Below are 72,089 nucleotides of genomic sequence, written 5' to 3' on the forward strand. Positions count from 1 at the left end.
ATACCCAAAACGATTTATTCCAATCAACGTAAGCTAAATATGATGTGGCTGTCCATGGTACTGATTTCAGTTTGTGTTTGGTGTATGTGTGCATGCAAGTAGAAAAACCATGTTGACTTGCCCTACTTGTAGAGAAACACCAATACCATCCTCCTCTTTCATGTTGCCTAAACGGTCTATGACTCTGTCATACAGTACACGCTTTTAGCTTTTGTTGTTCTACGCTACCTGGCTAAAATGCTTGCTCGCTAGCCTAACTTCCTTTCATGGGCAACGATGCACCAGGCCAGCTAGTTAACATTAGCATACTACATACATCTAGTTACATGTTGAACTTCCATTCTCTCAGGCCAGGGGCACAATGTATTAATTTATGCTTGGATCAGAATCACCATTATAATCATTGGCCAGTACAGAGAAGTAAAACCACAAGTCCAAATCCCTACCGCCATCAATGGCTAATTTAGGAAAGGGCCGATTTTAGCTCGCTAGCTAATCACAGGAGGACAATGACACTAGATGCAAAAATTATAGTTTTTTTATATTAATGATGTTTGGCTTCTGATGTGATGTGATTGGTCTGAAGCCAAATCCAAACTGGCTTCCCTTGACATCTTGGGCTAGGATTTCTGAGACTAAATGTTAGACACAGGAGGAGAAACTTTCAGGTATGGATAACAAGTGTTTTGTGTTTTACAACATTTTAGCTGGCTATGTTTTATTTGTTGCTATGTTGTTCATGATTTTGAATAGCTCTCAACCAGAGTATGTGAGTGGAGTTGAGCTGTCGGAAATCCCGCTCATCAATCATGGAGAGGTGCTTCACATTTTACCGCTCTGCTAAGAAACCACTCTGCGCTCACAGGAAAAAAACTGCAGCTCTGAATTTGCTCCATTCATTAAAATCAGAATTTAACTAACACCCATCTATTTTTCTGACTACCTGGACCTACCATTTGGTTTTGAAGGATTGAAACCTAACCATACGATTTGAATGAAAATAAACATGAAAAGGTTAGGTAAGAAGCGTTCATCATTTCAAATAGCTTACATGTCATTAAACAGCATATATACACTCTAAATAGGTCAGCAGCCAGACAGGGAGCCTAAGAAGGAACAAAAATCAATTATTTAGGCTATATTGTAGGCTATATTAGGCTATTATATATATTAAGGCTTTAGCCTACAAAAAAATACATTGCGATGCATTTGCGAGTGTGACACTAGGCTGGTAGGGACATAAAACGCTCAGCATTTAAACAACATTTTGTTGTATTAAATCATTATAGTCTATACATTGAGCATATAGGATGTGACTTACTTAGAATTAAATACAAATTAAATGAACAATGCCTTATTAGGCTTAGTCTACAGTGCCTTTGAATTCATTTTGAGAAATGTTTGGCCTTACTTTTGATATTACTCTAATAAAGTTTAGAAACATTTGTGAAGGTTTAGTATGGTGTGGCTATTATTAACCTTTAGCTACTGCAGGCCTATGATATTAAGGCAGTGTGCCCCGGCGCTCCAACTGACTCTAACAGTTAAACTTGAGGTGAGGAAGAATGTTTCAGGCCTACCAGAGTTACTCCTATAATCTAACAATATAATGCTTATCTTTATACAAAATATTCGTATAGAAAATTAACGAATTAGCCTCCTTCTGTATGCCTCTATCTGTATAGCAGATGCAGTAGCCATCTGACATAAAGAAATGCATGTCGGTGTCATAGCATGCTGCCGGCATATCTCTATTTCTCTCTCTATCTCTCTGGGGCTAGGCCTAAGCTTCTCTTCCTTTATATATATACTGTATATTTTAAAATATTAATATCATACAGTGGCCTATGCATGCAATGCCCTAATGCATTTAGTGCTCAATCTCTGACAGCTCAACCGTGAGGTGGACAATTATTGTTTTATGAAAGTAAAAACCAATAAAAAATAGGCTATAAAGTTTTGTATATGCTACACATCGAAACACAAGGAATAGTGTTTTTGTAATTTGTTAAAGGCTGTTTTTAAGGACATGGACATGTAAATGTTGCTCATTTGGCCAATATCCCTATTTTATTGATGGCGCTATGTCACGCCCTGGCTCTGGGGACTCTAGTATGTTGAGCCAGGGTGTGAGTTTTCATGTGTGTTGGTTCTAGTTGTTGTATATCTATGTTGGCCAGGGTGGCTCCCAATCAGAGACGGCTGTAGCTCGTTGTCTCTGATTGGGAGTCATACTTAGGTAGCCGTTAGGCATTCATTCATTGTGGTTTCTTGTTCCGTGTTGGTTTGTGTATGTAACCAGGGACGTCACGTTTTCGTTTTGTTGTTTTGTTCGTGTGTTCATTCAAATTAATAAAATGTTCGCATTCCACGCTGCGCCTTGGTCCTCCTCTGTTCCCGACGAGCGTGACAGAAGAAACCACCAAGACTGGACCAAGCAGCGTGTCCAGGAGCCATCGCCAGGGAGATCTCTAGCAGATCTCCTTCGCCTCCTCGACTGGGTCAAGCCGGGTGAGGAAGAGAAGGGCTTGACATGGAAGCAGAAGGGCGAAAGGCTGGCGAGGGACATGGAGACCTGGTCCACGGGTAGGAGAGACGCCCAGAAAATTTTTAGGGGGGGGGCTAACGCCGTGGACGACGGGCCAGCAGGAGACCGCGGCAGAGCGGCCCAGCGGGTTGGCAGAGGAGGCCGCCAGGTTACGGGGGCCACTGGTCGAAGAGGGGATGGAAGGTGTAGAGGCACGGCGAGAGGTACTGGGGTGTGTTACCAGTCCGGTCCGGCCCATTCCAGATCCCTGCGTAGGACCAGTGGTGTGTGTCCCCAGTACGGTCCGGCCTGTTCCTGCTCCCCGCACCAGGCCAATGGTGCGCTTCGTCAGCCCGGCTCGGCCCGTTCCTGCTCCCCGCACCAAGTCAGTGGTGCACTTCGTCAGCCCGGCTCGGCCCGTTCCTGCTCCCCGCACCAAGTCAGTGGTGCGCTTCGTCAGCCCGGCTCGGCCCGCTCCTGCTCCCCGCACCAAGTCAGTGGTGCGCTTCGTCAGCCCGGCTCGGCCCGTTCCTGCTCCCCGCACCAAGTCAGTGGTGCGCTTCGTCAGCCCGGCTCGGCCCGTTCCTGCTCCCCGCACCAAGTCAGTGGTGCGTTTCGTCAGCCCGGTTCGACCCGCTCCTGCTCCCCGCACCAAGTCAGGGGTGCGTTTCGTCAGCCCGGCTCGGGCCGTTCCTGCTCCCCATACCAAGCCAGTGGTGTGCGTCGTCAGTCCGGCACAGCCCGTGCCTGTTCCACTGGTGCCTGGTTCAGCACGGGTCAGCTGCTTCACGCCGGAGCTAGAGCAATCCGCTCCACCAGTGTGCAGTCCAGCTCCGGTCAGCAGGGCAAGACCGGACCAGGGGTACTTTGGGGGGTTAGAGAGCGAGTGGGGATCAGGCCCGGAGCCGGATCCGCCGCTAAGGCGGAGTGCCCACCCGGTCCCTCCCCTGTGGTATTTGGTTGGCGCGGTCGGAGTCCGCGCCTTTAGGGGGGGGGTACTGTCACGCCCTGGCTCTGGGGACTCTAGTATGTTGAGCCAGGGTGTGAGTTTTCATGTGTGTTGGTTCTAGTTGTTGTATATCTATGTTGGCCAGGGTGGCTCCCAATCAGAGACAGCTGTAGCTTGTTGTCTCTGATTGGGAGTCATACTTAGGTAGCCGTTAGGCATTCATTCATTGTGGTTTCTTGTTCCGTGTTGGTTCGTGTATGTAACCAGGGACGTCACGTTTTCGTTTTGTTGTTTTGTTCGTGTGTTCATTCAAATTAATAAAATGTTCGCATTCCACGCTGCGCCTTGGTCCTCCTCTGTTCCCGACGAGCGTGACACGCTGGCTGCAGTTTGGATCTGAAGACATACAGTGGGGGAAAAAAGTATTTAGTCAGCCACCAATTGTGCAAGTTCTCCCACTTAAAAAGATGAGAGAGGCCTGTCATTTTCATCATAGGTACACGTCAACTATGACAGACAAAATGAGGAAAAAAAATCCAGAAAATCACATTGTAGGATTTTTTATGAATTTATTTGCAAATTATGGTGGAAAATAAGTATTTGGTCAATAACAAAAGTTTCTCAATATTTTGTTATATACCCTTTGTTGGCAATGACACAGGTCAAACGTTTTCTGTAAGTCTTCACAAGGTTTTCACACACTGTTGCTGGTATTTTGGCCCATTCCTCCATGCAGATCTCCTCTAGAGCAGTGATGTTTTGGGGCTGTCGCTGGGCAACACAGACTTTCAACTCCCTCCAAAGATTTTCTATGGGGTTGAGATCTGGAGACTGGCTAGGACACTCCAGGACCTTGAAATGCTTCTTACGAAGCCACTCCTTCGTTTGCCGGCGGGTGTGTTTGGGATCATTGTCATGCTGAAAGACCCAGCCACGTTTCATCTTCAATGCCCTTGCTGATGGAAGGAGGTTTTCACTCAAAATCTCACGATACATGGCCCCATTCATTCTTTCCTTTACACAGATCAGTCATCCTGGTCCCTTTGCAGAAAAACAGCCCCAAAGCATAATGTTTCCACCCCCATGCTTCACAGTAGGTATGATGTTCTTTGGATGCAACTCAGCATTCTTTGTCCTCCAAACACGACGAGTTGAGTTTTTACCAAAAAGTTATATTTTGGTTTCATCTGACCATATGACATTCTCCCAATCCTCTTCTGGATCATCCAAATGCACTCTAGCAAACTTCAGACGGGCCTGGACATGTACTGGCTTAAGCAGGGGGACACATCTGGCACTGCAGGATTTGAGTCCCTGGCGGCGTAGTGTGTTACTGATGGTAGGCTTTGTTACCTTGGTCCCAGCTCTCTGCAGGTCATTCACTACGTCCCCCGGTGTGGTTCTGGGATTTTTGCTCACCGTTCTTGTGATCATTTTGACCCCACGGGGTGAGATCTTGCGTGGAGCCCCAGATCGAGGGAGATTATCAGTGGTCTTGTATGTCTTCCATTTCCTAATAATTGCTCCCACAGTTGATTTCTTCAAACCAAGCTGCTTACCTATTGCAGATTCAGTCTTCCCAGCCTGGTGCAGGTCTACAATTTTGTTTCTGGTGTCCTTTGACAGCTCTTTGGTCTTGGCCATAGTGGAGTTTGGAGTGTGACTGTTTGAGGTTGTGGACAGGTGTCTTTTATACTGATAACAAGTTCAAACAGGTGCCATTAATACAGGTAACGAGTGGAGGACAGAGGAGCCTCTTAAAGAAGAAGTTACAGGTCTGTGAGAGCCAGAAATCTTGCTTGTTTGTAGGTGACCAAATACTTATTTTCCACCATAATTTGCAAATAAATTCATTAAAAATCCTACAATGTGATTTTCTGGAGAAAAAAATGCTCAATTTGTCTGTCATAGTTGACGTGTACCTATGATGAAAATTACAGGTCTCTCTCATCTTTTTAAGTGGGAGAACTTGCACAATTGGTGGCTGACTAAAAACTTTTTTTCCCCACTGTATGGATGTCTGGTAAATTTCTCAAATGTCCGGTAAATTAAAATCTTCCTGGTCATGTTGTCCGGCGCCAAATATTCCTAACAGAAACTCTGAAATGCGCTTATTGTTTTTATGCAGATTTTAGAATATATTCGCATGAGAATCTGTCCCCAATTGGATGGAGACCTAGCTATAGACACCATAAAGACCAGCAAGTGCGGTAGTTCAGTGTCACTTTGATTATGCCTGCACATCATGGTTCACCAGCAGCCCCAAACATCTAAAGAATAAGCTACAGACCGGCCAAACAAGCTTGCAAGCCAAATTGTACTTAAACTTCCCCCTCATACTCATCTTGAGGTCAAGCATTTTTTAGTCTGGTTTGTGTCAAGAACTGCAACGCTGCTGGGTTTTTCATGCTCAACAGTTACCCATGTGTATCAAGAATGGTCCACCACCCAAAGGACAGCCAGCTAACTTGATACAACCGTGGGACGCATTGGAGTCAACATGGGCCAGCATCCCTGTGGAATGCTTTCGACACCTTGTAGAGTCCATGCCCCAACGTTTTGTACACTCAAAGTCGCTTAGGTCACTCGTTTTGACCATTCTAATATTCAATCGAACAGTAACTGAATCCCTCGATGCCAGTCTGCCTGCTGTATATAGCAAGCAACTGACCCCTTTTTTTGTTTCTTTTTTTGGTGGATTTATTTTAATTTTAACTTCCCCGTAGTGTAATTTTCTTTTGTTTAGTGATTTGTTTCACCCCTGTCCAGGATCTGTAATATATTATGGAAGTATAGCATATGGTTCGGCAGCCCGGACCTCACTGGAAAGGCTAGATGTGGTCCTCTGTAGCTCAGCTGGTAGAGCTCAGAGCTTGTAATGCCAAGGTAGTGGGTTCGATCCCCGGGACCACCCATACACAAAAATGTATGCACGCATGACTGTAAGTCGCTTTGGATAAAAGCGTCTGCTAAATGGCATATTATTATTATTATTATTATGTCATACAGGGGCAAGGACTCAGAATATGTAGTGGGGCGTTTCGGATGTCCCCAGTGGCTGCATTACAGGTGGAGATAGGGGATATGCCGTTGCAGATTAGGAGACAGCAGCTGGCAATGAATTATTGGGTCAACCTACAAGGACATGGGGTGCCTCATCCTGCGAAAGGGATTTTACAGGCATGCTGGGAACATGAGCAAAGACCGAACACAAGCTTTGGGTGGGTGGGTAATACCCAGGCGAAGGAGATGGGACTGTATGGAGGGGAGTTCAGTCCAACGGTAGTTATTCCTGCCTCCAGTAGTTGATCAAGTGTTGGAGAGACTACAGAAAGATAGGGAGGGGGTTGATCCAGCTGATTTCTTTAAGAGACGTCTGAAAACTGTGTATCATGATTTTGGGGCCATTTACACAGATGGTTCAAAAGATCCAAGGACAGGACGTACTGGGTCAGCATTTGTAGTGCAGGAGTGTGGGGTGGAAGTCAGGAAACGTATTACAGATCATCTGGCTGTATATACGGTGGAGCTGATGGCCATACTGTTGGCCTTTCAGTGGGTGGAGGAAGTTAAGCCAGATAGAATAGTTATTTGCTCTGACTCAAGTGCAGTGTTAATGAGCCTCCAGTCCTTTAGCTCACGTAGCAGACAAGACCTGCTTTATGAGGTGCTACAAACCCATGGTAGGATTAAACAGATGGGTATTCAGATTGGGTTCCAGCCCATGTGGGGGTGGAGGGGAACGAGGCTGTAGAAGAACAGGCTAAACAAGCACTTAGTAGTGGGGATGTTGATGTTGAAGTGTCAATGAGCAAGGCAGAGGCAAAAAGACTGATATATACAGTGATGGTGCAGAGATGGCAGGAGCAGTGGAATATAAATAATAAGGGAAGGCATTTATTTCAGGTACAGAGGAAAGTCTAGGAGGGGAGGACGGCAGGAAGGGACAGAAGAGAGGAGGCTATTTTTACAAGATTAAGGGTGGAACACAGCCAGTTGAATAAGGCATTAAACGTGTTAGGAAAGCATCCATCAGGAAAGTGTGATTATTGTCAGGAAATAGAGACTGTGGAGCATGTATTGCTACAGTGTGGGCAGTATCAGAGGGAAAGAGAGAGGATAAGATTTAGTATGAGGGAGAAGGGGATACAGGAAATTAGTTTAAAGAGTATATTGAGCAGAACGTCATTAGATATAGTCTCAAATATTTTGTTATCTTTTTTAAGAGACGGGGTTGGGGTTGGCAGGTAGGATTTAGTTTATTCCTGTCTCTGGCCCACATTTCAGTACGGTAGGTGGCGGTAATGCACCATAATGTTGGATGCCAACCGCCGATAAACCCCACTGAAGAAGACCCCTGTCCAGTTGGTGGCGAAAATACACCTTTTGCGTACAGTTCGCCGATAAACCCAAAGAAGAAGAAGAAGCAGCACAGCGTCTAGTCCGCCGGAAATTCACACGAAGAAGAAGTTTTCAAAAATATGGCGGCCCCCAGGAGTGACAACGACCATACCTACTGCAAAATCCAAGAAACTAAGACACGAAGGGAGACATATGCCTCCCGCATTGAACGCCTGCAAACCGCGAATGATGAAGATTCTTATGTACAGATTTTTTTTGTTAGTACTAGACAGCTGGCATACTAGATAGCTAGCTATCATTCATACTAGCGAGCTAACAGTCAGTCGAATAGGGTATCATAACAGCTCGGTACCGTCTTGTTTACACTTACAAATAACTAAGTGTACTGTCACTGTTCAACAGTGAAAGTCCTTTATTTTTGTGCGTACTACAGACAATTAGCATGCTAGTAGCTAACAGTCAAATAGGGTTATAACAGCTTGCCTTTGTTTATACATACTAATCTAATGACAGTGTCAAACGTGAAAGTTCTGAGCAGGGCTATTATTCAGCTACCTACAAACAAAAAATGTTAATAACGACTACTAAAACAACGAATATATATTAGGGTTGTGCAGTGGACCGATATCCACCAGTAAATGGAGGGAAACATTGATAAGAGGCGGACCTTGCTGACTCATGAGCTCCTTCCTAATATGCATCTGGGTAGTGTGTATTATGGTAGTTGTATATCCTTCCATATTATGGCGTTCACAGGTGGATTTTGGGCCCACCATTCCTCAATATTTCAATCCCTTTCCTGATACATCACCTGGTGTCTTAGCAGTTGCCTTGCAACCCCTTGCAGCTAGCTTCCCAATGATGTTTAGGTATCTGCCTTCAGCTCTATCAGTAATACATACCCTAGTACATAAACAATAAAGTACATATGGGTGACTAATTGCAAATTCTGGTTATTTGTCAGATGGCAGAGATGGTTGCGTCCATGAGGGACGTTTTTGTATGTTAAATGTTCTAGCAATCTTAGTGTTTATGGACATTTAAAGTATAGTAGTGGTTATTCTGACTGCCAGATTTTTTTGGCTGTGGTCATTCACATCTTGCGTCTATGATTATATGCTATTAATGCACATGTCACTTCAGATGTCTTGGAACCATTAACCCTTTTCACAATCGTGGGAATTGGCCAATATGGATAGGGCTAAATTGAAATGTTTCTTACAGAAGAAATATGAAAAGCATGGAAGCAATTGAAAGGGAAGTTTTGAGATTATGGGAAAATTATTAGACCAAAATTGAAGACACAACAGTTCACCTAACACAGGACTGAATCCAAACATTACACTGTTTATTTTATGTGCATTTTACATTTACTGTACTTTTTGCAGCATTTGTTGGTAACAAAATCTAAAAATACTCTGGATACATTCAATAACATGATACGAATATTCCTGGAAAATGTGAGGTAAGTGCAACATAAGACAAACAAAATTGTCTCCAAGTGGCCACACACCTTGGGCTCCCGAGTGGCGCAGCGGTCTAAGGCACTGCATCTCGGTGCTTGAAGCGTCACTACAGACCCCCTGGTTCGATTCCAGGCTGTATCACAACCGGCCGTGATTGGGAGTCCCATAGGGCGGCGCACAATTGGCCCAGCGTCGTCCGGGTTTGGCCGGTGTAGGCCGTCATTGTAAATAAGAATTTGTTCTTAACTGACTTGCCTAGTTAAATAAAGGAAAAATAAACACCTCTCCAAAGTTTGCACAGTTCCTAAGTAATTTCAATGCACTTTTATGACTCAAAGAAGAGTCTTCAACTATAAGGTGCTTTTTTTTGCTCTCCTAGCTGTGTCATTGAGGAACTACAGCAAGCACATTTGTAGTTGTTGTGTTTGGAACACTGCGTCCTCGCCATCACACAATTGCTACTGTTGTTTACGCAATCCATAAATGGCCCATTATAAATAGTAATCTGGGTTAGGTGGGCATCATTTGAAAGTTTGTTCTATTGCCAACATGACTAGCTAAGTTATAAAATACGATCTTACAGTGTTAGGCTTTCACGTGGTAATTCAGAGAAACGGATCGTAATTTTGGTGCGCATAAAAAGGACTCATGCGTGCATTCAGATTTGTGTTCTGCTACTAATTTTCTTCACAATAGACAAACATAGGCTCATTCTGTTCAGAACAACCCAGAGTATGACACCATGTCACCTTGGAACTGTACATCAACCATAGTGATCATAAACATTAACACTGTATATGACATGAGTTGTATTATATGGGTACTAGTGTAAAGGGGGTACTCATCTGTATGTCACTCCCATTCTGAACCAGAACATAAGAGTATGAATAAAGCCAGCCCCTGTTGAGCCTCAGACATGTATGTTGTTCATTCCAAGTGCCAGAAGTGCAGAACATATTCCATTGTTGTCACAATCAAGCTACATCTACTACAGCTGGACTGCTATTCATTCACACAAGTCAGTCACTCATGCAACATATGTAAGAAATAGAACATCTCCAACGAAGGGAACATGCAGTCTTGCCATAGACAGTCATCAAACGGAACTCTACACACCTCCATTCCTCTCTGTCTAGAACACCACGTCGCATCAATGTGTTCCCATAATGGCCATTTGCCCCATTACTCAATAGTAGTATGAATGTTTCTCCTTCAATCAGAGCTGGTCATCTGAATTTACTACATCTGGGAAACTCTTGTCAAGTTTTCCTGCCTCTTTTGGGTGGATATCCCTGAGTTTTGAGCTGCATCTCAGTCCCACGGGTGCATCTTCATCTCTTTCCACCACTATCCCATCTGGGGAAGCAGCCAGGAAGGGAGATCTTGTGTGCACCACTAGGCCGGAGTTCTTCACCTTGTAATGTGGGCTAATGGCTTTGTAGGCGTCCTGCTCATGCTCTTTACTAAACTCTGTGTGTATGGTTGTGAACTGGATTTGTTAGGTTGTCAGCTAACTTTGTTTGCTTCGTTTTCCTCCTGATCACAGCGAAGAAGTTTGAAGCCGTTATCCGCTCCTCGTGCCAAATCATGGTGCTTGCCCCCTGGTCTCTCTCTATAGGTCCCTCACTCTCCCATCACTAACAACAACATTTTGAAGGTTGTAGGCTTTCTGCTCTACAGGGATGTCACTCACATCTAACTCCTCGTCAGCAGATAGTGCAACAGTGCCCCCTTGAATGTCATTGTCTCCCTCAGTGGTAAGGACATCTTGGAGTGGAGTATCATATCCTTTTAATGGGAGGGACCAGGCTCATCCAGGACATTCACAGGCTGGAATGCATTGTCAGTAAGGGTCTCTGCCAGCAGAAGGCCTGTTTTTGTTGCCTCTAACCTTGTCAAAAGGTGTTTAATGTCTGTTGCGGTAAGGTTAAGGTGTGTGGGGGATAAGGCACAGTAACCCATTTTTATTTTATTTAGCTGTTTTGCCCCATCAGTGTTTATGTCTCTATCCCTGTCATAAATAATAATAATATGCCATTTAGCAGACGCTTTGACTTACAGTCATGCGTGCATACATTTTTGTGTATGGGTGGTCCCGGGGATCGAACCCACTACCTTGGCGTTACAAGCGCCGTGCTCTACCAGCTGAGCTACAGAGGACCACATGTCGCTCAAATACAATGTCGCTGAGCTTTGTTGCCTCCTTGGACACTTTAGTTTGTGACAGGTTCTGGTGGTCAACCAGCTTGTACATTACACCTGCCACGTGGTTGCAGTGCCCCTCTACACCTACCACACAGATGTGCATAGCAGCAAGGAGGAGAGAGCCACCCAGGCAACATGAGGCGCTTCTCTTGTTTTCATTGATAGCAACACCTCTGTCTTGACAAACACTACATTAGACTCTCCTCCAGTTGTAGTGTTGACAAGCATCCTTTTCACATTTCCATCTTTGAAAAACGTGTATCCTTTTGCCTTACTAGGTCAGGTCAGCTGCTCTAGGGTACCAGTTATGTTTACGTAGATACAGTATGTCCACGTCTTCGGTGCCCGGGGAACAGTGGGTTAACTGCCTTGCTCAGGGGCAGAACGACAGATTTTTACCTTGTCAGCTCGGGGATTCGATCCCCAACCTTTCGGTTACTGGCCCAACATCGATTAAGGCAGCCCTCCGCACCTCTCTGATTCAGAGGGGTTGGGTTAAATGCCCCCTGGTCTCATTTCAGTTTAATGCATTCAGTTGTACAACTGACTAGGTATCCCCCTTTCACTTTTTCTTTTCCACGAGAGATGACAGCAAAGATTACAACCTCTGCTCTTGTGGTGACGTGGACGTAGAACCGCTTGTAGCCAGGCTACAATGGCCTGGCGTGCTTCAATTAGAAAAGTCAGACTTTCGTAAACTATTCTGATTAAGTGATTCAGTTGTTCATCAGTAGATCTGAAAATAATATCACTTAGTAACCAATGCTTTTGATATTAGATCATATTGGTCAACCTTTGAAAGCCGAAGTAATGTTAGCGTCCTCGTAAACAAATGCGGCGGAAGTTGTTACCCGGGGTGCGATTACTTCGATTGAACCAAATATTTTTATAACTAAACTAATCTCATTGTTCTATCTGATTGAACGTTTGCTACGTTGCGGAACGGTTTGTGCTGAACGACACGTTTCCCCAAAACGTTTTATGGAGGAAGCAGACTTGATAACCGCACACTCGGTATTATTATCAGGTGTATCTTGACTGATTTGCGTTATACCTTGTTTAAATTTGTATAACCAAGGATATGTTTATTTTCTTACCTTTTAATCAAGTCTTAATAATTAAGATATTTCTTATTATTTCTCTAGAGTCGCCTTAGCCGATTTTGGTTGTTCCAAATTTAAATCTGTAATTTTTCTACATTGCGTGAATATTCTATTTTGTAAAACCGTATTTTTTTAAAAAATATTTTGAAACTGAAACCATTAAAGCTTGAATCCTTAGTTGAAACAATAACAAAGCTGTCACCCCAACTCTGTTTTTGGTAAGAAGCTGAAGGATGGGCCTGGAGAAATGTAAGCACTCTCAAATTCATAGACAGAGCTGTGGATGCAAGGAATGACCATCCATGAAATCAACATTATAGTTTTAACCATGTTTTGAGGCTATACAGTGTTTGTTTACATTTACATTGCTTACAAACATTGGAGTAAAAAATAAGCTTATTATTTTGGTCCGATGGGGTACGAGAGTTGAACTAAGCTCATGAGGCATTTATAAGTTATATTCTCCAAGAATCATTGGGTATATATAATTCCTTTATAAATCCAAAAATGGATGTAACAACTTATTGTCCTGTTAGAAATTACTTTGTTGCTTTGTTTACATAGGGTGACCATATTTTAGTTTTCAAAAAAGAGGACAGTGGGAGCGGGAGGAAGACGGACAACCGCAGTGGGTGGTAAATACAAATGCGTTCACAACCATGCAACTATGTTATTGAACTTTAATACATAAAGTAATACATCCTTTCCATTCAACTGTTGGCCCTCAACAATAGAATAATAACAAAAAAACAAAAAAAAAGAGTTGAGCTTTTAACACCTTTTACATGACACTGTTTCTTTTCATGGCCATAGCTTAAAATTAAAAGAAAAAAACAGTTGTCATAAAAAAATCCACAATTTCAGTCAAAAATAATGTCAGTCCTCCTGATGCTCTCTGGTATACTTTCCCGAAGATCGAATCTTTCCCAACAGTCCTTGATTACCAATCAAGTAGGCTTGAAAGTATTTGCACGACATGTTTTTAAAGGTGTATTGTGTACACAAAAGCCCCTTCAATGACTCAACAGACAAGTGATTATTTTCCTTTGTCCACTGGCTTTGCATCAGTGAAAAAATGCTCTCTACATTTACATTGTGAGAAGGAATAGCAAAGAAAAACTGTGCAATCTTCAGTAGCTCTGAATGAAAATCTATGCTTTTGAACCTTTCAAAATATTTGGTCCACTTGTGTGCTTGCAGATTACTGAACTCTCCATCACTGTTACACCTTTCTGTGAATTTCTTCAGGTTGGTGACCTGATCAAAGCACTTTGCATCATCAATTGGCAACCCCTTTTCTCCCAGGTGTTTGATACAGGCTTCTATGTCATTCCAGTCAGGTGTCTCACTCAGATCCATCCACATGAAAGAGGAGAACTCCTCCATGGGTGCCATCCATTTCTCCAGATACTCCAGGCATGAACTGTACAGACCCTGTACTTGAGCACTGAAATGGTCACAATTCTTACCAAGTCCATCCTTGTGCTTTTGTGCCAATAGTCCCTTAACTTTAAGGGACATGACGTTATTGGTCTTCTCGTTCAAGAAGCATGGTGTGGACTTTGTTCAAAAGGTTCTTCACTTCCACAATTGAATTTGTGAATGAAAACACACACATGAGTGAGTGCATTTGCCAGAGGTAAATTTCACTGAACTCATCTTCAAAAAACGTATTGATCAAGGAGGGTGTTTTTTCCTGTGACAAAAATAATGCTTTCAAGGCTGGAAACATCTGTAGCAGCCTCTCAATACCTGGGAATAATGACAGCCATTGCATCTTGCTGTGAGAAAGGAGACTTCTGTATTCAACATCAACAAATTCACAGTACTCCTTCACAGTGGCGGCTCCTGAAAAAATTCTCAGGAGGGGCAATTTTTCTGATGATTTAGGTGACCTACACACATTTTAAAAAAGATATGTCCAGCAACAACATGAAGACAGGGGCAGCATATAAGTCAATACCAGAAGCATTTATTGACTGATCTGGGGAGATGGATTCCAGTTTCTGTGACAGATTATAAATAATCTCTGATGCCTTTGTTATATTAGCTTTTGGTTGAATGTACTGTCGTAGTAAATATATAATGTTATAGCTTGGTCTGACTAAAATCTTGTGCATGACCCATTTTGTGTTGGGCGTTTGTTTTCAATCAATGCTGTTCCTATCCTATAACAATGGACAAAAGAGTCCTATCTTGTCAGCCTTGTCAGCAGGTGGCCAAGGACAACACCCACGCCATAGGTCTCTCAGTTCTTCCAACTCACGAGTTCTTGCTCTGAGGACACACACACACACACACACACACACATCATCACTGATAACACACACACACACACACATCATCACTGTTAAACACACACACACACACAAAAATCCCCTCTCTTTAGGCTGAACATTTGAAGACAGAGAACCCGACTCAGAGCCAATGCAACAGTGGAGGGGACCTCGCCCAACTCATCAGGACCAATCAGAAGATCAGAACTACTAGATTCAACCTACATCATTTATTGTATAAAATGTCTGCACACAATGTTTTCGGGGCTCTCTTCTCCCTAAGAGTTTGACGAACGAGTCCGTGCACGCGATTCCAGATATCTTTACCTCTGAATAAACTGCCTTTATTATACCATATCCACCCTGTCCAAAGTCTCTACTTGGTCTCAGTTCTCCAGTAAACTTGTGATTATCAACAGTACACAACGGTAACAAACAATTGGGGGAACTCACGGGGCAGATAGTAAGGTCGCAATGACACAGAAAGCAGTTCAATGTCGGGGTACAGAGTCGCTCTCTTACCAGGATCGCGGTCCGCTCTGACCAGGGTGAAGCCGGCCGGCTCCACTTCTCTGTCCGGGACTCTGTCATCCAGCCAAGTCTCCCAGCTGTATTGGGATTCCGCTGCCAGCAGCGTTTTCATTATTTAGTCCGTTCGTAGCGGGTATGTACACGATCAACAAGATCAGTCCAAAACCAACCACTGGAAATCCATGGTTGGCAGAATGTTTGTAAACTAAGTCTACAAATTAAAAACATAAAATAACGCCACACTGCAGGTCGCAACAGAGACGCTGCTAGCCGCTATTGTCTTAGTTACGTTCATGGTTACGTCACGTATGACGAAAGCGCGTAAGTGCAAGCCCACAGACACCCATAGAGAATGTATTGAAAGCTTAGAAATTTGAAAAAAATAGATTTTACATGACAGGCTATGAGAGACTTCTGGGCGATTTTCAACTTGACTGAAATCGCCCCAAAAACGGGCGGGGCCATTTGAAGCACGACTTTAGCCTGATTTGACATTTAGTGGCTGGCAGATCAGACGTGAACACTGATAACTACTGTTGCCGTGATATAATTGATTAGAAAAAAAATCCCTTCCTTTTCCCGTTTGGCAGTGCGTCGCCCATATCGCCCTATTGAACAGGCCGTCCCTGCTCCTTCAGCTTCTCTGTGCGCACAGTGTAGATGTGAAAGTATTGACATATTTTGAAGATGATGTTCTCAATATCGACATCTAGTGTGTCTGCCCCGTAATGAACACAATTGTTCAAGACGTGTGCTGGGCAGCCCACACCGATTAAAGACTTGTTCTGCAATGACTTCTTTCAGTTTGCGAAAAAATTATTTCCTTCTTCATCACGCCGGATTCCCCCGAACATTGTATTGCAGTTGTCACCTGTAAATGCAATACATTTTGAAAAAATCCCATTATTTTCCAGTGTTTCTGTGATGTATTGCGCGATCGTATCAGCTGTCTCATTTGGAGTGTTTTTAACTTCTACTAAATTACTTTGCACGCCACCATTCTTCCAATCAAAATACTGAATAAGCAGAGGGAATATTTTCACAGCACCGTGATTGCTCCCATCAGTAGAAACACCACAGTAAGGTATGTCTTCTAGTGCTTTCAGAGCTATGTCGATAGAATGTGGTGCTATCACAGCGTTAACAATTGCTTCGGTCTTAGTACGAGCGCTTGAGACGCTATTGTGATGCTTCGTGGTGTGGAATGCAAAAACTCCCTCCGCAGCAGTAACAGCATCTTCTGTTTTACCTGCTCTCACAAAATAGTCAGTTAATTTACCTGACGAACTCTCTCCTTTAGCTGCAATTTTGTGTTTTGCGGAACTTATGTGGCTTAGGTCACATAGGTCGCTAGCACCTTTATTTGACACTGACACGTACGTGCCAGCTTTGCAGGTCATGCATTCTGCTTCACACGGATCCCGACCAAGACGAAAACACAGGAATTTTCTCTGTAAATCGTCTATGAATTTACATTTTTACGCTGTTCTACGACCCATGTGCCACTGTTGACAAGCAAGCTGCTGCTCTGTCTCTTGGCTGTTGCCATGGTGAGGGTAATGATTGAGATGCAGTTTGACCAATGTTTGCGTAGGCCTACATGACCGACCAATGGTGGCGTGTGAGAAGGCGGGACCTAAAAAGAAAGGTCAAAGCAATGCAAAACCCCAAAAACGCACACAATGAATGGCGAGTGTAGAAAGCAAAAGCCGAATCCCGGACATTTTGGGCGATTTAGAAATCCCGGCCGGATGCGTTTTTTTTGGTCCAAAAAGAGGACATGTCCGGGAAAAAGAGGACGTATGGTCACCCTAGTTTACAGTTGAGCTATACCTATCATCTAGGCATTTCAAAGCTTGTTTCCTATACAGACTAGTAAACCACATTCAGTTTCTAGTAGAGGGCTGTAAAATAAAAGTCTACCCCAAATCCTATCTACCACTATTTTATTACAATGAGGGGATTCTATTAACCTGGCCCGGGGCGCACCGGGCTAAGGCCCGTCACGTGACCGGGCGAAACCGGTGAGGGAGGCGCACCCTGCTCAAATCGTACAGCAATCTGCGCTGCTCTGTTATATTGTCAAAGCAGCATGATCCGTCGTTCAGAAACATTCATCGCTTTTCCATAAAATAAATGTTTGAATTTTCTATCTCGTTTTCATTGGAAAGGCAGATAAAGCTCAAAAGCAATCACTTTTGCATGTGAAAAAACAGAATCATACTCATTACTCCACGTGCTCATACTTCACTTTGTTTTGAGATTACTTCGCCATGGGCTTTGAACAGGGCACCTGGCTCACGCCCAGGCGGCAGCCTGGTTCCAAAACTAAGGAACTACAGGAAAAGGAGGGCCGAGCACGCCCCCATTTACATCAATGAGGCTGTAGTGGAGTGGGTCGAGAGCTTCAAGTTCCTTGGTGTCCACATCATTTTTTATTTCACCTTTATTTAACCAGGTAAACCAGTTGAGAACAAGTTATCATTTACAACTGCGACCTGGCCTATCATGGTCCAAACACACCAAGACAGTTGTGAAGAGGGCATGACAATGCCTATTTCCCCTCAGGAGGCTGAAAATATTTGGCATGGGACCTCAGATCCTATAAAAGTTCTACAGCTGCACCATCGAGAGCATCCTGACCGGTTGCATTTTCATACTTACTTAAAAACTGCATTGTTGGTTAAGGGCTCATAATAAGCATTTCACGGTAAGGTGACACCTGTTGTATTCAGCGCATGTGACAAAAACATAAATAAATGCTGCGTTAGTTCTCCTAACCTGCTACGTTAATTATCCTAACCTGTATGTTAATTATCCTAATCCGCTACCTTAGTTCTACTAACCTGCTACATTAATTCACCTAACCTGCTACGTTAATTATCCTAACCTGCTATGTAGGCTAAACAAACCATCTGTGCCAACAAATTATCATAACGTTGGGCTGCCTCCCGGGTGTGAGCCAGGTGCCCCTTTCAAAGCCCCAGTGAAGTTGGCTCAAAACAAAAGTTACATTATTAAGCAGGTGGATTAGTGAGTAGGATTCTGTTTTCACATGCAAAAGTGATTGCTTTCGATAAAAACGTTTTATCTGCCTTCCCAATGAAAATATTGTAAGGAAACTGGATGTTGTATGCGCCATGCTGTAGACAACATGACCGATCGCAGCAGATTACTGTTCGATTTGAAAATGAGCTCCTCCCTCACCGCTTTTGCCCGTTCACGACCGGTGCCCCGTGGCTCAGCATAATCGAATACGCCCATTGGTGTCTCCCTAACGCAGTGAATATGGCGGATGCGGAAGGGGAGTCGCTGGAGTCGTGGCTCAGTGAGTTGCATGCTTGGAAATTCAATTATATGTACTTCTTTATGCATCGTTTTAATATTCAACAATTTGGCAATTCACTTCTACATCACCAGTTAGAATGTACATTTTATACAAATGGCAACAATGTCTATGTTCATTTATTTGTGTTTTGAGTCAATGTTTGGGTCATGAGAGGTGGCTTGCAATGCTAGCTAACGTTAGCTAGCTAGCTAGCTGTCAAACTGTTTTGACAACAGTTCATGTTCAAATTGCCCATTGACTACGACCCTTTATTGACACTTGTTAGGTAGCTAGCTAGCTATTTCTTACTAGTTGTCAAGATTTTTGGAGTTAGTTAGCTAGCTAGCTTAGCAACTACTGGAACGTTAGTTGTTTACAAATTCACCACCAGTTGGCTACACAACTCTATGACTAGCTAGCTGCCAACCTAGCTACCTAATTTTACTGCAAGGGCTGCCTGCATTCGACTAGATCTTGCAGTGCTTGCGTCAAGACAAATGTGCTGTAACTTACATTACATGTTTGGCTTTTATCACATTCAGATGTCAGCCATCAGCAGTTTTTCTAAAGAAGGCTATGAAAACTCAGTCAGGGATAGATATTCATGTGAATATCTACCCCCCCCCCCCCCCCCCCCCCCCCCCCCTCTTGCAGACAAAGCCACCAACCCATCCAACAGGCAGGAAGACTGGGAGTATATTATAGGATTCTGTGACCAAATCAATAAGGAATTGGAAGGGTATGGATGCTTTTTCTTTGCTCTTCAAGTAACGTTACAGCATGTCCACTGGATCATATTTCAGAAGCTGAACTCATTTCTGCAGTGTTATGGTAGTAATCTCATTGTAATCGATAGGGTTTTCTGAAGTTGTAATGGTTTTAACATTTTATTGTTGTCACCATTGTCAACTGCATAACCTCAAATTAGCCTAATTTGTAACTGTCGATTCCTTGAATTGTTTGAGATTTGTTCTGATATGATAGGATTTCCATTTTAACTTAAGCCCACAGATTGCTGTGAGATTGTTAGCCCATAAAATCCAGTCCCCACAAGAATGGGAGGCAATACAGGCTTTGATGGTGCGTAACATCCCACTCTTACATTGAGTATTTATCATTTATCACTAGGCCTATAATTCTAGGAGCTTTAACATTGACCACTCACTGCAGGTTTTAGAGGCTTGCATGAAGAACTGCGGGAAAAGGTTTCATAACGAAGTTGGGAAATTTAGGTTTCTAAATGAACTCATCAAAGTGGTGTCACCTAAAGTAAGTAGATAATATCAACTGTTTTGTATTGGTCCCTAGTCCCATAGTTCTATATGATTGTGTAATTTGTGGCTTTGTTAAAATGGAATCCATCCAACTGAACCCTGTTCCAGTATCTAGGTGACAGAGTGTCGGAGGTAGTGAAGAAGAGAGTGGTAGATATGCTCTTCAGCTGGACGCTCTCTTTACCCGATGAGGCCAAGATCAGTGAAGCTTATCAAATGCTGAAGAAACAAGGTAGGATTTCAACATTGAAAATGACCCTATTTCAGTTTTTCATTGGTTTTTAGCCTATACAGTGATCCCTCGCCACTTCGCGGTTCACTTATCGCGGATTCGCTATTTCGCGGATTTTCATAATGCATTTTTTTTTTTTTTTTGGTGCATTGTGCTCTGCATTCTGATTCGCTAAAAACTCACTCCCGCTTCTTGTATCAAAACATGCTACGAATTGTGCTATCATTTTGTCGTCTCGTGCAGTTATGTGTACGTACATAAAACAGCTTGGCAAATTTACATTAAGTTGGCCAAATTATCTTGTAATTTCGAACATCTTCTAAACCCATAATGTCGACGAAACGGCCTACACGTGAGTCACTGTATTTGTATACATGTAATAGTTGCTAATTGTAAAAAAAAAAAAGTTTTCTATTTCGCGGATTTCACTTATCGCGGGTCATTTTCGGAACGTAACCCCCGCGATAAACGAGGGATTACTGTACTGTAAAGTCGCCATGGCACTACTAACTGTTTACTTTTTTCAGGTATTGTCACAGTTGACCCTGAGGTTCCTCTGGATAAGACACTGATGCCGTCGCCGCCCTCCCGGCCCAAGAACCCTGTGTTTGAGAACGAGGAGAAGAGCAAGGTGAGATGCTTCCGTCTTAATTGGTAGAGCATGGCGCTTGTAACGCCAGGGTAGTGGGTTCGATCCCCGGGACCACCCATACGTAAAAATGTATGCACACATGACTGTAAGTCGCTTTGGATAAAAGCGTCTGCTAAATGGCATATTATATTATTATTAAGATGTTTGATGGAAGATCTTTGTATACGGACGCTAGAAATGGACTTTGTGAAGAACGTGTTAATTGTGCCATCTTAAAAAAATATATGTTTCTGTCTTTGGGATACAAATAGCATAGGCTAGATAGATTATGGCTATGTCAATACAATTACAATATAAAACCACCTGACTATCCCATCCTCTTTCTCATTGGTCGTGGCATGTTTGCTTTGCAGAGCTTCAAGTTGATCTATGATCAAATATGTTTTCTCAAACCCTGCGATCTTTCACAGACCTTGGCTGCTGTGACTGGACCATACTGTGGGAAACAGACTAGAGTACTAGAGACACTGATTGATTATTCTCCCCTCTCTCACTTTCGTTCTCTCTCTCTCTCTCTGTAGCGACTGGCCGAGCTTCTGAAGAGCAAAAAGCCTGAGGATCTACAGGAGGCCAACCGCCTCATCAAAAACATGGTCAAAGAGGTTAGCCGACATGCATCATCATACAGATATGCATCCCGTGACATAGGCAGCAGTTGTGTGAACAGAGCTGCTACACAAACATCATGATGGCGAACATAATGACGACAAGTGATTGAATCTGTCACTGTGTCCCAGTGGGTTCAAGGCATGTGTGTGCTGTGTTTCAGGATGAGGTGAGGCTGCAGAGAGCATCAAAGCGCAGCGGCACCCTGGAGGAGGTCAACAACAGTGTTAAACTGCTCAACGAGATGCTCAGCCACTTCAGCAGGGACCAATCAACGGATGGAGACAAGGAGCTTATCAAAGTTGTTCCACATCTTACATCACTATCACTATTGTAGACTCTTCTAATTTTTTTTTATAGATGGACACTATTTGTGTAGACTGACTTTGTGGAAAATAAAAAGAGATCGCTTACAGCACAATGAAAGTTTGCTTGAAAATCAATCTTTTGTTGTTAAAACCACATTGTTAATACACTTTGGAAGCATATATGAAATGTGTTGTCTTCATATAATAATATTATTGGTGTTTTTTTATTTTATTTCAGGAGCTTTACGGTGACTGTGACAAGTTGAGGGGGACTGTGTTCAAGCTGGCCACAGAGACAGAGGACAATGACAGCAGCTTAGGTAACCAACACCCTCTGAGGCCTGCCATCTTATTGGCCAAAATAGTTGAATCCCTCCCATTGGTCATATTGATTGGTTGGATGATCCTTCATTGTGACCTTTGACCTTTTGTGACCCCCAGGTGACATATTGCAGGCCAGCGATGACCTGTCTCGTGTCATCAACTCCTATAAGAGGATTGTGGAAGGACAGACTGTCAATGGAGAGATGGAGCCACTTGGACCATCAACTACTACACAATGTAAGAACATGAGTGTTCACAGATTTTATTTTCTATCAGGGATATTCAACCTTTTATTTTCTGAGACCCAGGTCTGGGGATTCTTTACAAAAGTATAAGCCCCCCTTCATATGAGATCACATTGGTGTCTTATTGTATTTACCATCTTGGACTGTTTCACCCTCATCTTGTGAACTTCCCAAATCATGATAGCAGCAACACATAAGTGAAACTCAATCTCTCTCCCTCCCTGGCCAGGTACCAAAGACAGCAACCAGTCTGAGATCCTGATAGACCTGGCTGGTCTGGACCTCCTGAGCCCCTCCCCACCAGAGCATCCTCCTCTAGCCCAGCACCCAGACCTCATCCCAGCCGACCTGCTGTACGGGTCTGCCCCCCTCCAGGACCTTCAGGTCTTCCCTGCCTTGGAGGACCCCAGCCCCAGCAAACCCTCTGCCGCACTGTCTCTACTGGACAAAGAGCTCCTCTCTCTAGGTACAGCACATCCTGTATCAGCACCTTTATGTCTGATAAAAAAGCATTAGTCTTCTGTGTGTCTTTGTGATTAATGTTTTTTACCTTGAATTCACATAGTGGACCTACCTAATCCCCACATATATTGCCAAAGTCTCTCCCTCTTCTGGGGAATCAGGGTTTTCTTGATAGAATAGGAGAATATATTGACTGATATATTGACTGTTTGTTTGTTTCAGGAATTAATGACCCAGTTCCTGCAAAAGATGACAACTTGAATAATCTGTGGACGACATCTTTGCAGGTAAATGGCCATTTTCAAGTGTCCTAACCAGTCAACACTTTCAGAAGCATTTATCTGGCAGAAATATTTATCCTTCCTGGAAATATTGATCTTAACAATATTAGCTTGACACACATTGTTTAATGGTAATTGTCATGGGTTTTTGTTAAACAATTGATGTTAAACCCCTTGTCTTCCAGGCTCCCAACCCAGTTTTGGACCTGTTTGGCAGCGCCCTTCCAGCTACTGTATTCTCTGCAGCTTCTACGACAGACGCCACTTTGGACCTGTTAGGAGCTTCTACAACGGAGCCTGCTTCTAAGACAGCCGCCCCTGTCAGTTACCCACAATCGTCAGCGGCGGCCTCCTTCCCCTACCCCAGTGCTGCTGCCCAGGCAGTCTCTGCCTCCCTGAACCACAGTCTGCAGGACCTGGCCATGTTGGATCTGGGCAGCCCCAAGAGGTGCTCATCTCCGCTACCAATCAAACGTTCTGTTCCTGTAAAGGCTAGATGCTAGCTAGCATGTAGCACACCATGTAACTGTGGAGGCTAGATGCTAGCTAGCATGTAGCACACCATGTAACTGTGGAGGCTAGATGCTAGCTAGCATGTAGCACACCATGTAACTGTGGAGGCTTGAAAGTGGATAACTGAAGGAGCATTTAAATGCCACCAACTATAATAACCAATTGGCGTAATTGCTTGAATATTTCTTGATCTATTCATTCGAGTGTATGCAGTAGGGATGGGCGGTACAGAGTAATGTTTTAATGTACATCCATCTTTCATCATCTACTATAGCATGCCTGGTGTGATCAACGCTGGCGACCTGTTTGGGATGGGTGAGGCTATGGGTGCCACTGCCTCCCCGAGAATTGGGATCCCCGCCTCCAGATCCAGCCCTCTCCCTCTGGGCATCCTACCATCTGCTGCTGCAGCCCCTACCATGTCCCCTAAGACCCAGGCTGATGACAGCCCCCTTCTCCGCTCCCTGTCCCCCATCCTGATTCTCCCGCTGGGGCAGGCCAGCCCAGCCAAGATCCCTGAGATCTCTCTAAGTAACGTCCACGTCCCCCTGGAAGCCATCAAGCCAAGTGAGTTCCAGGGAGACCTAGCCTGCCTTCAGGGGTTTCTGGGTATTGTAGTCTGGTCAACACAGATGGATCAGTACAGTGGCTGGAAGTGCAGATACTGAGTGTTTTCTTCCTCTCTCTGTCATTCTGTGATGGTTAAGGCAAGGTGTGTCCTGTGACGGCCTATGATAAAGACGGGGTCCGTGTTCTCCTGCACTTTGCCACTGACTGTCCGCCGGGCCGGCCTGACGTGCTGGTGATGGTGGTGTCCATGCTGAACACGGCGCCTCTTCCAGTCAGGAACATAGTCCTACAGGCTGCTGTACCCAAGGTAAGGCTGACTTGGACAGTGGACACTCGCACTGTTACAACTTATTCAATTACACTGTAGTCTGTACTTACACTGTAGTACAGGGATAATCAACTAGATTCAGCCACAGGCCAACTTTTTTTCTTGAGCAGATGGTCGGAGCCGGAACATAGCTAAATGGCATATTATTATTATTATTATTATTATTATTATTATAATTACAAATAATTTGTAGACTGCAAATTGACCGCAAGAAGATATCATATTTGACTAAAACATAATATTTTCAAACCTTGCTTACATTTGTATACGATCACATACAGTATACAGTATCTCTCTATTATGTGTGGGAATACTTAGGAACAGATTTCCAAAAATAAAATAATTTGGAGCTGATTTCCTGGTATTTTTACAGTCTTTTATGTTCAACAATGGGGGGGAAATTTGCTCAGAAAACATGGGGGGCCAATTAAAACCAATGCCGCCAGTTGGGGAACCCTGCTGTAGTTGAGGAACAGAACTCATGACATTTGAAGGCAGTGAAGTTTGCTCAAACTATAATATTTGTGAGTTAATCTATATGAACCAAAGCCTGTCCTCAAACTGTCACTGATAACTCTTCCCCCCTCCTCCCTGTTCGTTCCTTCCCCCGTGCCAGTCGATGAAGGTGAGACTACAACCGCCCTCGGGAACTGACCTGGCGCCCTTTAACCCCATCTTTCCCCCCGCCGCCATCACTCAAGTCATGCTGCTGGCCAACCCACTCATGGTGAGAGTCCTCCTAGTGTAGTCAATGAGAGTTAGTAATCTGATATTTGCATGAGTTGAAAATGCGGTTATTATGATGTAATAATATATACCACTTAGCAGACGTGTTATGGTACAGTGAGTGCATACATTTTTTGTGTATGTGTGATCCCTGCTAAGGTTCAGGATCCATTATTCCATCCTTTACAGTTGTTACTTGGTCTTTATGATTCCTGTGTGCTAACTCTGTGCCTGTGTGTCTCTCTCTCTCACTTGCAGGAGAAGGTCCGGATGAGATACAAGCTGACGTTCACACTGGGAGAGCAGCAGTGCACAGAGACTGGGGAGGTGGACCAGTTCCCCCCAGCTGAGATATGGGGGGCTCTATAGCCCCCCTAACCCCAAAATGGTGCCAGAGACAATACAGTAACACATGTTGGGGACAGCTTGAGCTTGAGTCAGTTGACACTACAAAGACGGTATTTGGGGGAGAATCAATGTATTTGTGAATGTTTCATATACTAGTAAGTTATTAAGCGCTAATACCATTATGCCATTTGTTACATTGTTCTTCTGTTAGGTGTCATGTTGAATTTTTTTCCACTTCAAGCCCAATCTTCTCTGAATGGAATTGTTACATAATTGCTGCACTTTAGAGATGCCATACAGACTTACAATGTTTGGTTTGAGAGCGGTCATATACACTTGTACAGTTTATAACGTTCAACGGTCAAGAAGAGCCAGCCTAGCATGTGATAAGAGTGGAAGTTATCACATGATATATCATGCAGTTACACAAGATTACACGGTTACACTGAACTACCGGGAATTGGACTGGGATAATCTCCCTCTTGTCACTGTTAATGGAAAAGAAGCCCTAGACTAGTAGCATACGGTATACATGTATCTCTTTTCCACCTGCCCCCTTTCACTCTATTTCAATACCACAGTAGAAACTGATGGTGCAGATAACTGACAGTACAGATAGCTAAATGCTGAACTCTTGCATAATGTGTTGAGAAGCACTTTGTGAATATATTCAAATTAATTATTAGTATTTTGAGAGCAGAGCACTATTTATCTGGTCAGGTGGGATTTTTCTATTTCTATCTATATATTTATATTAGTGCTATAATGACATGTTTCAGTTATGGGAGGTGGTGGCCTGCCAAGGTGTGTGACTGAATCCTTCAGTATTTATTTATTTATTTATTTTTAGGTGCTTGTCATGAAGGTATTAGTTTCCAGAGATGTGTTAGCGAAGCAGGCTCTGTCTACTGTTTTGAGATCACAGTTTACTGCTGAATTTTTCCCTGCATACTCATGACATATAATTTGCAGTCCCACTCTCAGTACTCTTTGTCCAAGCCTGTAGGACTTGACTTGACTTTGAATGGCTTGGTAGCAATGTACTATTAGTTTGTAGAAACCTGGGGCTTATCCAACAGCACTTTGAGATAGACCTGTATTGAGTAGAACAACGTTGTTTGAATAGGGAAGCTTGTCAGCTCTATACATTACATTTCTATCTGCGATGTCCTAAACCTTGCATCCACATTCAAACAGCCCATGTTGAATGTGCTTTTCCTGCAGTGGGACAATAGGACATGAATCAGTCACTCAAAATAGGGCTTATGGATGTCCCTTGCAATGTACTAGTATGTAACAGTGTCTGACTATCTCTGTCTGTATTCTGTCTGTTTGCGTTCTGCAGCCATTTTCTGTTATCAGTACCAGTGTCATGTTACAATGGGAGGAGGACTCTTCCAGACCTAGATATAAATTGTTGCTGTATTTATTGTCCATTTTAGAGATTGACAAATTAATTCATGTGCATTAATGTGTGGTTCTTTAATGAGATTTAACAGAAGTATGTACTGTATATGTATTTTCGAAGAGCTGTTTCACCGCATGAAGAATTAAAGTCTTAATTTTTAAGAATTGCCACGTGCAGTGCTATGTTCATATGCCTGCCCAGACTGCCCTAACCCACTTGCGCCTACACTGACTTTGATTACCGGCGATGAAACATCTATAAATAATCAACACTCTTGGAAAATGTCATTTTACTTTGTATTTTTAAGTTTAGTTACACACCGACAAGCAACACTATGCGCGTATGGAGGACTAAAAGTGCCACAATTAAATAAATAAATACACCATTAAATAATTACTTAAATGTGTCATTAATTAATTAAAATTAGAATTAAATACATAAATGTGTCATTAATTAATTCAAATACCGATTCATTTTATGTAAAATACATATATAATAATTTCACTATTTACATTTACATTTCATGGTCCTGCGTTGGAGTGCTTCCTGAATTACTTAAAACTGTCAAACTGACCCATCAAAAGTTGGTAGGCGGAACCTAACGCCTGATTGGTTACCCTCTGCATCAAGCCAAGACAAATCAATTCCGGATAATGTCAGCAGGTCCTGCTTCTACATCCTCTGCTAAGTTTAAAATGTCTCTAACCAACTCCCTGGAAAGTTCACGGAGATCCTCCATTGTCTCTATCCAGGTTGGCCTACTCTACTTCAGACCAAAGCAATGGATCAGACTAGATTCGCGTTAGCCCCGCCCACTGACTTTGATGGGTCAGTTTGACAGTTTTAAGTAATTCATGAATCACTGCAATGCAGGATCATGAAATGTAAATGTAAATAGTGAAATAATTATATATGTATTTTACATAAAATGAATCGGTATTTGAATTAATTAATGACACATTTAATTACACATTTATGTATTTAATTCTAATTTTAATTAATTAATGACACATTTAAGTAATTATTTAATGGTGTATTTATTTATTTAATTGTGGCACTTTTAGTCCTCCATATGCGCGCACACACTGTGAGTGGTCAGAAATGTATCGTCATGGAAAAAGCGCAGCAGAGACTGACTGCTCTCCAAACTGGCGCAGATGGAAGTGCCGCTCCTGCCCAAGGGTCGTGGAGAAAGCGCACAGTTGCTGAAGTGTAGCAGCAATGGCAGACGAAAAACCCAAGGTGAGCAATGAAATGTCTTTTATTCGCAATATTTACAGTGAAAATGTATTCTCGTTATGTTGGTCTGTATGATATTTAGAAAAGGTTTGAGGTTTATAGCAGTTAATTTACTAAACCGGTTGATTTACTAGGAAATATTTCAGAATCGGTCTGGACAGCTAGCCTAGGCTAACTGCTAGCATGTAGCTAGCGAGTGAATAATATCAGTAAACAGTGCCTTTTGTGATTTATTAATGTTTTGTCAGTCAATGTAAGCAGTTTAATTTTCAAATTTAAATGTAATATTCATATTGTTCATATTCATTTTAAAGTGTTTTCTCGTCATGATGCGAGGATGCTACCGAGATGACTAGATGGCTAACGTCGAGGGCCCGTGCACAGTATGGCAGCTAGCTACATACAGTAGCTAGCATGCTAACATGATCAATTAGCTTGTTGTAAACATTGCATTGTTATGAATCAGAGTATTCTGTGCAGACCATTGCACTTCACATTAAAGTCTCTATCCAAATATCATCATCCATGATTTGAAAGTTAGTTTAGATGTGAATGATAGTTTAGTTACTAGAGAATGTTCCAAATATCCACTCCCTTCTCTAATCATGGAATCTGTTTTATTTGTTTTTAGGAAGGAGTGAAGACCGAGAACAATGACCACATCAACTTGAAGGTTGCAGGACAAGACGGCTCAGTGGTGCAGTTCAAGATCAAAAGGCACACACCTCTCAGCAAACTCATGAAGGCATATTGTGAAAGACAGGTAAGGCACCCGCAGCATCCGTTGCCTTACAAACATGCATGTGTAACACATGGGGATGTGTGAAACTTACTCCTCAGCCTGAAGTGTCCCCACTTGCGCCAGCGAATAGCTAGCATTTCGCGTGGCGCCGACTGGTAAGATGCTTCAGGAGGGCGGTCATGTGTGTTAACAAGGCAGAGGTCCCGAGATCGCGCAAGGTATGGGCCGAATCGGGAGGAAGTGGTACTCCCTAAGCAAGCAACATGACGTCCTGTACACATGCACCCAGACGGAGGGCTTTATTACAATGCACAAGTTCCCTTGATTGAAGTATTGTGTATTTTATAGTATTTGCATATTTAAGTGTCTTATGATGCCTTTCCACAGGGCCTGACGATTAGGCAAATCCGGTTCCGGTTTGATGGTCAACCCATCAACGAGACAGACACACCAGCACAAGTAAGTTGGCCGATAAGGTTTGTTATTGTTGGTTCCTCATATCATATGGTTGAGTTGACCGTTCATTGGCAAACAGTTTTACCCTGTGCCGGGGGCTGCCTCCAGGACAACATATGCCCCTGAGGGCAGAGGTTCAATCCCCATTCCTCCACTTAATTTCTCTCCTGTAATCCTCTCATCTGTCTCCCCATTTAACATTCTGATCTGAACATGTAAATAAAACTTAAAAATACCCCCCAAAAATATATATTTTTAAAACCTGTTTTATCCTGCCCATTGAAGCATGTTGACTCTGGTAGAAACATGCTTATAAATTGCTATGATGCTATAACTGATCTTGACAATGACTTTTGTTTTTCAGTTGGAAATGGAAGATGAAGACACAATCGATGTGTTCCAGCAGCAAACGGGAGGTTTTCTTCACTAGGGGCCTATGTTCCCCACCAACACCCCTACCTCCCCTATCAGCTCACCTCTACGTTCCCTAATAATGTCTTCTTTTCTGAAACTCCGCTTTTGAATTCCAAATTGACCTCTAACTCCTATCCCTAGGCATTTCATGCAGATCTGAAACGATTGGATAGGTTTGACCAATATGGTAATATCTCTGACTTGCTGTATGATAGCCATATTGGATACTTCCAATCCTTTGAGGTCCATAGAAGTGCCTAGGGAGTAAGAGTTTGGGGTCGATTTGCGATTCAGCATACCTATTTTTACAACTGTCAATACCATTCACTCTGATATTTTCACAAAATGCACATAACATACTGTTGTATATTATATCATCCTTGCATTTATTCTGTACATAAACATCTGTAAGTAAGGGTTGGGAGTGAGGGTACCCATTTTTGTCAGATCCTGTTTCATGTGCCGAACTAATCTAGAAATCAAAGCCTACAATTCTGGACAATGTCTTTTTTGGAAGGTGAGTGTAAGTTCTTTACGTCTAATTCATCAGTTTTGACGATTGCTGGTCAGCAGACAGTTTTTGTTTTCAGAGATGGATTCTTGATCTTTTTTTAAATACTTATGTTGTAGAGGTTTTGTTTGCGATGCAACTTGTATTGATGTTCTCCAATAAGCCTGCATTTAAATTGACTCACATCTGTTATTGTTGAAATAAATTGATTCTTTTTTAAATCTGTCTCTGTCATAGATATACAGTGAGGGGAAAAAGTATTTGATCCCCTGCTGATTTTGTACGTTTGCCCACTGACAAAGAAATTATCAGTCTATAATTTTAATGGTAGGTTTATTTGAACAGTGAGAGACAGAATAACAGCAAAAAAATCCAGAATAAGGCATGTCAAAAATGTTATAAATTGATGTGCATTTTAATGAGGGAAATAAGTATTTGACCCCCTCTCAATCAGAAAGATTTCTGGCTCCCAGGTGTCTTTTATACAGGTAACGAGCTGAGATTAGGAGCACACTCTTAAAGGGAGTGCTCCTAATCTTAGTTTGTTACCTGTGTAATAGACACCTGTCCACAGAAGCAATCAATCAATCAGATTCCAAACTCTCCACCATAGCCAAGACCAAAGAGCTCTCCAAGGATGTCAGGGACAAGATTGTAGACCTACACAAGGCTGGAATGGGCTACAAGACCATCGCCAAGCAGCTTGGTGAGAAGGTGACAACAGTTGGTGCGATTATTCGCAAATGGAAGAAACACAAATGAACTGTCAATCTCCCTCTGCCTGGGGCTCCATGCAAGTTCTCACCTCATGGAGTTGCAATGATCATGAGAACAGTAAGGAATCAGCCCAGAACTACATGGGAGGATCTTGTCAATGATCTCAAGGCAGCTGGGACCATAGTCACCAAGAAAACAATTGGTAACACACTACGCCGTGAAGGACTGAAATCCTGCAGCGCCGCAAGGTCCCCCTGCTCAAAAAAGCACATATACAGGCCCGTCTGAAGTTTGCCAAATGAACATCTGAATGATTCAGAGGAGAACTGGGTGAAAGTGTTGTGGTCAGATGAGACCAAAATCGAGCTCTTTGGCATCAACTCAACTCACCGTGTTTGGAGGAGGAGGAATGCTGCCTATGACCCCAAGAACACTATCCCCACCGTCAAACATGGAGGTGGAAACATTATGCTTTGGGGGTGTTTTTCTGCTAAGGGGACAACTTCACCGCATCAAAGGGACGATGGACGGCGCCATGTACTGTCAAATCTCCTTCCCTCAGCCAGGGCATTGAAAATGGGTCGTGGATGGGTATTCCAGCATGATAATGACCCAAAACACACGGCCAAGGCAACAAAGGAGTGGCTCAAAAAGAAGCACATTAAGGTCCTGGAGTGGCCTAGCCAGTCTCCAGACCTTAATCCCATAGGAAATCTATGGAGGGAGCTGAAGGTTCGAGTTGCCAAACGTCAGCCTCGAAACCTTAATGACTTGGAGAAGATCTGCAAAGCGGAGTGGGACAAAATCCCTCCTGAGATGTGTGCAAACCTGTTGGCCAACTACAAGAAACGTCTGACCTCTGTGATTGCCAACAAGGGTTTTGCCACCAAGTACTAAGTCATGTTTTGCAGAGGGGTCAAATACTTATTTCCCTCATTAAAATGTAAATACATTTATAACATTTTTTATTTTTTGTTGTTATTCTGTCTCTCACTATTCAAATAAACCTGCCATTTGTCAGGGCAAACGTACAAAATCAGCAGGGGATCAAATACTTTTTTTCCCTCACTGTATAGGCCTCTGTGCATGTTCAGATGGTAGAGAGGAGATTGATGATGCCATCACTTACAGCAAACCTGACATTCAAAGATGTATGCACGCTAGGCTTATTGAATGTATCCCTCCATGTACTCTTGATGGTGGGAAGCTGATATCACAATTAGTTTTGTTAGGAAAAGTGCCATTTTATTGATATGCCTGTGTGTCAATCTCACACAGACTGTAAAAGATAATTAGGGCCCTGTGTTCTGGTTAATCATGTCACATGACCTGGATTTTAACTTGGATTTTAAGCCTTTTCCAGAAATTAAAGCAATTGACTTGAGGATGGTACTGGACCGTCTGACATAAAAAGGAAAAGGGTATGTTTGATGAAAAAGCTTTAAATAAAGGTTAAAATCCAAGTTGTGACATAATGATAATACAAAATAAAAATGATTACTGCTTAACCCCATACAGAACCAATCAGTCAATACAATAGAGAACAACAATACAAATCTGACGATATGAATGACAGGTCATCTACTGTCCCACTAGTAGGTCAGAAGGTTGATAATCACTGATTCATATCTTGATCCACTAGTTCATGATATGAATCCATGATTATCAACCTTCTGACCTACTAACTAGTGGAACATGATATGAATAGGTGATTATCAACCATCTGACTTACTAGTGGGTCAGTAGGGCTGTTTACACAGGAAGCCCAATTCTGATATTTTTTCTAATTGTTCTTTTGACCAATCAGATCAGGTCTGAAAAAGATCTGATATGATTGGTCAAAAGACCAATTAGTGGAAAAAAGATCAGAATTGGGCTGCCTGTGTAAATGCAGACTAGGTGACCTTCTGTCTGATTCATATAGTCACATTTTTTAATAATTGTTCTCTATTGTATCGACTGATTGGTTCTGTATGGGGTGTAAAAACAGAAGTATTTCTCAGGAAAGGATTTATCTCAATGTTTGATTGTACAGGAAGGAGGGTTATAACATTTCTAGATTCAGACATTATCATGTGGATCCTTTTTGTGTTGCTGAGGACCGTTCACTTTTCCTTGAGCTCGCAGGTCGTACACCGATTCTCCAATCAAATGCATGATTTATGAGTCAGGAACCAATCAGAATAACGAATCGTCCTTTTGTGGGTGGCAATTCAACGATGGAAACGCCCTCACGTTTTTTCAAAGCCGATTGATCATTTTGCTTGTACCGGGTGGAGTAAAACGAGTATGAGGTGGTGAATATTGGTCTAAAAACGCCAAAATCATCGTGTTATTTGCAATAGCTTATCAACTCTTACCAGCCTGTCACAAAATGACGACGACAACTATATATTCAGGCATGGAAGCCGGAGCAAAAAGCAGCTCCAGGTAAGCATCATGTCAAGAGCCTTGCAGTTGCATTTTCAGCCAAATGTCAAATGATGCAGCCCTCCTCTAGACAGCTAAGTTAGCTAGCTAACCAGTGAACTATAGCTAACCAGCTAACTGTCAAACAATATACACTATTTTCTTAACCTGGCCGTATTAATGGAATTTTAAATTATTTGTGAGTGGATGTATTATCTGTCAAATGCGTCTGTGTCCACAACCACCGTTGATATTTTCCTCTCTTTGTATGTGGAACAGGCTAACTAACGTTAGCTTGCTAGTATTTAGCTAGTGAATATAGCTAGCGAACGTGTTAGTAGGTGTGTAAAAGCAAGCTAATGGTTCTCATTGATTGCTTGCCTTCAAAGGAACCAACATTCGCTTGTTCTTTTATCAATGTAAGGTGCATGACCCTAGAGCCAAACTGCTAGCATGAAACTTGTCGTTGGCTAGCAAATCAATGGCAGTTAATTTTATGGTTGGGTGGGGCCCCCTGTGGAGGATGCTTTTTCTAGCCGACTACTAGTATCTACTTTGCCAACCACGACCATGCAGCCTACGTCCATAATCAGATTTGCTCAAATTAAATATTCACTAAACATCTATTTGGCTAGCTACTTACTGACTTGCAAAACCAACTATGCTAATCAGACCTAAATTATCTTGCATCTGTTTGGTTTAGCCGGCTTGATTGAGGTTAATATCAGGCCGAAGCAGCTGCCCCATGTACAGAGGCAACTGGCTACAATGACATCTGGATATTTTATGACCCGCTGGTTGTAGTGTGCCTTTGGGGCGAGTGGGCTGGGGGAACCTAAAATGTCTGTTATGGTGAAACTCGATCAAGTGAGCTTGCACCTGGTTTACATTTATGCAAACACAAGGCATGTAAATAAAAAAAACATTTACATTCTTAATCTTAGCTGAAGGTATTGCTTTCTATCATTATCTCTAAATGCAGAGAAGCTGCCATTTCAAAGATTCTTTCATGCTTTAAAAATCCTCAGGTTTGGTCTCCATGGTTTTATGTCACACCCATTTTTCATCCTAGTCTAAGTCCTCGTCTTAAAGGTGGGTTCACTCACTGCAGGAAGAGATAGTGGAGCCAGCAGGAGCCCATCTCTAAAATGAATTCAAAGCATTTAGTGTGTCAGCATAGATTAGCTCCAGTCACTCAGTGTGTCAGCTAACCAGACCACCATAATGACAGGAGTCCGGAAGGCATTGAACGGAAGTGGTCTTAATGTAGTGTTGCGCACCAGACACTGACTTCCTCCCCAAATAGCCTGGGGATGATGCCCTTTGTCCTGTGCAAACTTTCAGACTGAGAAGTCCATTTTTTTTATTTTTTTTTTTTTATTTTTTTTTTAAACTTCAGTAGTTTACTTACTTAGAGGGTACAAATCCTAGTTTAAGGCTATACCAGTAAGAACGCTACAAGTTCCCACGGTGGGCCAGTATGAAAAATAAAATAAAAAATAATGTATGCACTAACTAACTGTAAGTCGCTCTGGATAAGAGCGTCTGCTAAATGACAAAAATGTAAAAAAATAAAATAAAAATAGTCTAGTTATTTATATTACTCAATACTTTTCTGATTGCTTTGTCTCTTAGGGTCCTGCGCCCCCCTGGAGGAGCCTCCAACATCTCTTTCGGCAATGACGAGGAAAAGCCCCCCAATCGCAAGAACAAGATGGCCTCCAACATCTTTGCTGAACCAGATGACCCACATGCTCATCGGAGGAACAACCCACCTGGTAACCGATCACCCTACCACAGCCTCTTGTATAATACTTATACCGTACCTCTATAGCTGTCTGTAGCCTATGTAATGTATCAGAACTCCTCTATGTGCGTGTCCTTAAAGTCTTTCAATCTTAAATTAATTTTATCTCAATTTAAAGGCCTTAAGTCAAGGTCTTAAATTCAGTTTTCAAAGGGTTTAAAAAATGCGACTGAGATGACTACAGTGTTTCCGTTATAGTGCCGCTGCTTAATTGTTGCCACTGCGGTAATTATTATTATTTTAACATCAAATAATACTTGAGGCGCACTTTCAAAATGTTAGTTATCCAACCACATGTGCGCCTATGTGTCTGTGCGAGTCAGGCCGTTGCCAGAGGAGAGCGCAAGATGGCTTATACCAGTTTTTTGTTGGTATTTTATTAGGATCCCCATTAGCTGTTGCAAAATCAGCAGCTACTCTTCCTGGGGTCCACACAAAACATGAAACTTGACAATACAGAACATTAATAGACAAGAACAGCTCAAGGACAGAACTACATCAATAAAAATAAATAAAAGGCACACGTATCCTACATATCAATACATACACAAACTATCTAGGTAAAATAGGGAAGAGGCGTTGTGCCGTGAGGTGTTGCTTTATCTGTTTTTTGAAACCAGGTTTGCGTTTCATTTGAGCAATATGAGATGGAATGGAGTTCCATGCAATAATGGCTCTATATAACTTGTACACTTTCTTGCATTTGTTCTGGATTTTGAGTCTGTGAAAAGACCCCAGGTGGCATGTCTGGTAGGGTCAGAGCTGTGTGTAGGTTGACTATGCAAACGATTTGGGATTTTCAACACAATTATAAGAATTAGCCCTCTGACTACAATGAAGAGCAGGACGTGCCGCTCTGTTCTGGGCCAGCTGCAGTTTAACTAGGTATTTCCTTGCAGCACTCGACCACACGACTGGACAATAATCAAGATTAAACAAAACTAGAGCCTGCAGAGCATGTCTTTATTACGGACAGACCTCTCCCCATCTTTACAACCATTTGAATCTGTATGTTTTGACCATGACAGTCTACAATCTAAGGTAACACCAAGTAATTTAGTCTCAACTTGTTCAACAGCCACACCATTCATTACCAGATTCAGCTGAGGTCTAGAACTTAGGGAATGATTTGTACCAAATACAATGCTCTTAGTTTTAGATGTTCAGGACCAGTTTATTACTGGCCACCCATTCTAAAGCAGACTGCAACTCTTTGTTAAGGGTTTCAGTACTTCATTAGCTATGGTTGCTGATGCGAATATGGTTGGATCATCATCATCATACATGGACACGCATGCTTTGTTTTAATGCCAGTGGCAGGTCATTGGTAAAAATAGAAAAGCGGTCCTAGAGCGGTGCCCTGCGGTACACCACACTTGACATGTTTGACATTGGAGAAGCTTCTGTTAAAGAAAACCCTCAGAGTTCTGTTATATAGCTCTGAATCCACAATATGGCAGAGGTTGAAAAGCCATAACAATGTTATGGTTATGGTCATTATCAAAGGCTGTACTGAAATCTAACAGTACAGCTCCCACAATCTTCTTTATTATCAATTTCTTTCAACCAATCATCAGTTATGTGTCAGTGTAGTACATGTTGAGTGCCCTTCTCTATAAGCATGCTGAAAGTCCTATACAATTTGATAGACAACACTAATTAGAGCAGGTAAACTGAAAATTACTGACACCGACGTTGCCCTCTTCTTAAGACGCAGTTTTGCTTATCTTGGTGAATAGGCTACACAACATTTCTGCAGATATTTTGGGGTTCTAAAACCATTATTTGGTCAACAGTAATGTGCATTATCCTGCTTCCTGCAATGAAAGTACACTACATTACCAAAAGTATGTGGACACCTGCTTGTCGAACATCTTATTCCAAAATCATTGGCATTAATTTGGAGTTTGTCCCCCCCCCCCCCCCCCTTTGCTGCTATAACAGCCCCCATTCTTCCAACAAAATTGGAAGCACAGAATCGTCTACAATGTCTATGCTGTAGCCTTTCCCTTCACTGGAACTAAGGGGCCTAGCCCGAACCATGGAAAAACAGCCCCAGGTCATTATTCCTCCTCCACCAAACTTTACTGTTGGCACTATGCATTCGGGCAGGTAGCGTTCTCCTGGCATCCGCCAAACCCAGATTCGTCTGTCCGACTGCCAGATGGTGAAGCGGGATCTATCACTCCAGAGAAAGCGTTTCCACTGCTCCAGAGTCTTAACGGCGGCAAGCTTTACACCACTCCAGCAGACGCTTGGCATTGCGCATGGTGATCTTAGGCTTGTGTGCAGCTGCTTGGCCATGGAACCCATTTCATGAAGCACCCGATGAACAGTTCTTGTGCTGCCGTTGCTTCCAGAGGCAGTTTGGAACACTGAGTGTTGCAACCTAAGATAGAAGATTTTTACGCACTTCAGCGGTCCTGATCTGTGGGCTTGTGTGGCCTACTACTTCGCGGCTGAGAAGTTGTTGCTCCTAGGCATTTCCACGTCACAATAACAGCACTTATAGTTGACCGGGGCAGCTCTAGCAGGGCAGAAATTTGATGAACTGACTTGTTTGCAAGGTGGCATCCTATGACGGTGTCACATTGAAAGTCACGGAGCTCTTCAGTAAGGCCATTCTACTGCCAATGTTTGTCTATGGAGATTGCATGGCAGTGTGCTCGATTTTATACACCTGTCAGCAACAGGTATGGCTGAAATAGTTGAATCCACTAATTTGAAAGGGTGTCCACATACTTTTGGCAATGTAGTGTTTAATTTTGTCAACATTTTTAAGATAAAGGTTCTGATCTGTTGCATCAGACTCATTGCTTTTAATGTAGTTTTTTTAAAATATAGCCTAGGCCTACTGGTTGCCTGACTTTCTATCTTAATGACCAAACCGGCTCCGCGCATGCATGTTGATTGTCTATCCCTACCAGATGGGTTCGACACCCAGGTTAAAATACCAGAACCAACTATATTAATTTAGGGACAGGTTGAAACGCATATGAAACGTTCATGGACATTTAGCTAGCTAGCTTGCTGTTGCTAGCTAATTTGTCCTGGGAGATAAACATGGGTTGTTATTTTACCTGAAATGCATATTTTCCAATTATCTTTATAATCTTTATAGAATTTTGATGGTTGTTGGCAAACAACTTTTTAAGGTGCATTACCGTCACCAACTGGACTGGAGTGTGGACCTCCGTCTTTCAATCACCCATGTGGGTATGTGCTCGTAATGACCAACGAGTAGATGGGAGAGGTGGGACATGCAGCGCGTCAAGCGGCTAAAATAGAACCAAGTTCTATTTTAGCGCCTGGCTACGCAGAAGTCTGACGCACGTGATCAGTTTGGTTGAAATTATTGAATAACATGTACATTTATTTTGCAACGCTCGTGGACGTAACGTGTGCGGTCTGATCAGCATGTTAGCCACGTTATGACTGACTTGATCATTGCCCTTGCTAGTTTGATTTGTATTGACATTATGTCAGAATAGTTACATTTTGTCAGTTTTTGTCCAAAATATTGAGTCATGAAAACTTAAACAAGCAAGGTACCAGGCCAGCTGGTATTTACAACCTGATGGCAATATTTGTTGGACTACCAAAAAATGTCTTAGTGAATTATATTAACCATGCATTCAGCTGCATCCATCTATTCTGCCAACAATGCCTTACTTTATTTAGGTCATGGATTTTTTTTGGTCAAATATAACCTATTTGTAAAACCTCTTAAAGTTGATTTTGTAGCATAAACTGGGAATTTGATATTTTTTAGTGATAGTCTGTTTCACATTTGCAAATTAGTTAATGCTGTCAGTTCCACTTTAAGAGCCAGCCCTAAAAATATACTACTTTTTGCAAACTGGCTCATTTCTGGAGGGGAATATTAGCAGGTGTGGTGTGCATACCTCACAATTGGTATTAAATTGCATTCCAAGTGGTATTATAAAGGTCTTAAATTCAACTTCATGGAACCTGCGGATACCCTGTATGTGGGATGCAAGTTGCAACTTCCTCCACAAGAGGGCAGATCATGTTCATGTATGTTTGCTTCCCAGATATTATGAGAAAAGCTCAATCAACATGTCAGGTCAGCTTGCTAAGTCACCATGTGTAGGAAATGGCCAATTAACTCCTCCAATCCATAGTCACTACATTAGATCTTCCACTATTGATCTTCTGTTACTGACACAGTTCCTTCCTACACTGAATCCCAGCAGGGCTGAGTCTGAGCCATGCTGAAATATTTATGAGGATCTCTGCATTGCCTGCAGTGAATGCTCCCGTGTCAGGCCTCCAATCCTCCCCCCGTGTCACTGTCAGGCCTAGTGTACCGGGTGTAGTGGGAGGACCACAGCCATGTCCTTGTTTGATCAGTTCCCCATCAGTTTATTGGTCGCGTACACAGTTTAGCAGATGTTATAGCGGGTGCAGTGAAATGCTTATGTTACTTGCAGTAAAAATCTCAAAGAAGTAGACAAATAATCAGAAACAAGAAATCACAAATGTCAGAACAATCCAGTTAACAACCTAAATAATACTATCAGTAATCTAAATGCAAACGATGCGTGTATATACACCAGGTATTCATATTTCCCTGAAAATTGACCAAGTTTCAATACCGGAAAGAATTTATATTTAGCACGAGAAATACCGCAAAAATCGGAAGTGCCCATATCAAGTGTTAAAAATCTAAATATGGTCACTATGCCAAAGTTTTCCCAAAATAATATAGTCGCTATGCCACATTTCCGGTTTGGCTGCGTCACTATATATTTTGAGGACGTGACTTTCCCAGACTTCCACAATGCTGAGTTTTTTTCATATGGGGTGCTTGTGCCTTAACGTTGTCTCTGTTTGCCAAATGTGGAATGAAAGCGGTCAAAGCACCCTGTACTAACCTAGTCCTCAAAAACATAGAGCTTTTCAAGAGGATCTCATTGTGGTGGAGTCTGGCGTCATTAAGTCAGTTCATTACATTACACTGACTCCTCTATAGACAATGGACAGCCCTTCTCTCAAGGGCTCTTTGTCTGAAACCTATTGATGCTGCTTGTCAACTCTTTGTTTCCGTTGATAGTGATATTGATCGCATGCTTTTTAAATAATACGTGATACACTGAACAAAAATATATTAAATGCAACATGTAAAGTGTTGGTCCCATGTTTTATGGCATGCTGACTACAGGAATGTCCACCAGAGCTGTTGGCAGATAATTTAATGTTAATTCCTCTACCATAAGCCGCCTCCAGTGTCGTTTTAGAGAATTTGGCCTCACAACCACAGACCCTGTGTATGGCGTCGTGTGGGCGAGTGGCTTGCTGATGTCAACGTTGTGAACAGTGCCCCATGGTGGCGGTGGGGTTATGGTATGGGCAGGCATATGCTATGGACAACTAACACAATTGCATTTTATGGATGGCAATTTTGAATTCCGAGATACTTTGACAAGATCCTGAGGCCCACTGTCATGCCATTCATCCGCCGCCGTCACCTCCTGTTTCAGCATAACGCATGGCCCCACGTTGCAAGGATCTGTACACAATTACTGAGAGCTGAATGTCCCAGCTCTTCCATTGCCTGCATACTCACTAGACATTGAGCATGTTTGGGATGCTCTGGATCGACGTGTACGACAACATGTTCCAGTTCCCACCAATATCCAGCAACTTCGCACAGCCATTGAAGAGGAGTGGGACAACGTTCCACAGGCCAAAATCAACAGCCTGATCAACGCTATGCAACGCCGATGTTGCGCTGCATGAGGCAAATGGTGGTCGCACTAGATACTGACTGGTTTTCTGATCCACACCCCTACCTTTTTTGAAACAATAAATAAAGATCTGTGACCAACATACTCCTCTGTATTTCCAGTCATGTGAAATCCATAGATTAGGGCCTAATTACTTTATTTCAATTGACAGATTTCCTTAAGAACTCTAACTCCGTAAAGTCTTTGACGTTGTTTGATGCTGCATTTTATATGATAAATCCAACTGACTTATCTGATTTGCAGCTGATGGAGTGTTTCTTGTCTTTGTGGCTGTGAACTCTTACTCTTCCTCCAAACGTCAGTTTCTACATCATAACTCGCAAAACCTTGTGATTTAGCAATACAATTATGAGCAGTAGGGTCTATCAATGAAATGGCCAGGCTAAGCAGTTTTAGTTTCATTCTACTTGATTAGATGAGGTGTTTGGCTGCTTATAACTATCAAGCATTTCAAATGTTATCACTTCTGTCATGAGATGTCCGTAGATTAGAATGTAGCCCTCTTATCACTTGGTGATTAGCCAGACAATTCCCTGGCAATAAATGAGAATCAAGCAATGTTAATTGTGTGAATTCTGTATATCTTCAGGTGGGAAGCCAACTGGAGTGCTGTGTGGAGAGCCCTCGGCCCCACTGAGGAGATGTGCTGCCCAGTCCTCCTCCAACAATCATGAAGACTCCAACGCCGGGGTGAGATGGCTCAACGCTGTGTTTGTGTGTGTGGGGGTGATAAATCTGGAATTTCCCATGTTAACATTTCCTCAAAGTTAAACAGTGGGCATTCCCTGTTGAGGTTTCTCTTTCACTTTGCTTTCATGTAGTTGGCCTACTCCTTTCTGTTGTGTTTTCTAATAACTTATGTCCTTTTCCATAATCTCCTCTTAGAATGGAGACAATGACATGGGGAATGCTGGTGAGGACGATTTTGATTAATTTCTTGCTAACTTCCGATGTTAAACAAGTCCAGATTTAAGACTACATATTAATGTCTGTAAACTTCTAAGAAGGTTAATTTTACTCACAATAATGCTAGTTAAATCATAGCTAAGACATAGGAAAAAAACATGATTTTAGTATGGTTTGTGGTGTTGAAATGTTGAACACTTATAGTGTTTGTGTATATTGACTTGTTTTTGTTATTAACAGATGTTTAAAAGCTTCAAGTGGCAGTATTACCACATGTTTGAAAAATGTATGCACTCACTAACTGTAAGTCGCTCTGGATAAGAGCGTCTGCTAAATGACTAAAATGTAATGTTTAAATGCTTAAGAGTCTCAAGCGTGTTATCCTGTCTCCTTTCCCATGTTTAGATAACGCTGTGGAGGTAGAGGCCGTGCCTGCTCCAGAGCAGAGGGAGGAGGCGCCCCAACCGTCAGCAGGGGCCTCCCAGCCCGCCGCAGGGATGACGTCAGGCCGCAGGAACCCCCCAGGGGGCAAGTCCAGCCTCATCCTGGGTTGAGGTTCCTCTCCTTCCTTCTCTTTCTCCAAACTCCTTTTCTCTTTTTAAAAAGAAGAATCCCGTTCATCTGTGAGTCCAGGAATTCCGTCCCGTCCTCTTCCTCCCTCCCTGAGTCTATTGTTTTGATACCCCCTCTTTTTTAATTTTTGTAAGAGTTTTTTGACAGAAGCACTTTATGTACCCGATCCAAGCCCCTAGCATCTGTAGTGCTGTAGTCACAGGCCTGCTGGTCAAAGGGCATGAGGTTTAAGTTGTCCCTCACTCCATCCGGTGTCAATGGCAAAAGCTCTGATGCGCGAACAATAAGATTGAGAAAAAATAAATAAAAATAAAATGGATGCATATGAAGTTGTAGCTTTTGCACTGTTCATTGTTTGGCAAAGACTGCATGCACTCCTGGTTTGTTCCAAGTCCGACTCAACCAAAACATTTTGGTGAAGCCTTTGTTAAAAAAAAAATGAAAAATGTTTTACTGTGAAAGTTATTTTATTTTTAAGGTTATGCTGGACAAAATTGTGAGTCATATTAAATAATTGTTGGGATACATGATTTAGTGTTGCATGAAGTTTGAACTTGAACATTTCTATGGAAACTAAAATCCACACGGGAGAGCCAAGCTATCAAATCAAACACACTGGCGTCGTTATTTCTGAAGACTAAATTCAGAGAATATGTTCAGAGAATGGGCATTCTAATGTCATGAAATGGAGAATCCGTTTTTAGTTTTGTAATGTATCTGTTGTCCTTACATGTCAAAGTTATAACTTCAGTGCCAGTTTTTAGTGATTTAAAATTTTTTATTTTCTTATTTTATTGGGAAACTTTCTCAACAGCTAAAGTATTCCTGTTTGTGTATGGTACTCCATCTGATAGAATGACAAGTGACCTTATAACAGCTCTGCCTAGTTCTCGGTTTGCATATTATTATTTTTTATTCTCGATGTTGGACAAAATTTGGTACGTTAAGCAGTGTCCAGAGTTCTTGTTCAAACTTCTGACATTGTCTCTGTTAGAGGTCTGATGCCTATTTTACTGTCTGCCTTGTACAGGAAAACCTGTGGTTCAATGTATGTATTTACATACACAGGTCAATTTAGTTCAAATGTCATTTGAATGAAATTGCACACATGGCTTTAGTGAATTCATGTTGAAGTGCTGTTCTGAAGATGTTGAAGGGTCAAGATGGGCTACATGACCGTTACTTGTTCATCCGAATTCATGCAGGTTTGTTTATCACTGTAAAAGTCGCAATGAATATTGGCACAAATTAAATGTCACTTTTGACCATACAGGGCTACGTCTTTATTTCTGATGACTATGGAGCAGTTGGCTGTGTAGTTATTCAATGACCTAAATACATTTATGAATTGGGTGGTTGTAGCCCACGGGTATGACAAAACAGTTATTTTTATTACGCTAATTACGTTGGTAACCAGTTTATACAGTAATATCAATAATGCACCTCAGGGGTTTGTGGTATATGGCCAATAGGCTAAGGGCTGTATCCAGGCACTCCACGGTGCGTCGTTCTTAAGAACAGCCCTTAGCCGTGGTATATTGGCCATATACCACACCCCCTATGGCCTTATTGCTTAATTACATTGACTTTTTAATACTACTGTATATATATTGACTGCAAAATGCCCTGGCTGTGGCTGAATATTCTGTAGTGCAAACGTGTTGCCAAGTGAAAGTAGTGGCATTTCGTTGCAACATTCCTTTTCAATCATGGTCGGACTGCTTCAAGATTTTTGAATAGCATACCACCAGTTGTTCCGTCCCGTCCTCCTCTTCCTCCCTCCCCAACTCCATGGTTTTGATCCCTCACTTTTTTTGTTGTTGACAGAAGCACTTTGTGTCTGATCAAGCCCCTGGCATCTAGTGCTGTAATCACAGGCCTGCTGGCCAAAGGGCATGTGTGGGTGGGGAACCTAAAATGTCTTCTGGTGAAAATCGATTAAGTGAACCTGCACCTGGTTTACATTTATGCAAACCTAGAGTGGGTAAAAAAACTAACATTTTAATTCTTAATCTTGGAGGGTATTGCTTTGTAGCATCTCTAAGAGAAGCTTCCAGTTCAAAGATTATTTCATGCTATAAAAATCCTCATGCTTGGTCTCCATGGTAACCGTCTGTTTTGGGTGGATTTTTCCTTTTAAAGTTGGTTTCACTCACTGCGGGAAGAGATAGTGGAGCCAGCAGGAGCAGGAATTCAAAGCATTCTGTGTCAGCATAGATTAGCTCCAGTCAGTCAGTGTGTCTGCTAACCAGACCACCATAATGACAGGGGTCAGGAGGGCATTGAAAGTAAGTGGTCTTAATATAGTCTTGCGCACCAGACACTGACTTCCTCCCCAAATATCCTGGGGATGAGGTTGCCCTCAATGGAAATTACTAGTTTCATCAGACTAGATTGATTTGCCTGGCTACTCAAACTCCTTGCTTCGGCCAAACGCTACACCACGTCCACGGATGTTCGTTTCTTCTCCGCAATGAGTCTGGAGCTGAGTACCTCCCCAACGACTTCTAAAATGCAAACACATTCTAACCGTTCTGATTGGTCCCAGAAACCGATGGGTTGGGCCAGAGCCAGAACAAACGTGGGTAAAGAGGCATTTTGAAAATTCGTCATTGGCTTTGATAATCTGATTGGTTAGAGATGATCCAATCGCTGATGACTTTGTTTTGTACAATAACCCTTATTTTGACTTCACCACAAACAACTTCAACGATGGCAGTCTCAGAATAGGGGGTGGAAATGGGGGACTGGTAGAGAGATCGCGTCCCTCGAGGAGGCAAGAAAGATTACGATGCGAAAAGGTTGAATATTTTCAAATGGAGTCGTTTAATTGGATTTCGGAGGAGGAATGGAGGGAAAAAGAGAGGATGAAGAGAATGAGAGGCAGAGGTTGTCTGAATCTGTTAAAGATGGCAGAAAAGAGGGAGGAGGTATCGAAGAAGATTGGTGTCAAGTGCAAACAGTGAGCCGTACGCCAGACAGAGTTCTGGAGGTGAGGGTGAGTTAATTGTGGTGGAAGGTGTGGTGAAGAGCTCGGAACCCGAGCCTGGCATCGATGGACATGATAAAGAAGAATCTGGTCCAATAGGAGTGCCATTTTGGGATAAAGTGGATCCTTGCCTTTTGGTGGATCCATTTGTTTCAGGGTGGGGGGGAAAGGAGTTTGGTGCAGTTGAATCAGTGAAAGTAACCTGTAGTGGACTTGTGATATTTGTTTGTGTTTCTTCTGCCCAGAGGGAGCGGGCGCTCCATGTCATACAACTTGGGTGTAGATCTGTTTCTTGCTTTGAGCTTAGGAATAGGGCACCATTGGAGGGAGTGATGTTTGGGGTAGCATTAAGTGTGGAGGTGGAGCAAATGACGTTTTTTGTGACGCCCGCCGTTTGGTGCGACGCAGACACGGTGGTGAACGTGGTGAAGCAGAGGAGTCACTGTCAGTCCTTTTGAATTCTGAGTCAGAGTCTTTACCCGACAAAGTCATGTTAGGATATATCCATTATCCTGTTAGAGCTTTTGTGCCGAATCCACTGCAGTGTTTCAGGTGCAGCAGTGTGTAGGAGGGGGATTTCAAGATGTGGGAAGTGTGCAGGAGGGCATGGGACAGAGGATTGTGTAGTTTTGGTGGATAAAGTTGTGTGTGTCAACTGTAGGGGTGCCAGAGTCCAAGTGGTGCAGAAGGTGGTGTATGCTGAGGCAGTGAATAAAGTAGAGGAGGATGGGTCAAGGGTGAGGGATCCTGAGAGGATCCCTGTGAGGAGTAGATCTGTGCTAGCACAGAGGGATAAGCCAACAAGTGATATATGCTTCAAGGTTGGCTTCTTAGCGTTCATAGCAATGGTCGAAAATAGATGTGGTGGTGGCAGCTGCAGAGAAATATTTGGGAATACGAGATTTTACTTCAGAAGAGTTACAGGGTGTGTTCAGTGGTGGTGTCGTGTCCTCTCAGGCCGTTGGCATGGTGCAGGAGCAGATAGGGTCAAAGTAGTGGAATGGGGTAGTGGGTTTATGAGTGTGGGGTTAGTTGGAAGGGTGTTATTTTTTATTTGTTTTACATTTAAAAGTTTCCTCTTTCCCCATTTTGTATCACAAAATATAATGGATTTATAATGCAACATATTAGATGCCAACTGCCGTTAAACCCCAAAGAAGAAGAAGATGGCAGTCTCAGACTGAGGAATGTAGCGAACCTAAAGCAGCGGAAGATTTCAGTTTGAGTCGTCAGGCAATAGATTGAATGGTTTTCAGGTTGGTCAATGGACATGATACCCTTTGTCCTGTGCAAAATTTCAGACTAAGAAGTGCACACTTTTTTTCACTTCAGTAGGAACTCTTACTTAGCCGGTACAAATCCCAGTTTAAGGCTGTACCAGTAAGAAATATATGTTAGGCTAGTTATTTTACTCACTACTTATCTCTTTTTAGTGTCCTGCGCCCCCCTGGAGGAGCCTCCAAGACCTCTTTCGGCAATGACGAGGAAAGGCCCCCCAATCGCGAGAACAAGCTGGCCTCCAACATCTTCGCTGAACCAGATGACCCGCACGCTCATCGGAAGAACAACCCACCTGGTAAACTATCACCCTACCACAGCCTCTTGTGTAATACTTATACCGTTCCTCTATAGTTGTGAGTAGCCTATGTAATGTACCTAAACTACTGGTTACTCTATGTGGGATGCAAGTTGCAACCACATGTATAATTATGTGATTAACATTTGCTTCCCAGATAGGAGAAATGCTCAGTCACCATGTGGTTGGTCACCTTGCTTAGTCACCATGTATAGGAAATGGCCAATTAACTCCTCCAATCCATAGTCACTACATTAGATCTTCCACTATTGATCTTCTGTTATTGACATAGTTCCTTCCTACACTGAATCCCAGCAGGGCTGAATCTGAGCCATGCTGAAATATTTATGAGGATCTCTGCATTGCCTCCAGTGAATCCTCCTGTGTCAGGCCTCCAATCCTCCCCCATGTCACTGTGAGGCCTTGCAGTAGCCTGTACTCATGGATGCCAAGGGAAGCCAGGTTTCCCCAAAAATATTTTTTCAAAGAAAGTGGCTGAATGTACCTCAACGGAGAAAGCATTCGAGCGAGCGAAACATCGCCCCTCTTCCTCAGTATGTGTAGCGCATCTATCTGATGCTGTCTGGTCAAAAAGAGTGACATTATTGCCGCTCATAGCATTGAATGCAAAGGAAGCCAGCGAGCATTTGGTCTCCCTTGATAAAAATAAATAAATAAATAGCCAATCAATCAGCTTTGCGCTAAACTGGGTGAGCTCAACTGTGAATAGTCCTGGAGCACCAAAGAAAAGTGTTAAGCGAAGCAATTTTGGATTTGCCTTCACATCAAAGGCATAACGTCATTTACAGAAAAAACTTGGAATTGTTGTGTCGTTTTCCTCTGGGGCTAGCTAGCTAAAAAATCTTCCCTTTCCTAAATTAGCCATGGATGGATTTGGAAGGGATTTGGACTTGTGGTTTTACTTAATTCTCCGTACTGGCTAATGATTATAACGCCGATTCTGATCCAACCATAAATTCATACATTGTGCCCCTGGCCTGAGAGGATGGAAGTTCAATATGTAGTAGGCTAACGTTAATTAGCTAGCTGGCCCGGCGCATCTTTGCCAATGAAAAGAAGTTAGGCTAGTGAGCAAGCATTTTAGCATTTTAGCCAGGTAGCCTAGGACAACAAAAACTAAAAGTGTGTACTGTATGACAGAGTCATGAGTTTGACACACCTGCTCTACAAATAGGGTGAGTCAACATGTTTTTTCTACTTGCACGTATTTACACACATACACACACACCACACAAACATTATATTGAAATGTTGAAGTTGAAATGGTGCTGGAATAGTGGAGGCAGCCCCTGTTTTCATTTCGACTTGCGGTAACTCTCTGTGGTTCTAAATCAATGGTAGTTTAGTAGTCCGAAAATGTTGGAAACATTAACTCGCTTGACCATGCTGTAGGTCAGGGGTGTCAAACTCATTCCATGGAGGGCCTAGTGTCTGCAGGTTTTTGGTTTTTCTTTTCAATTAAGACCTAGACAACCAGGTGAGGGGAGTTCCTTACTAATTAGTGACCTTAATTCATCAATCAAGTACAAGGGAGGAGCGAAAACCTGCAGACACTCGGCCCTCCTAACTGTTTGTGACATGCAATATGTTTTGTGGACTTCACCAGACAGATCTTGCTCTCCGGTTTTGTGATGAAACAAAGGTGTGGTTGAATTTATTCTGCCACTGTGTCTCCCTATTGTCTCGGCCTTAGGCCTATATATCACGGTCGCAAGGCATATGAACTAAGAGGTTATAGAGCAAACAAAGTTTGTTATATGCCATTTTCTTCCTGGCTTGTCTTCCCAGATTTTACCCACACACCGCTACTGAGGCCTTGTGTGCCAGGTGAAGTGGGAGGACCATAGACCACAGCCACATCCTTGTGGGAGCAGAGCTGTTCTCCCATCCCTATGATTAGCTGCGGACGGCTGCATTGTCAATGAGTCCCCAGCTTGTAGATGATTAAAGACTTCTAATTGCTCCAGTAAGTTGGGCTGTTTTGATGAGCTAGTTGTGTGGGGGATAATAAGCTAGCAGAACTACCGGGTGCAATGCCGCAACTGATGTCCTCAAAATATCATTTTTTGGAAAGTGACTCCCCCAGACTTCCACAATGCTGTGTTTTTCATTTGGGGTGCTTGTGCATTTGCGTTGTCTCAGTGTGCCAGATGTGGATTGAAAGCAAGCAAAGCACCCTGTACTAACCCAATCAGTGCTTTGAGTCTTCAAAAACATAGAGCTTTCAGGAGGATCTCATTGTGGTGGAGTCTAGAGTTATTATGTCAGTTTATTACAGTACACTGACTGCTCTATGGACATCAATGGACAGTCCTTCTCTCAAGGGCTCTTTGTCTGAAACCTATTGAAGCTGCTTGTCTCTTTGTTTCCATTGATAGTGATATTGATCACATATGCTTTGTCGTAAATAATACGATCAGCGTAAATAATACGATGATATATGATACGATAAATCCAACTGACTTGAGTAGGGGAGTTCTGCATGTTGTCTGAAAGGTCAGGTGGGGAAACGGAGGGGTTTTTGGCTTGCCCCCAGGCAGGATGTTGAATTGGAATGTTCCCTGTCGTTGTGGCTGTGAACTCTCACTCTTCCTCCAAACTTTCATTTCTAGGTCATAACTCCCAACCCCTTGTGATTAAGCAATAAAAAATTAATGAGGGTCAATCTGTGAAAGGGCAAAGCTAAGTAGTTTTAGTTTAATTCTACTTCATTGGATGCGGTGTTCGGCTGCTTGTAACGCTATCAAGGATCTAAAACTTTATAATTTCTGACATTAGACAGGTCCGTAGATTAGAATGTAGCTCTCTATCACTTGGTGATTAGCCAGACAATTCACAGGGAATAAATGAGAATCAAACAATGTTAATTGTGTCAATTCTGTGTATCTAAAGGTGGGAATCCCACTGGAGTGCTGTGTGGAGAGCCCTTGGCCCCACTGAGGAGATGTGCTGCCAAGTCCTCCTCCAACAACATTGAAGACTCCAACGCCGGGGTGAGATGACAGCTTAACACTGTGTGTTTGTGTGTGTGTGTGATAAATCTGGAATTTCCCATGTTAACATGTCCTCAAAGTTAAACAATAGGCATTCCTTGTAGAGGATTTTCTCTTTCACTTTGCTTTCATGTAGTTGGCCTACTCCTTTCTGTTTTTCTTCTAATAATTTACTATTTTCCCCTTCATCTCCTCTTAGAATGGAGACAATGACACGGGGAATGGTGTGGACAGGTTGTGTTTTTCTTGCTAACTTCCACTGTTGAGGAGTATTTTTCTCCGCTCTGCTGACTAGTATTTTTCTCCTCTCATACAGGAGTAATAAAGGCCTACTGCAGTAATTTTCTATAAAAAAACATATATTTATTTATCAGGGAGTGCTGCAGCACCCTCAGCACCCCTGTTTCCCACGGCTATGTTGAAATGTTAAATATTTATAATGTTTGTGCATATAGGCTTGTTTCTGTGTATGTTATTACCACATGTTGAAATGCTTAAGTCTTAAGCATGTTATCCTGTCTCCTTTCCCATGTTTAGATAACGCTGTAACAGGTCCCTCTCATTCCCTATCTCTCTTTTTCTCCAAACTCCGCCATCCTATTATCAAAGAAAAAAGAAGAATCCCCACCTGTTCATCTGTGAGTCCAGGAATTCTGTCCTCCTCTTCCTCCATCCCTGAGTCTATTGTTTTGATATCCCCTCTTTTTAAATTTTTGTAAGAGTTTTTTGACAGAAGCACTTTATGTACCCGATCCAAGCCCCTAGCATCTGTAGTGCTGTAGTCACAGGCCTGCTGGTCAAAGGGCATGAGGTTTAAGTTGTCTCTCACTCCATCCCTGTGTCCATGGCAAAAGCTCTGATGCGAGATCGATAAGGTTGAGAAAAATACAAATAAAAAATTGATACAATGAAGTTGTTGCTTTTGCACTGTGTTCATTGTTTGGCAAAGACTGCATGCACGCCTGGTTTGTTCTGAGTCCGACTCAACCAAAACATTTTGGTGAAGCCTTTGTAAAAAAAAAAAAAAAAACACTGGCGTCATTATTTCTGAAGACTAAATTCAGAGAATATGTTCAGAGAATGGGCATTCTAATGTCATGAAATGGAGAATCAGATTTCAGTTTTTGTATTTTATCTGTAGTCTTTACATCAATGTTATAACTTCAATGCCAGTTATGAGTGCTGGGTGTTTTTTAAAAGGGAAACTATCTCAACAACAGCTTAAAGTATTCCTGTTTGTGTATGGTACTCCATCGGATAGAATGACAAGTGACCTTATAACAGCTCTGCCTGGTTCTCGGTTTGCATAATCTTTTAATTCTCGATGTTGGACCAACAATTTGGTACGTTAAGCAAAGTATCCAGAGTTCTTGTTCATTGTCTCTCTTACAGGTCTGATGCCTATCTTACTGTCTGCCTTGTACAGGAAAACCTGTGGTTCAATTTATGTATTTACATACACAGGTCAATTTAGTTCAAATGTCATTTGAATGAAATTGCACACATGGCTTTAGTGAATTCACATGTTGAAGTGCTGTTCTGAAGGGTCAAGATGGGCTACATGACCGTTACTTGTTCATCTGAATTCATGCAGGTTTATCACTGTGAAAGTCTCAAGGATATACATGGCTATGTCTTTATTTCTGATGGGAATATTTTGCTGTGTAGTTATTCAATGACCTAAATACATTTAGTTTCAGTTTCAGTTTGACTATTTAATAATAATACTATAACACTGTATATGAACTGAAAAATACCCTGGCTGTGGCCAAGTGAAAGTTGTGTTGTAACATTCCTTTCTAATTACTGTCAGACTGTGCGTCAAAGTTTTGAATAGCATGATTCGGTGAGAGGAAGGCAATGTGGGCGTCTGTCATTTTTGGTTTATTGTCCCAGCTCTACCACAGCCACATCCTTGTGGGATCAGCGGAGCAGACCTGTCCTCCAATCCCCATGATCTGGTGCAGACAACTGCACTGTCAGTGGGTCCCCTGCTCGTGAATGATAGATTGAAGACTTCTAATTGCTCCAGCTAGTCGTGCAGGGAATAATGAGTTACCAGAACTATTTGTCACGGATGTGACACTCCCAGACTTCTACAATGCTGTGTTTTTCATTTGGGGTGCTTGTGCCTTTGCATTGTCTCTCTGTGTGACAAATGTCGAATGAAAGCAGTCAAAAAAACCTGTACTAACCCAGTCAGTGCTTTGAGTCCTCAAAAACATACAGCTTTCAAGAGGATCTCATTGTGGTGGTCTGGAGTCATTAAGTCACAGACACACAAATATTATACTAACCTCTTACCATTACAATAACAGGGGAGGTTAGCATTTTTTGGGGGGGGGGCGTATGATATTTGTGTGTCTAACTTTCTCACTCATCATTTTTCACGATTTATTCAGGACTATTCATAATCATGGTAGCATCCACATTAATGTAGAATTGTTTAGAAACATATTCTGAAATAACAATACATTATTTACCATTCATTTCTATTGGGCACAAAATAATCTGAAACACAGCCAAAACAAACAGCAAATGCATCCAACAAGTTTGTAGAGTCACAAGCTTGACGTAATCATTCCTTACTAGGAATATGGGACCAAATACTACTTTCAGAGCTCAATGTATTTTGAACTGGAATAAATCCTGAACTTATTAAGAATGGCCACACAATTCCAGTCAAAATAGAAGATTGTAAGAAGTACTGTAGCCTAACAGTACTATATCCAACTGAACTCCATTTGTTGCCACTATCATGCAAGTTTTCAAACTTTTTGACCCGCTACCCCCAAAAAAGGAGTGGTACAAAACTTGCGACCCGCACACACATGCACGTGTGCACACGAACATGTGCGCAAATGTAGCATTACAACCATAAATGTTGATGCATTTTCAAAACACAAGACAGGCTACAGAAATAAACTGTGTTTTACAACTGCATTTGGAGCAGAAATTGATTCATGTTAGCATTCAATGTCAACTAGGAATATATCATGTCACTTCTCTGGAGTCCAGAGCAGGCGAAATCATACAACCAACTTGTAGCGGAGGTTGCAGGATCTGATGGAAAGCATGTTCTGTCTGCACTGCACCATCACTTTGGAGGGCAGCCTGCCTGCAGAGTGCTCATTGTCAGCCCGACCAACCACCCTACTTTCGTTTTTGCATTAATTAACCATCTGTCTGCTCCTGTAAGTCGCTCTGGATAAGAGCGTCTGCTAAATGACTAAAATGTAAATGTAATATGTCTTATGTAACCATACCAAACGTAGCATATCATACAAATTTGAGTGTCCCGATTTACATTTCCTATGGTATGTCTAGTGTATGAGTCCAGGCTGGCCAGCCCAACCTGGTCTCAGAGCATTTAGTTTGATTATGTACAGTGAGGGAAAAAAGTATTTGATCCCCTGCTGATTTTGTACGTTTGCCCACTGACAAAGAAATGATCAGTCTATAATTTTAATGGTAGGTTTATTTGAACAGTGAGAGATAGAATAACAACAAAGAAATCCAGAAAAACGCATGTCAAAAATGTTATAAATTGATTTGCATTTTAATGAGGGAAATAAGTATTTGACCCCTCTGCAAAACATGACTTAGTACTTGGTGGCAAAACCCTTGTTGGCAATCACAGAGGTCAGACGTTTCTTGTAGTTGGCCACCAGGTTTGCACACATCTCAGGAGGGATTTTGTCCCACTCCCTCCACAGATTTTCTATGGGATTAAGGTCTGGAGACTGGCTAAGCTACTCCAGGACCTTAATGTGCCTCTTCTTGAGCCACTCCTTTGTTGCCTTGGCCGTGTGTTTTGGGTCATTGTCATGCTGGAATACCCATCCACAACCCATTTTCAATGCCCTGGCTGAGGGAAGGAGGTTCTCACCCAAGATTTGACGGTACATGGCCCCGTCCATCGTCCCTTTGATGCGGTGAAGTTGTCCTGTCCCCTTAGCAGAAAAACACCCCCAAAGCATAATGTTTCCACCTCCATGTTTGACGGTGGGGATGGTGTTCTTGGGGTCATAGGCAGCATTCCTCCTCCTCCAAACACGGCGAGTTGAGTTGATGCCAAAGAGCTCCATTTTGGTCTGATCTGACCACAACACTTTCACCCAGTTCTCCTCTGAATCATTCAGATGTTCATTGACAAACTTCAGATGGGCATGTATATGTGCTTTTTTGAGCAGGGGGACCTTGCGGGCGCTGCAGGATTTCAGTCCTTCACGGCGTAGTGTGTTACCAATAGTTTTCTTGGTGACTATGGTCCCAGCTGCCTTGAGATCATTGACAAGATCCTCCCGTGTAGTTCTGGGCTGATTCCTCACCATTCTCATAATCATTGCAACTCCACGAGGTGAGAACTTGCATGGAGCCCCAGGCCGATGGAGATTGACAGTTCTTTTGTGTTTCTTCCATTTGCAAATAATCGCACCAACTGTTGTCACCTTCTCACCAAGCTGCTTGGTGATGGTCTTGTAGCCCATTCCAGCCTTGTGTAGGTCTACAATCTTGTCCCTGACATCCTTGGAGAGCTATTTGGTCTTGGCCATGGTGGAGAGTTTGGAATCTGATTGATTGATTGCTTCTGTGGACAGGTGTCTTTTATACAGGTAACAAACTGAGATTAGGAGCACTCCCTTTAAGAGTGTGCTCCTAATCTCAGCTCGTTACCTGTATAAAAGACACCTGGGAGCCAGAAATCTTTCTTATTGAGAGGGGGTCAAATACTTATTTCCCTCATTAAAATGCAAATCAATTTATAACATTTTTGACATGCGTTATTCTGGATTTTTTTGCTGTTATTCTGTCTCTCACTGTTCAAATAAACGTACCATTAAAATTATAGACTGATCATTTCTTTGTCAGTGGGCAAACGTACAAAATCAGCAGGGGATCAAATACTTTTTTCCTTCACTGTATGTACATTTGAGACCCTTCATTTAGCATGACATGTTACGTTTCGTATGGTATTAATTTGTGGATGTCCATCGCCCATTTTGTATGATATGTTACGAATTACAATTCTTATTATATGTTACAAAATGCAAAATATGTTACGAATTTGCAAAAACGTGTAATAAGTTACAAATTCTAGCTAGGTTGTTAGGTGGCTAACGTTAGGGTTAGGGGAAGGGTTAGCTAACATGCTAAGTAGTTGCAAAGTAGCTAAAAAGTAGTAAGTAGTTGAAAGGTTGCTAATCAGCTAAAATGCTAAAGTTGTCCATGTTGAGATTCAATCTCGCAACTTTTTGGTTGCTAGACGCTCGCGGTATACACCCAACTATCCACCACGACCAACCACCCCACTTTTGTTTTTGCCTTAAGCAACCATCTGTCTTATGTAACCATACAATACGTAACATATCATACTAAATGGATAGTCTCAGATCTAAGTACAGCCGGGTAGCCCTGTTTTCCTCGCAAATATCGTAATAAATTTGCCAGAATATGCTACAGTGGGGGAAAAGAGTATTTAGTCAGCCACCAATTGTGCAAGTTCTCCCACTTAAAAAGACGAGAGAGGCCTGTAATTATCATCATAGGTACACGTCAACTATGACAGACAAATTGAGAAGAAAAAATCCAGAAAATCACATTGTAGGATTTTTAATGAATTTATTTGCAAATTATGGTGGAAAATAAGTATTTGGTCACCTACAAACAAGCAAGATTTCTGGCTCTCACAGACCTGTAACTTCTTTAAGAGGCTCCTCTGTCCTCCACTCGTTACCTGTATTAATGGCACCTGTTTGAACTTGTTATCAGTATAAAAGACACCTGTCCACAACCTCAAACAGTCACACTCCAAACTCCACTATGGCCAAGACCAAAGAGCTGTCAAAGGACACCAGAAACCAAATTGTAGACCTGCACCAGGCTGGGAAGACTGAATCTGCAATAGGTGAGCAGCTTGGTTTGAAGAAATCAACTGTGGGAGCAATTATTAGGAAATGGAAGACATACAAGACCACTGATAATCTCCCTCGATCTGGGGCTCCACGCAAGATCTCACCCCGTGGGGTCAAAATGATCACAAGAACGGTGAGCAAAAATCCCAGAACCACACGGGGGGACCTAGTGAATGACCTGCAGAGAGCTGGGACCAAAGTAACAAAGCCTACCATCAGTAACACACTACGCCGCCAGGGACTCAAATCCTGCAGTGCCAGACGTGTCCCCCTGCTTAAGCCAGTACATGTCCAGGCCCGTCTGAAGTTTGCTAGAGTGCATTTGGATGATCCAGAAGAGGATTGGGAGAATGTCATATGGTCAGATGAAACCAAAATAGAACTTTTTGGTAAAAACTCAACTCGTCATGTTTGGAGGACAAAGAATGCTGAGTTGCATCCAAAGAACACCATACCTACTGTGAAGCATGGGGGTGGAAACATCATGCTTTGGGGCTGTTTTTCTGCAAAGGGACCAGGACGACTGATCCGTGTAAAGGAAAGAATGAATGGGGCCATGTATCGTGAGATTTTGAGTGAAAACCTCCTTCCATCAGCAAGGGCATTGAAGATGAAACGTGGCTGGGTCTTTCAGCATGACAATGATCCCAAACACACCGCCCGGGCAACGAAGGAGTGGCTTTGTAAGAAGCATTTCAAGGTCCTGGAGTGGCCTAGCCAGTCTCCAGATCTCAACCCCATAGAAAATCTTTGGAGGGAGTTGAAAGTCTGTGTTGCCCAGCGACAGCCCCAAAACATCACTGCTCTAGAGGAGATCTGCATGGAGGAATGGGCCAAAATACCAGCAACAGTGTGTGAAAACCTTGTGAAGACTTACGGAAAACGTTTGACCTGTGTCATTGCCAACAAAGGGTATATAACAAAGTATTGAGAAACTTTTGTTATTGACCAAATACTTATTTTCCACCATAATTTGCAAATAAATTCATAAAAAATTCTACAATGTGATTTTCTGGATTTTTTCCCCTCATTTTGTCTGTCATAGTTGACGTGTACCTATGATGAAAATTACAGGCCTCTCTCATCTTTTTAAGTGGGAGAACTTGCACAATTGGTGGCTGACTAAATACTTTTTTTCCCCACTGTACATCTTCATCCCATAATATTTAAGGCAGTGCGATCAGCTGCTTATCTTTAGACATAGAGTGCATTCAGAAAGTATTCAGACCCCTTGACTTTTTCTACATTTTGTTACGTTACAACCTTATTCTAAAATGAACTAAATCGTTTTCCCCCTCATCAATCTACACACAATACCCCATAATGACAAAGCAAAAACAGGTTTTTAGACATTTTTGCTAATATTTTTTTAAATAAATGAAATATCACATTTACATAAGTATTCAGACCCTTTACTCAGTACTTTGTTGAAGTACCTTTGGCAGCGATTACAGCCTCGAGTCTTCTTGGGTATGATGCTGCAAGCTTGGCACACTTCTCTGCAGATCCTCTCAACCTTTCTCAGGTTAGATGGGGAGCGTCGCTGCACAGCTATTTTCAGGTCTCTCCAGAGATGCTCAATCAGGTTCAAGTCCAGGCTCTGGATGGCGCCACTCAAGGACATTCAGAGACTTGCCCCGAAGCCACTCCTGCGTTGTCTTGGCTGTGTGCTTAGGGTCGTTGTCCTGTTGGAAGGTGAACCTTCGCCCCAGTCTGAGGTCCTGAGCGCTCTGGAGCAGGTTTTCATCAAGGATCTCTCTGTACTTTGCTCCGTTCGTCTTTCCCTCGGTCCTGACTAGTCTCCCAGTCGCTGCCGCTGAAAAATATCCCCACAGCATGATGCTGCCACCACCATGCTTCACGGTAGGGATGGTGCCAGGTTTCCCCGCAGACGTGACGCTTGGCATTCAGGCCAAAGAGTTCAATCTTGGTTTTCTCAGACCAGATAATATTTTTTCTCATGGTCTGAGTCCTTTAGGTGCCTTTTAGCAAACTCCAAGCGGGCTGTCATGTGCCTTTTAATGAGGAGTGGCTTCCGTCTGGCAACTCTACCATAAGGTTCTGATTGGTGGAGCGCTGCAGAAATGATTGTCCTTCTGGAAGTTTCTCCCATCTCCACAGAGGAACTCTGGAGCTCTGTCAGAGTGACCATCGGGTTCTTGGTCACCTCCATGACCAAGGCCCTTCTCCCCCGATTGCTCAGTTTGGCCGGGCGGCCAGCTCTAGGAAGAGTCTTGGTGGTTCCAAACTTCTTCCATTTAAGAATGAAGGAGGCCACTGTGTTCTTGGGGACCTTCAATGCTGCAGACATATTTTGGTACCGTTCCCCAGATCTGTGCCTCGACAATCCTGTCTCTGTGCTCTACGGACAATTCCTTCGACCTAATGGCTTGGTTTTTGCTCTGACATGCACTGTCAACTGTGGGACCTTATATAGACAGATGTGTGCCTTTCCAAATCATGTCCAATCTATTGAATTTACCACAGGTGGACTCCAATCAAGATGTAGAAACATCTCAAGGGTGCTCAATGGAAACAAGATGCACCTGAGCTCAATTTATAGTCTCATAGCAAAGGTTTTGAATACTTACATAAATAAGGTATTTTATTTAATATTTGTATTATACAATTGCAAAAATTTCAAAAAACCTGTTTTTGCTTTGTCATTATGGCGTATTGTGGGTAGATTGATAAGGGAAAAAAATATTTAATACATTTTAGAATAAGGCTGTAATAAAATATGGAAAAAGTCAAGGGGTCTGTATACTTTCCGAATGCACTGTATACCCAGTAGCCACCCAAACTAGGCCTATCTGATATGAAAATTATCAATCAAATTGCCAGGTAGCCTATTAATGTTCTGGCGATGATGCCTCTGAAATACATTTCTAAACTATATTTTATATTGATAATATAAACGTAGGTCTACTCTGTTTTTGTCAGGCAAAACTGGTTCTTTCAGGGCACTAATCTGGATATGCGCAACCGCCTTTACCCGCCAATGCTGATGACTGGCCATTGATCAACATCAACAATGAAGACGCAGAACTTTTTGGTTCTGAAGCATAGATGAAAATTTAACGACAGCTTGCGGGCAGTGGGTTATATAAAAAAAAAAACTTTGGGGAGGAAATTCGACCACCACCGAAAAGGGCACTTTGGAGAGTGGAAGGGCAAATCGGCCTGAAATGGGCATGTACTCTGCACAGGTAGAGCCCTCTCTGTGCACGTGCCTGTTGAGGATGGAGAACAACGTCCCATGCAGAGATGCCAGAGACCAGACATTTCCCTCTGAGCAGTCTGTGAGTGGTCGATGACCTGAGTTGTCTTAAGATTAGTCTTCCGGTCTTAGAACATGCTCTGCAGCTTTGGTGGATACCAGATCGAACCATCTGAGGGAATGCCTCGATATTTCTCCATCTGTTGCAGTCTGGGAGACATGACACTTCCGTACAGCACCTAAACAAACAAACAAAAAGACACACAACTTGTTATATAAAACGAAGGAAATGTTTAAAGATGTGTTGCTAGCACTATGTTAGTGAGAGTGATATTCATTTCTACATGTGTTCTATTAGTTGAGTTATACGTGGCCTCGGAATCCCAGGCTTCTCTCATACCGTTTAAAAGTCTGGAGAAGATCTCCTCAGAAAGACGAGAAAAAGTGGTAGACGGCACAGTCTAAATGGAAACTAGTGACGTGTTGTATGTTGCATGGGTAGAGTTACTCAGAGCCAATCAAATGCCAGAGCTGAATGCCAGGGCTTCAATTAAACCTCCAAATGTCCAATACTGAAGTTCCCCAGACTTCAAATAGTTGAGTGAACGGGAGACACAATTATACTTCACACATTTATAGTAAACATGAGCAGCCTGCATGATTCAAACCTGTTGCTGAAGTGACTTTAAACTTTCCCCTTTACCTATGAAGGATTTTCGGGATTGCACAATGGAGTTTGCATACATCCTGTTACAAAGCTTAGGAAAAAATCACCCCACCCCACCATTGCATATGCATATAATGAGACTCATTAGTAATTTACTTACGTATGAGTACAGTCTTTGTCACCATTTGGCTGAAGGTTTTTTTCCCGTTCAACCTTTTCCAGTTTATCTTCTTTGCAACACTGTCAGAAAACATGTGAGCAAGAATGTTACGTGCCAAACGTTTTGTGTCATGTCCCCCAATGGATACAAGAGCAGAAATCTGATTGAAAAACAAAAACAACACATACAAAGACTTATGTTACTGTCTCACCGCTCCCATATTCAAATCTAATGGCATTCCATATGTTGCAATATGACATCACAAATAATTAACAATTTACCAGTATAATCAGGCATTAGAAGTGGGAGGTATTAGAAGTAAAGTGGCACTGCGGAAAGACCTGCAAGAATAAATAGGGTCTGAAAATACAACAAGCCAGGACCAGGTGTGGAAGAGGGGAGACACAGCAGCACAAAGTGGTAGCACCTCCAGAGACACAGGAGAACTCCAGTCAGGAAGCACCCCACAGCACTGGAGATCTCTCAGCACCCGTGTCACCCCAAGGCCACAGGAGGGACCCATCTGATGCCACTCCAGAAACTCAAGCCCAACCAAAAAGAGAAAGAATTAAATGGCCCAAGGAATTAAAAAAAAAACAAGGAATGGCACCAACTAGACCAAGACCTCAACAAAGTCCTAGAGCCAAGTCTATATAGACAAACACTCCATGAATGTTTAACATTTCAGCACTACAAACCATACTAAAATCATGTTTTTTCGTATTACAGTTTTTCTCCATTGGTTTGGCTCATTTCTTGAAACAGAAATTACATTCTCAAAACTACATGGACAAACCTCCAAACCACTTGGCAATTGTTCACAACAGAATTGAATTTCTCATTCATTTCATCAAATTGCAAATGTCTAAGTACATGTCTCAATGTCTCAGTACATCTTTGCAAATGATTAAGTACAGGTAGCCTACATTTAGCACAATTTCCAAGTGAATAGATCTTGTTGATCTAAACTGATTGTTGATTCTCAGTCTAATGGTTGTTCGCTCCAAAACGTGTCAGCGTCATTTCATTGTATAAGTCATCACATGCACAATAGTCTGTTCAATTGTCAAAATTAGTCAAGAACATAATACCATGAATACCATATATGAATCCCTTGGAACATTTGATAAATTTATTACAGCACTGTAGGCTGCATATAATTTTCATTGTTTTTTGTTTGTGTGTTTATATTACAGTATATTATGCTGTATACATTTTCTTTTTACTCTGATGTATGGAAGTTACTTTACAGTTTTTCTCAGTCGCTTTGGTGCATTTTTCACATCATCCCTAACATGTGCAAAATAATAAGTGCATTTCTCAGAACAATTTGTACAAACTGCAATATACAATAGATATGTTTCTAAAGCTAGTCAGTCACTAAAAATCCTTAGTACATCTCTCAAAAGTAAATATTCATGCCAATGATCATGTCAGTGTCATCAGAATGATAAGTCATTGAGTCATTGTTCACGAACAAGGTTGTCAAAATGTTTAGGCATGTTGTCAATGGAACTGTGTACTTTGACAGTATTACCTGATGTAAACTTAGGCTACAGTTTGGATGACAGTTACTGTATTGAAAATGCACAAGGCTGCACTTCTATGGCATATATCAATTTCAACAGTACTATTTACATATTACTGTATGTGGGTTATTGATTGAAAGAGACTGGACAACCCAAGGGGCACAAAGGAAAAAAAACTAAATTAGAAAGAAACACAGGAAACCACCCCTAAGGCACAACTTTGCCCACAGCACTGTTCTAGTGCTGTCTCTACACATCCAGACGTTCCTGTCTGTCAGCCCACATATTCTCATCCACATCACACCGGATATTTTCCCTTCCAATGCAACGTGGAAAGAATCTTTTGGAATGCCTTATCCATCCTCTGCAGGCGTCTACTCTGGTGTCCTCACATGCTGCATCCATTGCAGCCAGCAGGGTCATCTGTGTGTGTGGCTGACGATCGTACACCTTCCACCTCCATGCTGAAAAGAACTCCTCAATTGGGTTAAGGAATGGTGAATAAGGTGGGAGGAATTCTATGAGCATCCTCGGGTGGGTCACAAACCATTGCCTTATGATGTTTGATCGATGGAAACTCACATTATCACAAATGACCACATACTTTGGCAAATCCTCTCTAAACAGACCCCTCTCATCATCAGGGATGAGAGCCCTGTAGAGAGTCTCTAAAAAGTTGAGTAGATGCTGGGTGTTGTATGGCCCTAAAAGGGGGATATGGGTTAGGACACCATGCTCCGAAATAGCAGCACACATGGTGATATTTCCTCCCCGTTGGCCTGGCAAATCCACAGTAGCTCTGTGACCGATGATATTCCGACCCCGCCTTCTGCATTTGGTCAGGTTGAAGCCAGCCTCATCCACGTATACAAAGTTGTGAGAGGGTTCACTTGATTCCAACTCCATTATACGCTATATCCCAGAACACACAGTTGAATTTGTTTTGGTAAGGAAGAGTGACATAAAATGTACATATATTGCATGTTCCTTCCACAGCAATGGAAATGTGTGCAGTTTATGCTTACTGTACTATGTAACACTATAAAATGTTGCTGTAAAGTAGTTACATAGATATATGTTTTACCTGTACATACTGGTACCGTAGCTCCTTAACTCTGTCCTCATTCCTTTGGAATGGTACACGGTACAGCTGTTTTATACTCATCTGGTTTCTATGCAGCACCCTGTCGATGGTTGAGATGCTAACCGTATGGATGTTTTCAAAGACATCGTTGTCTTCTATAATGGTCCTTTGTATTTCCCTGAGTCTCATGGCATTGTTTGCTCGGACCATGGTGCAAATAGCCTCCTCCTGTTGAGGTGTGAAAAGGCGTCCTCTGCCACCGGTTTGAGGTAATCTTGCAGTCCTATGTGTGGAAAAATGCAGTGATGCATCGCACACTTTCACATAGACAAAAACTATGCGAACACACATTTTACTGTAAAACATACAGGTGGGTGCATGTAAGGTGCAGTATGTATCTGTATAGAGTATATTTCTGTATGCTGTGAAATACAAGTGGACTACTGTAATATGAAGCATTGTAGGAAGTATACAGTATACTGCTTATATACAGTAACAGTGCACTGTACATTGGTGGACATACCTGTTCTCTCTTCGAAACGTTTGTACTATTGAGGACACGGTTGATCTCCCAATATTCGGCTGCACCCTTCGACCCGCCTCAGCCATTGTAAGGCCATGATTGACAACATGGTCTACAATAGTGGCCCTTATGTCATCAGATATGCGCCTATGTCCTCTTCTGCCTCTTCCTCTGTTTTGCCTTCCACCACGCATCCTTGCTCCTCTTCTTCCTCCTCTTGGCTGTTGACCCTGTTCGTTTCCTGGTCCATCCATTATTGGAAAATTGCAACTCTGTGTTGTGGTCTGTCTATATATGCTTGCCAATTGATTCTTCATGAGATGCACCTTTGAGCAATTTAGACAACTGGTTGATTGTTGGTTGAACTAACACTTTACATTCCTTCATGAGTGAGGGTTAATTTCACCTGCACGATTCAGCAATTTACGTTTTTGTACAAAAGGTCTAATAGAAATGTGTAAAACTATGCTTGACAGTTTATGACAAATAGTTCAACAATTTTGCATGTAATGGCTTATGCAAGGAACTAATGCCTAGATGTTTTGAGGGGTAAGACTATTCAACAGAGAACCATCTACTATATTTTGATCAACATGACATGAGCAATTGAAAATGTGGAAAAAAGCTGACACTTGTACATTATCAATTGCAATATGTACAAAAGCAATTGCAATTTGTTCAAAGGAATAAGAAATTGCTTTAATGATGAGCACAAGTGACTAGATGATTTGGAATTTGTACAAGTAGTATCAAGAATTGCACTTTTGATCTAAGAAATGCACCAAAGCGACTGAGAAAAACTGTATGTGTGTGAATGATAATGGTTACAATTTCCTTGGCAGTATGAGTGCAATGTGTGATGTCAAACCTTGGAGGCTACTCTTACCCTAAAATCCTATTTATTTTTTTCAGTTTTATACACAATTGTATTCTGTTAGCTAGACAAAAAACAGTACAGTAACCATTGTCAATGAAGGACTGGGCTAAGACTGAAAGGTGGACATGAGGGATATTTCAATGGTCCTCTGCCATAGTGACAAAACATCTAAACATTTTGACTTGCAGTGCTTACACAATGCCAAAGGGACGAAGCATTTTGGGGGCACTGACTGTTTAAATGAGAAGGAAATTTAGTTTTGACACATGCGTGAACTGTTTTGGGAGAGGTATGAGCTTTTGCAGGTGAACCATGGTGTTGTGCCGAACCATCCACGTTATTTTGGCTAAAGCGCCAAGAGTGTTGAGAACGTCCGGTCTGTTTCAAGAAATGAGCCAAAGCAATTGAGAAGGATCTTTGCCATTTTCGTGGCACTGACTCCTTATATGGGAAAGGAATTTAGTTTTGAAGCATGAGTGAACAGTTTTAGGAGAGATATGAGCTTTTGCAAGTGAGCTATAGTGTTGTGCTGAACTGTAAGACTGTTTTGCCAAATGATCTTAGAGTTTTGAGAATGTAATTTCTGTTTCAAGAAATGAGCCAAACCAATGGAGAAAAACTGTAATATATTTTAACTTTAACTAGGATTATTGTGAGTATTTACAGACACATGAATATGTAGTCTGTTTATCTGGACATCTGAAATCTGTGAACCCTCATGTTTTTACATTGTGTAGTAGTTGATGGTCCAAATGGCTCCATCTCCCCATTGATAGTCTGTCCCTCCACAATCCTCTTATAGGAGTTGATGACAAGGAACAGGTATTCACTGGCCTGCAAGATGTCACCTGGGGGTCACGAGAGGTCAAAGGTCACAATGACGGCTCATCTAACCAATCAATATGACCAATGGGAGGGATTTGACTATTTTGGCCAATAGGATGGCTGGCCTCTGGGTTTTGGTTACCTAAGCTAATGTCATTGTCCTCTGTCTCTGTCACCAGCTTGAACACAGTCCCCATCAACTTGTCACAGTCACCATAAAGCTCTTGAAATGGAAAAACAACACCAGTAATAATATTATGTGATGACAACACATTTCATATATGCTTCCAAAGTGTATTAACAATTAACAATGTGGTTTCAATAATAGACTGATTTTTCATAGCTTTTCATGATTTTTCATAGTTAATAACACTATAACAACATGGAAGAAAATGAAACGTATTCTACAAGAACCAATATCACTCCCTAAAAACACAACCTTATGGAACAATCCTTAGATAGCTTTTCAGAATTCACTGATCAATTTTTACTAAAGGCATAGAAACCGTAAATGACTTGGTAACAGGAAATACATTTATTTCCATGACAGAATTAAAAAGTAAATTTGGACTGACCAATTTTTCAAATACATAGAAGTTAAAAGTTACACGAAATTTCGATTTGAAATCTTTTGGACATCAGAGTAACCTTGAGGGAATCTTATTTGTGTCAGAAAAGGATGTTAATATGATAGGGAAGATATACAAAACCTTGCAGAGAGCATATCCAACTGACAATCAAAAAAAATATATACAGTTGAAGTTTACATACACTTAGGTTGGAGTCATTAAAACTCGTTTTTCAACCACTCCACACATTTCTTGTTAACAAACTATCATTTTGGCAAGTCGGTTAGGACATCTACTTGTGCCTGAAGGTACCACATTCATCTGTACAAACAATAGTACGCCATGGGACCACGCAGCCGTCATACCGCTCAGGAAGGAGACGCGTTCTGTCTCCAAGAGATTAACTTACTTTGGTGCGAAAAGTGCAAATCAATCCCAGAACAACAGCAAAGGACCTTGTGAAGATGCTGGAGGAAACAGGTGCAAAATTATCTATATCCACAGTAAAACCAGTCCTATATCGACCTAACCTGAAAGGCCGCTCAGCAAGGAAGAAGCCACTGCTCCAAAACGCCATAAAAAAGCCAGACTACAGTTTGCAACTGCACATGGGGACAAAGATCATACTTTTTGGAGAAATGTCCTCTGGTCTGATGAAACAAAAATAGAACTGTTTGGCCATAATGACCATTGTTATGTTTGGTGGAAGCCTTGCAAGCCGAAGAACACCATCCCAACCGTGAAGCACGGGGGTGGCAGCATCATGCTGTGGGGGTGCTTTGCTGCAGGAGGGACTGGTGCACTTCACAAAATAGAACGCATCATGAGGAAGGAAAATGATGTGGATATATTGAAGCAACATCTCAAGACATCAGTCAGGAAGTTAAAGCTTGGTCGCAAATGGGTCTTCCAAATGGACAATGACCCCAAGCACACTTCCAAAGTTGTGGCAAAATGGCTTAAGGACAGGAAAGTCAAGGTATTGGAGTGGCCCTCACAAAGCCCTGACCTCAATCCTATATAAAATGTGTGGGCAGAACTTAAAAAGAGTGTGCGAGCAAGGAGGCCTACAAACCTGACTCAGTTACACCAGCTCTGTCAGGAGGAATGGGCCAAAATTCACCCAACTTATGGTGGGAAGCTTGTGGAAGGCTACCCGAAACGTTTGACCCAAGTTAAACAATTTAAAGGCAATGCTACCAAATACTAATTGAGTGTATGTAAACTTCTGACCCACTGGGAAAGTGATGAAAGAAATAAAAGCTGAAATAAATCATTCTCTCTACTATTATTCAGACATTTCACATTCTTTAAATAAAGTGGTGATCTAACTGACCTAAGACAGGGAATTTTTACTAGGATTAAATGTCAGGAATTGTGAAAAACTGAGTTTAAATGTATTTGACCAAAGTGTATGTAAGCTTCCGACTTCAACTGTATATATACTTTTGGAACCAAGTCTTAAAAAGAACTGGAGGGAAAGTTGGAGCATAACTAACAAAATTACAGTTAACTAAAATGTACGCTTAATCCAGTTTAAATTAACATATATAATTGATTATACAAGAGAAAAACTCATACATTCTACAGCACAATGGCAGAGTCATGTCTTAAGCGTAAAACTAATAAAGAATCCATGCTTTCTGGGAATGCTATAAATCCAAAAGGTATGGGCGGAGCTAGAATGTTGGCTGTCAGAAGTATTACAATGTAAACTTACTTTGAATCCATCTATCTGCATATTTCAAGTCATGGCATATGGTGTGTAGTGAGATACCCAATGGGCTGGACGATTCTCTTCTCATCACTCATTTTGAAAAAACGTATACTAAAAACATGGAAATCAATCAATCCGCCATCATTAACACGATGGAAAAATCGAATGATTTATTATTGATATATTGAAATAGCATGGGCGACCGCGAAAAAAAATGAATTGGTACAATTTAAGGCCAAGTGGCAAACAATAGTGCAGGAACTAGGGATGGGGGTGTGAGCATGCAGGTCTGGACAGATGAGATGAAGACATTGTTTGTGTGTGTCTGTAAGTTGTTGTTTGTATAAGTTTGTATAAGGAGTAAAAAATTATAATAAAAAATAGCAACCTTCTATTGTGCTGCAAGCAAACTCATTTCATCTTCCACAAGGTTAGTCTACAAAAAAGTTAGTCTATAAAAATACTGCCTATCTATAAAAATAAAATAGTCTACAATAGTGATAGTGATGTAAGACCAACTTTGATAAGCTCCTTGTCTCCATCCGTTGATTGGTCCCTGCAGAAGTGGCTGAGCTTCTCATTGAGCAGTTTAACACTGTTGTTGATCTCCTCCAGGGTGCTGCTGCACTTCAACAGTCTCTGGGGGTGGGTAATCTACTCTAGTCTGTTTCCCACAGCATGGTCCAGTCACAGCAGCCAAGCCCTGTAAAAGCTCCCAGGGCTTGAGAAAACATCTTTGATCATAGATCAACTTGAAGCTCAGCAAAGCAAACATGCCACGACCAATGAGAAAGAGGATGGGATAGTCAGGTGGTTTTTATATTGTAATTGAAATGACATAGCCATAATCTAGCTAGCCTATGCTATTTGCATCCCAAAGACAGAATTTAAGATAACACAATTAACACGTTCTTCACAAAGTCCATTTCTAGCCACAAGGGGGGCGACGGTATCAATGTCTTATCCAGAGGAACCTCAGGGTAAAAAAAGGCCACAGTTAGGAGAAGTGCCATGGCCAAAAGTGACAAAAACCAATGAAAACATGCAATAGGGTCATTTAAAATGTTGAAATCCTACCTTGTTTCTTCAGGATTTTATAAACTTCACTAATCTTGGCCTCATCGGGTAAAGACACTGTCCAGGAGAAGAGCATATCTACCACTCTCTTCTTCATTTTCTCCAACGCTCTGTCACCGATTACATTCTTCTGTGAGCTGCTCCATGCCAAAACCAGTCGAGAGCTGCGTGCTCTTGCTGCCTACAGATAATATTCAGCTGAAACTAGGCTATGTGTCATGAGTCATGCGTCCTCCGAAACATGACCCGCCAAGCCGCACTTCTTAACACCCGCTTGCTTAACCCGGAAGCCAGCTGCACCAATGTGTCGGAGGAAACATAAAAAGAAATGCACTGTTGGTTAAGGGCTGTAAGTAAGCATTTCACTGTAATGTCTGCACCTGTTGTATTCGGCGCATGTGACCAATACAATTTGATTTGATTTGATTTGAAACACCGTTCAACTGACGACCGAAGTCAGCCTGCAGGCGCTCAGCCCACCACAAGGAGTCGCTAGAGCGCGATGAGCCAAGTAAAGCCCCCCCTGGCCAAACCCTCCCCTAACCTGGACGACGCTGGGCCAATTGTGGGCCTCCCTATGGGACTCCCGGTCACGGCCGGTTATGACACAGCCTGGGATCGAATCCCAGGATGTAGTGACGCCGCAACACTGCAATGTAGTGCCTTAGACCGCTGTGCCACTCGGGAGGCCCTTCTTTGTGTTTTCTAATAACTTACCCCTTTTCATTAATCTCCTCTTAGAATGGAGACAATGACATGGGGAATCCTGGTGAGGACAATTTAATGTTTTTCTTGCTAATGACCACTGCTAACTTCCACTGCTGACAAGTATTTTTCTCCTCTCATACAGGAGAAATAAAGGCCTGGTGCAGTAATTTGGTGGAATTAAAAAATCTATTAAAACATGATTTTTAAGTAATTAATTTGCATTTTATTGCATGACATAAGTATTTGATCACCTACCAACCAGTAAGAATTCCGGCTCTCACAGACCTGTTAGTTTTTCTTTAAGAAGCCCTCCTGTTCTCCACTCATTACCTGTATTAACTGCACCTGTTTGAACTCGTTACCTGTATAAAAGACACCTGTCCAAACACCCAATCAAACAGACTCCAACCTCTCCACAATGGCCAAGACCAGAGAGCTGTGTAAGGACATCAGGGATAAAATTGTAGACCTGCACAAGGCTGGGATGGGCTACAGGACAATAGGCAAGCAGCTTGGTGAGAAGGCAACAACTGTTGGCGCAATTATTAGAAAATGGAAGAAGTTCAAGATGATGGTCAATCACCCTCGGTCTGGGGCTCCATGCAAAATCTCACCTCGTGGGGCATCAATGATCATGAGGAAGGTGAGGGATCAGCCCAGAACTACACGGCAGGACCTGGTCAATGACCTGAAGAGAGCTGGGACCACAGTCTCAAAGAAAACCATTAGTAACACACTACGCCGTCATGGATTAAAATCCTGCAGCGCACGCAAGGTCCCCCTGCTCAAGCCAGCGCATGTCCAGGTCCGTCTGAAGTTTGCCAATGACCATCTGGAAGATCCAGAGGAGGAATGGGAGAAGGTCATGTGGTCTGATGAGACAAAAATAGAGCTTTTTGGTCTAAACTCCACTCGCCGTGTTTGGAGGAAGAAGAAGGATGAGTACAACCCCAAGAACACCATCCCAACCGTGAAGCATGGAGGTGGAAACATCATTCTTTGGGGATGCTTTTCTGCAAAGGGGACAGGACGACTGCACCGTATTGAGGGGAGGATGGATGGGGCCATGTATCGCGAGATCTTGGCTAACAACCTCCTTCCCTCAGTAAGAGCATTGAAGATGGGTCGTGGCTGGGTCTTCCAGCATGACAACGACCCGAAACACACAGCCAGGGCAACTAAGGAGTGGCTCCGTAAGAAGCATCTCAAGGTCCGGGAGTGGCCTAGCCAGTCTCCAGACCTGAACCCAATAGAAAATCTTTGGAAGGAGCTGAAAGTCCGTATTGCCCAGCGACAGCCCCGAAACTTGAAGGATATAGAGAAGGTCTGTATGGAGGAGTGGGCCAAAATCCCTCCTGCAGTTTGTGCTAACCTGGTCAAGACCTACGGGAAACGTATGATCTCTGTAATTGCAAACAAAGGTTTCTGTACCAAATATTAAGTTCTGCTTTTCTGATGTATCAAATACTTATGTCATGCAATAAAATGCAAATTAATTACTTAAAAATCATACAATGTGATTTTCTGGATTTTTGTTTTAGATTCCGTCTCTCACAGTTGAAGTGAACCTATGATAATAATTACAGACCTCTACATGCTTTGTAAGTAGGAAAACCTGCAAAATCTTCAGAGAAGAGCTAAGGATTTATCAAATAATAATAATAATTATAATTATATTATTTTTTTCAATTATGTTCTGATTTAATATCTTCAGTTTTATTGGAAAGGAAAAGGTTAACACTGAAGAGAAAAACATATCTAATCAGGATTTTTCTTTGGTGGTCTCTGGGGAGATAAATCTAGCTAGCTAAGTCAGCTATTGGCTTGGCCATCAGAAGCTAGATACAAGGCATCTGCCATTCCACTGTATTAGAGCAACATTTTGGAGTGACAGTGGAATCAAGCAATTACATTTTGATTTGGACCGTTTATAAAAAAAATCTTATGCATTCTTGAAGGCCATTAGGTCACTCACTGCTCAATAGCCAGCAGTAGTTTCCCCATGGTCTAGCAAGCTATATTTTGTTGTTGGGTAGTTTGCAGCTGCTGCAGCAGGTGTTATCAAAGAGGATGTTGTTGCTAATTTGTTAGCTTCTCCCTTTTCAAGAATAACTTTCAACAAGAAGTTAAGTTTCAAATTATCATCATCTGGTGAGTGGAACTGTGTTTTTAATTGCAGCTCACTTGCTGTTGTTAGACATCTCTTTGAAAATAACTTGTGTATGAAACATTGTTGCATTTAAACTTTAGGTCACTGGTTACTTTGTGTGCTTAACATAAAATGTTTTTTGCAATTGGAAGTAATTGTTTTGATTTGGTACATTTCGATTGGAAATGCTTAGCCTAATGGTTGTGTTTTGGTATTCTTATGATTGGGACCTACTGTCTTATTATGTCCGAGTGAATGGACATGCTTATCTTTTAACATCATGCTGTGTGTGACCGCTGTCCATCAGCCCTATGCAGTGGTGTAGTGGTGCCCAGCGAAGGAAATCACACTGTGTGAAAAATCCTGTTTTCATATGTTTTTCTAATGAGTTTTTCTACATATTATTCCGATTTTCACTCTCAAAATCACACTTTTTTAAAATAGAAAAACAACATAAATGTCGACAAGAATGCTTAAACCACCTCCGGAGACCATTCTGGAGGTCTGAGGAGTGTTCTTGTAATAATGTATAGTTTTTTTGTTTTTGCTCAGTCTGATTGTCTGGGCCTGTCAGGGCCTGGCTCCCCAGTGGGTTGGCCTGTGTCCACCCAGGCCCACTCATGCCTACACCCCTGATGCAAACAGCATATGATGACTGAATTGCGATTCACAAATAACCTACTAACCAAGACCTTGGATCAAACTTTTCAATACCTGGTTTGCATACCCATTGTTGCCTTAGTTGGCATTTACTGGTTGAAACGTCTTTCCTACCTACCCTACCAGCTACCGATGACATTCTTCTGTGAGCTGCTCCATGCCAAAACCAGTCGAGAGCTGCGCGCTCTTGCTGCCTACAGATGACATTCCGCTGAAACAAGGCTATGTGTGCGGCGCGCATATATATATATACACTACCGT

The 72,089-nt window shown here is 42.2% G+C and overlaps 3 protein-coding genes across 3 annotated transcripts; all 3 read left to right on the top strand.

Annotated features, from left to right (window-relative positions):
- The first annotated feature begins 18,704 nt into the window (after positions 1 to 18,704).
- On the top strand, positions 18,705 to 27,379 carry LOC311130788 (ADP-ribosylation factor-binding protein GGA3-like). The gene is made up of 17 exons (XM_084163586.1): positions 18,705 to 18,747; positions 19,402 to 19,486; positions 19,752 to 19,827; positions 19,918 to 20,016; positions 20,130 to 20,253; positions 20,781 to 20,884; positions 21,427 to 21,507; positions 21,675 to 21,812; positions 22,058 to 22,139; positions 22,261 to 22,380; positions 22,618 to 22,854; positions 23,073 to 23,137; positions 23,317 to 23,579; positions 23,919 to 24,211; positions 24,352 to 24,521; positions 25,159 to 25,269; positions 25,527 to 27,379. The coding sequence occupies exons 1-17, from the start codon at positions 18,708 to 18,710 to the stop codon at positions 25,635 to 25,637; spliced, it is 2,199 nt and encodes a 732-aa protein (XP_084019712.1). The 5' UTR covers positions 18,705 to 18,707; the 3' UTR covers positions 25,638 to 27,379.
- A 799-nt stretch (positions 27,380 to 28,178) lies between these two features.
- Positions 28,179 to 30,607, top strand: sumo2a (small ubiquitin like modifier 2a). Its single transcript, XM_084164330.1, has 4 exons — positions 28,179 to 28,266; positions 28,895 to 29,026; positions 29,393 to 29,464; positions 29,826 to 30,607. The coding sequence occupies exons 1-4, from the start codon at positions 28,246 to 28,248 to the stop codon at positions 29,889 to 29,891; spliced, it is 291 nt and encodes a 96-aa protein (XP_084020456.1). The 5' UTR covers positions 28,179 to 28,245; the 3' UTR covers positions 29,892 to 30,607.
- A 2,723-nt stretch (positions 30,608 to 33,330) lies between these two features.
- On the top strand, positions 33,331 to 43,838 carry jpt1a (Jupiter microtubule associated homolog 1a). The gene is made up of 5 exons (XM_084163133.1): positions 33,331 to 33,533; positions 35,148 to 35,290; positions 41,680 to 41,780; positions 41,976 to 42,003; positions 42,402 to 43,838. The coding sequence occupies exons 1-5, from the start codon at positions 33,478 to 33,480 to the stop codon at positions 42,548 to 42,550; spliced, it is 477 nt and encodes a 158-aa protein (XP_084019259.1). The 5' UTR covers positions 33,331 to 33,477; the 3' UTR covers positions 42,551 to 43,838.
- Positions 43,839 to 72,089: the final 28,251 nt, after the last annotated feature.

The sequence above is a fragment of the Coregonus lavaretus genome (assembly GCF_964263955.1).
Source record: "Coregonus lavaretus genome assembly, chromosome: 6".
NCBI lineage: Eukaryota > Metazoa > Chordata > Actinopteri > Salmoniformes > Salmonidae > Coregonus > Coregonus lavaretus.

Coding starts and splice junctions, on each gene's coding strand:
- LOC311130788 (XM_084163586.1), top strand. CDS start 18,708: ATGGCGGATGCGGAAGGGGAGTCGCTGGAGTCGTGGCTCA. Junction 18,748..19,401: donor GTCGCTGGAGTCGTGGCTCA/GTGAGTTGCATG, acceptor CCCCTCTTGCAG/ACAAAGCCACCAACCCATCC. Junction 24,522..25,158: donor TACAGGCTGCTGTACCCAAG/GTAAGGCTGACT, acceptor CCCCCGTGCCAG/TCGATGAAGGTGAGACTACA.
- sumo2a (XM_084164330.1), top strand. CDS start 28,246: ATGGCAGACGAAAAACCCAAG. Junction 29,027..29,392: donor AGGCATATTGTGAAAGACAG/GTAAGGCACCCG, acceptor GCCTTTCCACAG/GGCCTGACGATTAGGCAAAT. Junction 29,465..29,825: donor AGACAGACACACCAGCACAA/GTAAGTTGGCCG, acceptor TTTGTTTTTCAG/TTGGAAATGGAAGATGAAGA.
- jpt1a (XM_084163133.1), top strand. CDS start 33,478: ATGACGACGACAACTATATATTCAGGCATGGAAGCCGGAGCAAAAAGC. Junction 33,534..35,147: donor GGAGCAAAAAGCAGCTCCAG/GTAAGCATCATG, acceptor TTTGTCTCTTAG/GGTCCTGCGCCCCCCTGGAG. Junction 42,004..42,401: donor CAATGACATGGGGAATGCTG/GTGAGGACGATT, acceptor TCCCATGTTTAG/ATAACGCTGTGGAGGTAGAG.